This window comes from Phragmites australis, chromosome 6 (genome assembly GCF_958298935.1).
Source record: "Phragmites australis chromosome 6, lpPhrAust1.1, whole genome shotgun sequence".
Taxonomy (NCBI): Eukaryota; Viridiplantae; Streptophyta; class Magnoliopsida; order Poales; family Poaceae; genus Phragmites; species Phragmites australis.
Window position 1 is genome coordinate 22,261,347 of NC_084926.1, and position 72,089 is coordinate 22,333,435.

General features: G+C 41.5%; 3 protein-coding genes across 4 annotated transcripts; 2 read left to right on the plus strand and 1 right to left on the minus strand.

The window, feature by feature from the left end:
- The first annotated feature begins 17,399 nt into the window (after positions 1-17,399).
- On the plus strand, positions 17,400-22,756 carry LOC133922121 (nuclear transport factor 2-like). 2 transcript variants are annotated; one of them, XM_062367307.1, is made up of 9 exons: positions 17,400-17,671; positions 17,773-17,916; positions 18,017-18,359; positions 18,443-18,666; positions 19,019-19,172; positions 19,250-19,371; positions 19,464-19,529; positions 21,342-21,408; positions 22,037-22,756. In XM_062367307.1, exons 1-9 carry the CDS (start codon positions 17,603-17,605, stop codon positions 22,297-22,299), a joined length of 1,452 nt encoding a protein of 483 aa, XP_062223291.1. In that variant the 5' UTR covers positions 17,400-17,602; the 3' UTR covers positions 22,300-22,756. The 2 variants fall into 2 exon arrangements, with proteins under 2 accessions (XP_062223291.1, XP_062223292.1); XM_062367308.1 differs by having other exon boundaries at positions 18,443-18,639.
- A 3,630-nt stretch (positions 22,757-26,386) lies between these two features.
- LOC133922122 (DNA repair protein RAD50) lies at positions 26,387-54,332 on the plus strand. The gene is made up of 27 exons (XM_062367309.1): positions 26,387-26,754; positions 26,850-26,936; positions 27,277-27,444; positions 28,032-28,207; positions 28,398-28,512; positions 29,641-29,869; positions 29,947-30,125; positions 30,223-30,393; positions 30,699-30,803; positions 30,891-30,998; positions 31,612-31,823; positions 32,159-32,251; positions 32,816-32,943; positions 40,592-40,706; positions 40,800-40,929; positions 41,022-41,231; positions 41,956-42,164; positions 43,557-43,758; positions 44,287-44,456; positions 44,539-44,863; positions 45,066-45,191; positions 45,278-45,330; positions 53,011-53,161; positions 53,242-53,304; positions 53,418-53,551; positions 53,661-53,789; positions 53,978-54,332. The coding sequence occupies exons 1-27, from the start codon at positions 26,632-26,634 to the stop codon at positions 54,015-54,017; spliced, it is 3,951 nt and encodes a 1,316-aa protein (XP_062223293.1). The 5' UTR covers positions 26,387-26,631; the 3' UTR covers positions 54,018-54,332.
- An 8,985-nt stretch (positions 54,333-63,317) lies between these two features.
- LOC133920548 (uncharacterized) lies at positions 63,318-64,115 on the minus strand. The gene has a single exon (XM_062365157.1). It carries the CDS (start codon positions 64,024-64,026, stop codon positions 63,571-63,573), a length of 456 nt encoding a protein of 151 aa, XP_062221141.1. The 5' UTR covers positions 64,027-64,115; the 3' UTR covers positions 63,318-63,570.
- Between the last annotated feature and the right edge of the window lie 7,974 nt (positions 64,116-72,089).

Here is a 72,089-nt window from a genome sequence, read left to right on the forward strand (position 1 = left end):
ATCTATTCTCAAAATCATATAAAGAGTTGCTTAGGAACGAGCTCACCTCTAAATTTAATTGTCGTGCGCGAGCTCTTGTGATTGGACCTTGAAAGTTCAATGGAGGATCATCTTGAAAGTTTAATGGAGGATCATTGTATGTATCCGAGGGAGTGATGTCCTCATCATCCTCCCTCTCTTGAATTGGAGTCGTCCTCGACTCAAGCTCATCATCGGCTCCCAAGTAAGGTTTCAAATCTGCAATGTTAAAAGAAGGACTAACCCCGAACTCGGGTGGCAACTCAAGTTTATATGCATTATCATTTATTTTCTCAATTATCTTATAAGGACCAGCAGCTCTTGGCATTAATTTAGACTTACGCAGCTCTGGAAACCTATCTTTTCTTAAATGTAACCACACTAAATCACCCGGTTCAAGTTTGACTTCTTTCCTACCTTCACTACCAGCAATTCTATACTTTTTATTCATCTTTTCGAAATTTATTTTAGTTGTTTCATGCAACTTACGAATAAAATCAGCACGTGCACTAGCATCACTATGTGTTCTTTCAGTGGTAGGTAAAGGCAAAAGATCAATAGGAGCGCGAGGGGTAAAACCATAAACTACCTGAAAAGGACTTACCTTGGTGGTAGAATGTGTTGCCCGATTATAAGCAAACTCCACGTGGGGCAAACATTCTTCCCACATCTTCAAATTTTTCTTCAAAATAGCTCTCAACATGGTACCCAAAGTGCGGTTCACTACCTCCGTTTGGCCATCAGTTTGTGGGTGGTAAGTAGTAGAAAACAATAGTTGTGTACCCAACTTATTCCATAGAGTGCGCCAAAAGTGACTCAAAAATTTAGCGTCGCGATCTGAAACAATAGTAGAAGGCATACCATGCAAGCGAACAATCTCTTTGAAAAAGAGGTCAGCAATATAAACGGCATCATCACTTTTATGACAAGGTATAAAATATGCCATCTTAGAAAAACGATCCACAACAACAAAAATGCTATCCCTCCGCCTCTTAGTCCTAGGCAATCCCAAAACAAAGTCCATCGAAATATCTGCCCAAGGAATAGAAGGAACAGGAAGAGGCATATACAAACCATGTGGATTCAAGCGAGACTTAGCCTTTTGACATGTGGTACAGCGTGCCACGAACCGCTCAACATCTCTCCTCATCTTTGGCCAAAAGAAATGTGTGGCCAACATATCCTCCGTCTTCTTAGCACCAAAATGTCCCATCAATCCTCCTCCATGTGCTTCCTGCAACAACAAAAGACGAACGGAACCAACTGGAATGCATAGACGGTTAGCTCTAAACACAAATCCATCATTGATCACAAACTTGTTCCATGTACGTCCCTATTTACAGTTCAGCAATACATCTTTAAAATCAGGATCAAGCACATATTGTTCTTTTATTGAGTCAAGTCCAAAAATTCTATAATCAAGTTGGGACAACAAAGCATATCGTCTAGACAAAGCATCAGCAATTATATTATCCTTCCCTTTCTTGTGTTTGATAACATAAGGAAAAGATTCAATAAATTCAACCCATTTAGCATGTCTACGATTCAGATTATTTTGAGAACGAAGATACTTAAGCGATTCATGATCTGAATGTATAACAAATTCTTTAGGCCACAAATAATGACGCCACGTCTCTAAAGAACGTACAAGTGCATACAATTCCTTATCATACGTAGAGTGATTAAGAACAGGGCCATGCAATTTTTCGCTAAAGTATGCAACGGGCTTACCTTCTTGCATCAAAACACCTCCAATGCCAACTCCACTAGCATCACATTCTAGCTCAAAGGTCTTACCAAAATTTGGAAGTTGCAGCAATGGCGCGTGCGTAAGCTTGTCCTTCAAAGTGTCAAAGGACTCCTCTTGTGCCTTACCCCAATGGAACACCACACCTTTCTTTGTCAACTCGTGTAAGGGGGCAGCAATGGCGCTGAAATCCTTCACGAAACGACGATAAAAACCTGCAAGTCCAAGAAAACTTCTCACCTGTTTGATGTTTTGGGGCACCGGCCAACTCTTTATGGCTTCAATTTTCATCTCATCCACCTCAATTCCCTGTGGAGTAATAACATAGCCAAGAAAAGAGACTCGATCCGTGCAAAAGATGCACTTCTCAAGGTTACCAAATAAATGTGCATCACGTAAAGCATTAAAAACAGCACGTAAGTGATCCATATGTTCATCCAAAGACTTGCTATAAATCAATATGTCATCAAAGTAAACCACCACAAATCGCCCAGTAAAAGCTCTTAAAACCTCATTCATCAAACGCATGAAAGTGCTAGGTGCATTAGTTAAACCAAAAGGCATTACTAACCACTCATATAATCCGAATTTAGTTTTGAAAGCTGTTTTCCATTCATCTCCAAGTTTCATTCTAATTTGGTGGTAACCACTACGCAAGTCGATCTTTGTAAAAATTACAGAACCACACAACTCATCAAGCATATCATCAAGTCTAGGAATAGGATGGCGATATCGAATAGAAATGTTATTGATGGCTCTACAATCAACACACATACGCCAAGTACCATCTTTCTTAGGAACCAAAATCACAGGAACAGCACAAGGACTAAGGCTCTCACGTACATACCCGCGGTCCAAAAGCTCTTGGACTTGCCGCTGAATTTCCTTAGTCTCCTCGGGATTGGTTCAATACGCAGCACGATTTGGCAATGTTGCTCCCGGGATCAAATCGATTTGATGCTCTATCCCTCTCATAGGTGGCAGTCCCGGGGGTATCTCAGCTGGGAAAACATCCTCATACTCCTGCAAAAGGTTAGTGGCAGCAGGAGGTATCGAACTAATAACATCATCAAGCGAATACAAAACTCGTTTGCAAACCAAGGTGTAGCAAATATCATTATTAGAAATTTCAGCAAGGTCACTTTTTAGTGCAAGCATAACACCACCCTTCAATTTTATGCCCTCTACCTTAGAACTAGGTGCAGACTTATCCTTTTTAAGTGGGTAAAGAGAATTAGCAACTTGCTGATTTTCAGATTTAGTATCACGCAAATTAGCAGCTCATTCTTTATCAGCTTGTACAATTTCAGCAGGGGTCATAGGAACCAAAGTAATTTTCTTTCCTTTATGCATAAAAGTATATGTATTACTTCTACCATGGTGTATAGCATCATTATCAAATTCCCAAGGTCGACCCAATAAAAGTGAGCAAGCTTCCATAGGTACCACATCACAGTCAACATAATCAGCATAGGAACCAATGGAAAAAGAAACTCTGCAAGTTTATGTTACCTTAGCTTTTCCAGCATCATTAAACCACTGAAGGTTATATGGATGGGGGTGTTGGCGTGTGGTCAAGCCAAGCTTCTTGACCAAATCTGAACTCACCAAATTATTACAACTACCTCCATCGATAATGACACGTGCTCGCCGATTTTGGATGACGAAGAAAATCTGGAACAAGTTATGGCGTTGCAGCTTCTCTGGTTGTTGTACCTTTGTGCTGAGCGCCCGCTGCACAATGATGCTCCTATAGGTCGCTGTGCCATCACTGCCCAAGATTTCGTTGCTCTCCTCAACAACTGGTTCTTCTTCTTCTTCTTCCTCAATGTCAGAGGCGCTGATGTACCCATCTTCCGTTGCAATGTATGCCCGCTGACTTGGGCAATCCTTCTGCACATGACCGAATCCATGGCAGCGACGGCACTGAATGCCAGAGGTGCGTCCCGTTGATGCAACAGAGGAAGCACTCTTGGAAGGTCCCTGCAAAACAGAATTTTTACCTGAGCCTGAAGGTCGTGTAGTGACCGGATTTGGTGCCGTAGCTGCTTGTTGCTTGCTCGCTGGTGAGGGAGCCCTGTAAGTGGATGGTTTGGACAGCCCAAAGGATGGTCCTGTGCGCGGCGTGTATGTGGTGCTGGCCTTGTACTTGCCCTGCTGCTCACGCCCCTGCAACTCCTTCTCTGCAAGCATAGCAAACTGAAACAACTGGTTGACATTGTTAAATTCTTTATAATCAATAATATCCTGGATTTCACGTCTCAAACCCGAATAAAATCGACAAATAGAATCTTCGTTTCCCTCTACTATGCCACAACGCATCAAGCCCTTTTGAAGCTCACCATAATAATCCTGCACAGATTTATCTCCCTGTTCTAAGCGCATCAATTTCTTACGCAAGTCTCTATGATAAGATGGTGGGACAAATCTATCACGCATAGCAACCTTAAGCTCTTCCCATGTACGAGGTGTGGCACCATCTGCAGCTAAACCAGTCCACCAAATAATAGCAAAATCTTTAAACTCACTAGTGGCTTGTCTAACTCTATGTTGTTCAGGTACTTGGTGGGCACTAAATTTTTGCTCTACTGTCATCTCCCAATCAAGATATCCCTCAGCATCATAATGTCCCGAAAAAGAAGGTATAGTAAATTTAACCTTAGCATAAGGATCTTCAGGAGCTCGATTATACATACCTCGATGGTGGTGGTGATGTGGAACGCCACCCATACCTGTGGTGTTAGTGCGAAGACGACGCCGTAATCTGTTTTGCAATGTCGCCGCTGGATCAACATTAACATCGTCATCATACAACTCATCACCGGTGTTGCTTCCATTCACATCTTCGTTGTGCACAGGACGGTTTTCCAAAGCATTTACCCTGTCGGTGAGCTCGGATAACCGTTTGTCCACCCGCTCAACCGCGTTTGCGAGTTTCATCTCAATTATCGCTTCAGTGACAGCCTTGATGACTGTCTCCTTCATCTCCTTCTGAGCATTGTCTACAACAGCTTGTAGCTGCTCTTGGCTGACACACTCCTTGAAGTCCTTTGGCGTTTTATCTCCTTCAACTGACATTGTGGAAACAAACACAACAACAAACAGTGAAGGTTATCCCTAATAATCGTACTACAAAGGTGGAGTGGTGCCTCTCAATCAAGATCAGCAAAGGTAGACACCTTACCAAGCTCTTACCAGGGTTCTTACCAGCAAAGCAAATGATACCTGGAAGGCGTGCGAGCGATTGCAGGGATGCAAACCAGTGCTGTCCAGAAGAATCTGTGGAGCTTGGAAAGCACACAAAGAGAACAAATATGTATATGTGGAACACAAATCAGAAACAGATAGTAATGCTGAATTATAGTCCCAAGTACTTGTTCTCGTTGCTGGCCTAAAGTGTTGCAAGTACCAAGTATGTGTGATAAACAAGGTGGAGAAACAAGTATGATGGGTAGCAAGAGCAACAGAAACAAAGAACTAAACAGCACACGCTAACACAGCTCACTTTGCCCTTCTCTATGTGCTCCTCTAGATATTGTTCCTCTTTTGCCCCTCTCTTTTTTCTATATTTTTGGGCTGTCGTTGTCTTTTTGGGAAAATTCGACTTTTTCTTTTTATTTTTTTGATATTTTTTTTTCACTTAGGAGCACACAAGAGGGAACCACAGAAAATTTGAGCTTAAACAAGTGAAAGACGTGGCCTATAGAATTTTCTGAAGTTCAGCCGGAAAATGAGAAAAATATTTGGAAATTGAAAACTCAAACTTCGGAGGCGAATTTGGGAATTCTGATTTCGCCGAACCCGACAAGGCGGGGACGAACGGATCCGAAACGCCGTTTTGATGCGAAAAAATCTGTGACTTTTCTGAAAATGGAGTTCGTACGCGAAAGTTATGCCCGATTTGAGAAACGACTCCGAATTAGAGGACAATACGGGAAGAAAGTGGGGAAAATATGCGACGGAGGCTAGGGTTTGATGGAAACGGTGGGGGAAAACACACGAACTGGACTCTAACACGACCTAACCAGTAACAAGACCTTGACCAGGACACAAACTCAACATGACGAACTCTGAAACTAAAATATGCAAAAGCTAAAGGCGCGGAAGGGTTGTAGGACAGGAAAAAAAACGATATGGCAGTGGACTATGGAACGAAGGCGAAAACACTCGAAACTAAGGGTAGATATGAACCTGACGGTATACCTGAAGCTCTGAATACCACTTAATATGAACAAGGGTTCCCGATCTTCCGAAAGGTTCTGGTAACTCTCGATTTGGTGGAAACGAGACACAAGTCGATCCGGCTTCCGAACAACACGATCCGAAACCCCGCAATCGCAGCACCACGTCTCCTCTGGTTATCAACCGGCGTTGCACGGTTGACCTCGCCAAGAAGGCTAAAATCCTTGCCTGCGAATCGAAGAACACAAGCAAGAACAAGGAAGAATGCAACCAAATTGCAGATGAATGATTAATCTCACGAGTTGGGGTCTCACAAACCGACGAAACGGCGAAACTGTTCTTGACAGAATAATCTAAGCAAAACCCACCCTAACGAGAGCGGCGGCGGCTGATAATAAGGGTCTAGGGTCGTCACAACCCCTGGTCACGCCCCCCCTAATGGGCTCAACGACGATACACGGCCCAACGGACCAAAAACGGCGACGCAGCACCGGGACAGATTCTGGATGTTGACTTATTTCGACGTTTCCCGTTGACTCAGAAGGAATTTGGACCTCAAACCAACGCCATTGGTTTCCTTATGAAATTATCTTTCCAACCATATGTGAATCGTCGAAAACGGAGTCCGGATGCATCCTGGGCGTCCGTTTTATTGCTCGCTGGTCCTGGAGGTCGAGGCTGATTCGGACTCGAGTTGGACTGGACCTCCTGCTGTTGTTGGACGTCCTAGCTGCTCCTCCACGCCTCCAAGCCTTCCTCTATGTGTCTCCTTGTCCTCTCTATGATTCCTAAGCAACACATAATCATTAGGTAGTAATTTATTCTCAAAATTATATAAAGAGTTGCTTAGGAACGAGCTCACCTCTAAATTTAATTGTCATGCGCGAGCTCTTGTGATTGGACCTTGAAAGTTCAATGGAGGATCATCTTGAAAGTTTAATGGAGGATCATTGTATGTATCCGAGGGAGTGATGTCCTCATCATCAATGATATTATATTTGATTCTACTAATAAAAAGTTTTATAAAGAGTTTTGTAGGATTATAACGAAAAGGTTTGAGATGTCAACGATGGGGAAGTTGAAGTTCTTTCTAGGATTTCAAACAACCCAAGAAAGGAATATCCATATGTTAAACCAAGTACATCAAGCATATGCTCAAGAAATTTGGCAAGGAAAATGGCAAGCCAATTAAGACTCTCATGCAAGCAAATAGACATGTCGATCTCAATGAAGAAGGTAAGGTTGTGGATCCAAAGATATATCACTCCATGATTGGATCTTTACTTTACATTTGTGCATCTAGGCCCGATATAATGCTTAGTGTGTGCATGTGTACAAGATTTCAAGCCACTCCAAAAGACTCTCATTTAATGTCCGTTAAGAGAATTCTTAAATATTTAGTTCATACCCCTTACCTTGGCTTATGGTATCCTAAAAGTTCAACCTTTGACCTTATCGGCTATTTGGATTCTGATTATGCCGGTTGCAAAGTGGATAGAAAGAGTACCTCGAAGACTTACCAATTCTTAGGTAGGTCATTGGTCTCTTGGTCCTCAAAGAAACAAAATTACGTAGCCCTTTCCATCATCGAGGCCGAGTATGTTGCAGCGGGTACTTGTTGTGCTCAACTACTTTAGATGAGGCAAATCTTAATAGACTATGACTATAACATGACCAAAGTTTCACTTTTGTGTGACAATGAGAGTGTCATAAAAATAGCTAACAATCCCGTGCAACACTCAAGAATCAAACATCCAGACATCCGACACCATTTCTTGAGAGACCACTCAACAAAAAGGGATATCGATATTCGTCATGTGAGAATCGAAAAATAACTAGCCAATATCCTCACCAAGCCACTAGACAAACAAAGGTTTTGCATGTTGAGAAGTGAGCTAGACATCCTAGATTCTCACAACGTGGCTTGATATATTGCATAAAATTGATTGTTCTAGTCTTATAGTTTGATAGCTAGAAGTTTGTGAAAATCTCTTTTCAGTGGTATTTTCAAAAGATTTGATTCTTTGATCTTATGATCATATGTTGCTACTTGTGATCATTGTTACATATTGTTGCTTGTTGGCTGATCACAAGTGGTAAATTTTTTATATGTTCAAATTTTCAGTCTCTCAAGAATCCAATTGAATCTCATCTTCATCTTAGTTTTGTCACCCTCTAGTACCAAAAGTTCCGAACACAGCCCAAAAGTTTCGGATTTTGGAAATCCTCGGCATCCTGTTTTTCTCTGTCGGGTTGACAGAACCCGGAAGTTCCGGGTTCACTCAAAATATCTGGATTCTGTCAGCTAACCTGAAGGTTCTGAGATCCCCTCCAGGTGAACCTTCTCTGTCTCAAACTCCGCCTCAACTTGGAAGTTTCGGGTTCTACCCGGAAGTTCCGAGTTGAGCAGTCTTATACCCCTACCCAAGGAGTTACCCCTTCATTCTAATATTTTCATCCTCTCACTTTGGAGAAGCCACCTCCAGCGATTTCAAGGTTCCTCCATCAAAATCTCAAGATCTTTGTTCGAGGTATCCCTCCCTAGGTATACCTAAAGCCCAATCTTCCCGATCTCTCAATGCCATGCTCTAGAGTCAATTCCCTTTCGTGAAAATACTCCATATATATTATAGAATCATATCTCATAAGGGTTTGCAAACACATTGGATAAATCTCTCATGCCCTAGAATTCTTTCCTGAAATTAGCCAACCCAGAAGTTCTGGGTTGTCCAGCTCTAGTTCATCTAAATCTTGTTGTTCAATTCCAATTCATGTTTAATCTTTTCCCTTTCTCAAGCATATCATTCATGTCTGTCTTAGGGCAGTTCAAGATGGTTCATGAGAAGGATTTTGGTCAAGCTTATCAAAGGAGGACAAAGGCTCGTTTTAATCCTCAAGCACAAAGCGACGTACCATCACAGCCGCCTACTTCAGAGGGTAGTGGCAGCGAGAGTGGCAGTGGTGGTGGCCATGATCGCTAGGAAGGTGCGGGCTTCACATTCAAGTAGCATCCGTATTGATGAGATTGTTCAAACCGTCAATGTGCCTCGTGGTGGTGCTTTGCCACCTAAAGGAGGAAGGGGGGCAGCTGGGAGAGGCAAAGGAAAGGCAGTTGCATCTAACTCAAGGGCACAAGATGATGACATAGAAGAGGATGTGGAACAACAAGAAGAAAGGACTATTTTGCCACCATTAAAGCTTTACAGACCCTACCATGCATATGTGCATTCAAATCAAATGGGCAGAAATGTGATAGACTATGTGAACAAGTCCGGCAAGTGCAAGAAAGAAAGATATGAAGATCCTTTTGGGTATGAGAAGAATTTGGTGGATCATCGGTTTTGGAATGACTTTCAAACTGATTTTTATGAAACTGTGATCCTTAAGAAGAAGAAGCCAGTCACTCACATGCAATGGATTGATTGAGACTATATGGATAAGAAAGATGATCCAATTTTTAATGAAGTCATATCCGCTTGTGAGCACAAAAGAGTGAAGGATATCATGGGTTTGAAGTATGATTGGAGTGATGAAGTGATAGCCCAATTCTATGTCACACTCCACTGTGATCATGAAGTGAACCAAACAATGTATTGGATGATTGAAGGAGAAAGGTACAAGATCAAGTTCAATAATTTTGGTCGCTTGTTTGAATTCGATGTTCGTGACACTAGCAAGATCAAGATTCATGTGGAGCAACAACTTTCCACCGATGAAATGGAATTTATGTATGATGATCGTGGTGAAGTGACGTATGGAACAATTAAGGGGATGAGGTCATTTTACAAGAATCTCAATTCTTGCTCCCAAAAGTGGTGATACCACTAATGTTTAAGGAAACACAAGGAACTTGCTTGCTACGATGTCTAATAAGGGTGATCCATTTAGTGTGGTTGATTTCATTTGGGAAGAAATTCACACCACATCCCACACTCCAAGCAAAAGTTATTCCTACGCTCCCTATATCATATTTATGATTGAGAAAGTGACCAGAAAAAATTTCCTCAAGAAAGTAAAGCATGAACCTTTGAGAATTAGGTTGTTGAGCTCCAAATCAATCTCATCTTTGCCACCTTCTCCTCCTATGGCAGCACCTAGAGCAGCGACAAGATGTGGATCTTCCTCTCGTGATTCATCCTCGTTTATCAACAATGCTCTCAAGGTAATTTTTAATGTGTGCACTCATAAGGTCATGAAGATCAAAGAGCACAAGGATAAGTCAAATTTGAGATTGGGGAAGCTTGAGGCAAGGCAAAAAGAGATTCATGCACATTTGAAGATTGAGCCTCCTTGCTCTCCCATAGCTTCCGAGGAAGTGAGTGAGCCTGAGGTTTTTGAGAATCCTTGGGCATGGTATGATCAAGCTTAAGCCACCACTGCCGGCACCGGAACATCTCATGCTCAAGTTCGTGATGATGAGAAAGGGACAGAGGAAGAAGAAGAGGACTTGGGTGGTGTAGATGAGAGCTCACATGATGATGATGATAACGATAATGGAGATGGAGATGAGGACTATGAAGAGGACAGCGAGTGATTTCTATAATCGTACATTTATCTTTCCTTTTTGGTGATTTGATGCCAAAGGAGGAGAGGATGTGTCTTTTCTGTTATGCTATCTGTTCTTCTACCTAACCCGTAAGTGCCGGGTTGACCCGAAAGTTTCGGGTTAGTGCAGTCAAATCTCCTCTCCTTCATCAGTTCAAATCTTTATCGTTTTCAATGTTGGGCATGTAAGGATATTTAATGTAATGGTGTGATGAACTATGTGGTGTGCTAGTTATTGAACTTTAAATTTGTAAGAACTTATTTATGTTAGTGTGAGATTTAGGTTATGCTAAGTATGTGATGTACTGGTGTAATGTTGTTTTATCTTTTATTGAGTGATATACTATATAATAAGTATCACGATTTCATATGTTCACTTACACTCTTTGCACCCCACGAATGCTAAGATATAGGGGGAGCTCCCGCAAAATTCTTTTAAATATGTGCATTTGATGTCAAAATCAAATTTTAATCAATGCACACATTTAGGGGAACCTCACAATATATCTTAGAATTCAAAATCTTTAATTCAATTATCTTTTGTAAGCTTTAATCGTGTTTTCATCAATCACAAAAAATAAGAAAATTGAAAGTGCATTTATGCCTCTTAAGTGGGTTTTGGATGATTGATGATAAACGATTAAGAGACTAATAAGTTTAATGAGGTTATGAACAGGTATTAGTCCATTGAAAATGTTAAAAGGCGTTGGAGTCCCTCAAAAAGAAAAGAGAAGCGGCACGTGGTACTCATTAGATTTAAATTGATTTTATTTTCGAATTTGAGTATATGTATGCTGTACTATCAAGAAGGATACGTATAGATAATCTTGAAGGTGTCTCAGTGATCAAATTAACCTTTTTAACTTAAAGATGAGACACTCAAATCACCCCACAAGCACCAGTTTTTCAAAGTTACTCGGTTAGTTTTGTGGGGAAGAGTTTAAATACCCCTTCATCCCTCTCTTCTTTTGCTACTAAACAACCATGAGACAAAAGCCTTTAAAGTCATTCAATAGCTCTCCCAACTCCTTTAGGACATCAATTCTTGCAAGGATTTGAGAGTTGGGTGTGAGAGCAAGAGATTGAATGCTAGTGAGACACATTCAAATCTTTGAGCACTTGAGTTCATTACCAAGCCGATACAGCTGCATTTGTTACTCTTGGAGATTCATCCTCCTAGACAGCTAGGCGTCGTCCAGTGAGCACCCAAGATTGTGGAGTGCTACGGGATGTTTGTGAAGATCATCCTCGCCTACGCAAGGGAAGATGATAATCGAGTAAACCCAAGCTCAATCTTAGTGGTCGCTTGGTGAGGATAAGGGTTGAAAGAGATCCGGTTCTTGGTGAGCACCTCAACGGAGAAGTAGGATCTTTGGATTCGAACTTTGAGAAACAAATTTGTGTCTCCTTAGCATTCTTATGTTCATACTTGTTCTAGTTGACTTTTGGACGATTTGCCTGATCTACGTGTTTGTGAATTTGCGACTGCAGGTGTTCCATTAAAAAAAGCTCTACACATCTTTTGAAACATGTGGTAGCACTTAGAATCATCTAGACTTGCTTAGGTGTTCTTATTTTTTAATTTCATATTCCAACCGGAATATCCGGGTTGAGCTCGGAACTTCCGAAACCCAGAAGTTCAGGATTGAATCTAGAATATCCGGATCCTATTAATCCGCTGTGAAATTTTTTATTTTGTAGGAATGCCTATTCACCCACCCCCCCCCTCTAGGCGATATCTCGTACATTCACACTTACAACAACTTGGGACAATCTTTTGAAGCTTACTACTACCCTACAGAATTGGAATCGTGATTCCTTTGGCTCTGTTCAGAAGGAGATTAAAGAACTTGAGAACAAACTTGCCTATTTTCGTATGCGTGACCCTCTCGGCACTATTTCTGAACAAGAGAAAAACACTAAATGTCACATGTGTGAGTTGTTTGAGCGAGAAGAAATTACGGCCAGACAACATTCTCGGGTTGATTGGCTCCGGGAGGGTGACCAGAATACATCCTTTTTTCATGCCCGAGCCTCTGTACGACGCCAAACACACAAGATAAAACTCTTGCGTTGTGATAATGAGAGCATATGTGATGATCATGAAGACTTGGCTTGAAAGGTATGGCTTATGAGTTTTATGAACGTTTGTTTACCTCTGAAACTTGTGAGTCTCTAGATGATGTGTCGGATGCCATCCCAGTGCGAGTGAATGCAAAAGCTAATGCTGCTCTTTTGTGAGGATTACTCTGATGATGAGATCAAAGCATCACTGTTTCGGATGGGACCTACAAAGGCGCCAGGGCCTTATTACTTTCCAGCACTTCTCTATCAGAAGCACTGGGAGCTACTTCACACAGATATTTGTGATGTAGTCCGTGGCTTCTTGTCTGGTTCGGGTATCACCGAAGGTTTCTGTGACTCCACCATTGTGCTTATTCCCAAGGTGAATAATCCAAAAACTCTTACCAATTTCTTGTCAATTAGCCGATGTAATTTCATCTACAAAATTACTCCCAAAGTTCTATCAAACATATTGAAGACTCTTTTGCCGGACATTGTTTCTAAACAACAAAGTGCATTTGTCCCTTGTAGATTAATCACAAATAATGTACTGATTGCCTATGAGTGCTTACAGTCCATCCGCAAGTAGAAATTAAAGACCCCATACTTTGCATTGAAAATTGATATGATGAAGGCTTATGATCTGGGTGTGGAATGGTGCTACCTTGAGGTTGTTTTACTCAAACTTGGTTTTGCTCCACAATGGGTTACTTCTGTGATGAAATGTGTTACTTCAATTCGATATGTCGTCTGGGTAAATGGAGGTCTATTGGTCCCCTTTGTGCCCTCCAGAGGAATTCGTCAAGGGGACCCGATAAGTCCTTACTTATTTCTCCTATTTGCGGAAGGCTTGTCGTGTTTGTTGCAGCAAAAAGAATCACATGGCACTCTACATGGTATAAGAAATGGAAGAAATGGTCCTCCAATTAACTATATGTTGTTTGCTGATGACAGCGTGTTCTTTGCCCATAGTGATGACAGAAGTGTCTCAGCCCTCCAATCCACGTTGCAGACTTATTGTGATGGGTAAAATAAACATTAGTAAATCATCCATTTATTTTGAGCAGCACTGTGATAAGCAAGTGAAAGAAAGGGTCAAGACCAAGCTGCGTGTTCATGATGAGACGCTTCAGGCTACATACCTGGGAATGCCAACTTGGGTGGGCCGCTCTCCAATAGCTCTTTCAATTTCCTCACCGGGAGACTATGGAAACGATTTAATGGCTGGTCCGATAGGCATACTTCAAGTTTGTGGCACAAGCCATCCCAACATATATAATGTGTTGGCAGATTCCAGTGGCAATCTATGAAAAGATGAGGAGGCCCATCTCAGACTTTTTGGTGGGGAATTGAGGAAGGCAAGAAGAAATGCATGGGAGATCTTGGGATTGGATGTCCACACCGAAAAGCTTAGGAGGCATGGGTTTTTGTGATATGGTGCTCTTCAATCAAGCATGTTAGCAAAGCAAGGTTGCCGGCTACTCACGAACCCAGATTCACTGTGTGCTCGTGTCTTGAAAGGAAGGTATTTTCCCAAAGAGATGCTAAGAAGATCCTATCGATTCCTATCAGCCCTGAAGATTGCCAAGATTTTGCCTCTTGGACTCATACGAAGATTGGTATTTTTACAGTGAGGTCGGCATATAACTATGCCCGGGTCTCTAGAATCTGGTCGGACCATAGCAGGAATGTCAGTGGTGCTTCTTCAGCTCACAATATCACTGAAATAGGATGGAAGAAGTTATGGGTTGTGCAATGCCCCAACAAGATGAAGGTCATTCTCTGGCGCCTTGCGCATGACTGTTTGTCGTCAATTGCACAGCTACATCATTGCTCCATTCCGGGCTCTTATGCATGCTGCTTCTGCAATCGATTTGAGCAAATTAAACATGCAATATTACTGTATCCGTTTGCAAGAGATGTTTGGAAAGAAATCAAAGCATGCTTTGCTGTCAGACTAAAACTTAAGAGCTTCACTAATACCAGACAATGGACTTTGGATTGGCTGACTTCAGCTACGGCAAATGACGCTACAGTGTTTGCTGTTACAATATGGCACATTTGGGATTCCAAGAACTCTGTCCGAAACGACGAGCCGACTCATCACCCTCGTGGAGTTGGAGAGAAGATTAAAATCTACATTGATATGATTTTGCAGCATTTTTCTACCAAGTCTCCCACCAGGTGTGAATCCATTCATTCAGCTCCTATTTGGAGTCCACCGCCGGTAGGCTTGGCCATGCTCAATGTTTATGCTGCCATTTTTTCAGAAAGTAACAGTATGGGTGCAGACTTTGTGCTTCGTAATGATTTGGGTGTGGTCTTGCTGGCAAAGTGAATCTTCATCGATCACACCTTTGACCATGAGTTGGCTGAAGCCTTAGCTACTAGATGTGCTCTCCAAAGTGTTCAGGATGCTGGTTATCTGGGTCTGATAGTTGTTTCATACTATCTGAACCTCATTTCAAGGATCAACTCGTCTGATGCTGACCAATTTGCCATCGGTGCCATCGTCCACGACATAAGAACAATGGCTTCAGTCTTTTCTTCTTTCAGGTTTACACATGTTAGCAGATCTTGTAATAGGGCGGCTCATATTCTAGCTCGATCGGCGGTGCATGGTGTCGAGGTTGTGTGGTGTAATGAGGTCCTGGAGTTCATACAGACCATAATTTGTACTGAACTATCTATTTCCGATTAATAAAGCGCCACCCTTTACCTAAAAAAATAACATCCGGCTCAACCGTCTATCTTTGCTTAACTTTCTCTCTCGACACTGCATGCCCCCGCTTATCATCTTCTTCTACTGGTGTCGCTGCACTGCTACTGTCATATACTTCTCTTAGACATACTTGCAGCAGGATATTGAACTCAGCCCAACGTTGTCTGGATCACTTCAGCCATTTCAACAACTTGTCTGTCCGATACACTAGCTTTAACTCTCAAAAAATTGGACCTAACGTACGACTTCACATGTATTTCACCGTAATGGAATAAATCTCAGTGTCCAACTGAAAATATTAGATGAACCATTTTCATCTCATTCATGTTTGTACCCTCAGGGTTTGGGTACTCAATGATGTTAAATGGAAAATTGTTCAAATCAACACCCGATAGACTATTATGAATTTGATCATTTCCATATAAAACTCTAAGACTTATAGAATTTGACATAAATGTGACTAAAAAATATCAAATGAATTACCAACTTATTTTCCCTATTAATTACAAATAAAAATAAATTATATTTATGTAACGTGACTAACTTAAAATTGCCTAACGTAATGCTAAAATATTTTCCCTAAAATTTAAGCTACTATAATTTTCGTTACCTAAAATATAACCAATATTATAGTCTAAAATCTGAGATAACATAATTAAATATACAATTATTTGACCTACTTATTAGTAATAACAACAAATTGCATATATTTAATTCTAAAGAAATTGCATGTATTTAGTTTTACTAACTTAGCATATTAGATCTAATATTTCTACACATATATTTCATTTTATTAATTTAATATTAAAAAAATCTTTGAAGCCTAATTTCTCTACCATAATTAAATCTTCAAAACCTAAAATATAGCCCACAATCATTCTTTCTAATCCCAAATTAAATCTTACATACATACATATAAAGCAAATACATAGATTAAAAACAAAAATACAAAGAATTTTGTTTACCTTGTCTGCTTCTTCCTCCTTCATTCTTCTTCCTTCTTCTCCCCTCTTCTTTCTCTTCTCTAACTGGCTTCCTCCATCAAACACGCCTCTGCCCCCCCCCCCCCCCCCGACTGACAGAGAGAGATAGAGGTGCAACACGAGCAAACAGTGATATGTTCATGGAATAGAATTTCGCACAACCGTCCAACAAAAATATCCTATTTTCGCGGAATAGGAATTTTAAAATATTTCTGCTATATCAAGATGCAAAAAAATTTATTTTCACTGAATCGATCTGCGAAAATAAGTTTTTCGCTGTTTGATAGTGCGAAAATATGTTTTCGCATTTTCGTTCCGAGATACGGTAATATTTTTTAATTTTATGATTTTTCATATTATTTTTTGAAATTGCCTAAAAAAATAATATAAAAGATTCTCCTGGTCGGCTGTGTGTAGCGAGATCCCGAAATTCATTAGACCGTAACTAAGGGCATGTTTGTTTCAGCTAGAGATTCTGAAAAGCAGCTTATAAAAGCTGGATTGTAAAAAGCTGGATTGTGAAAAACTGGATTGTGAAAAGCTTTTAGACTGTAGATTCTAAAATAATTTAATGGACAGTTTAGTAAAATGGACTTTCACAATCTATCAAAGCTGAGGAAAACCAGCTTCTCAGATTCTCACAACCCAACCAACAGATTTTAAAAAGCTATAACCAAAAGCTGCCTGTTTGTTCAGCTTCGGATTATAAAAGCTGAAAGCCAGAATCCGAAGCTGAAACAAACAGGGCCTAAGAAAACGTCGCCCTTTACTAAAAAAGTTCAAATCTGATCATACCGTACGTATGATCCATATCATTCTCCTCTTATCTAACAGCTGATGTTTGCAGAAAGAGAAGAATGAAAATACATGTAAAAACTTAGGTTTGTTTGATAGAGTTTTTTCTAATTCAAATATTTTTTAGAGAGTGATTCTATGACTAAAAATAATTCTCTAGAATAAATTATACCGAGGAATTGATTCTGTGCGTGTAGTGAATAGAGAGAAACTATTTTTTAGTCTCTAACTTTTAATTTATTTCAAAAAAATCCATCTCACAAATTTTACTAAATAAATTAAAAACTAAAAGCTACTAACCTAACTCTTTCTAATCTCAGGCTAAAAGCTGCTTAAAAACTCACCTAGTCAATTTCCTTCCAGCGCCAGCCGCTACACCTCCTCCCTCCTCGTCCTCTCGCCTCTCCCCGCTCCAGTTCTTTTTTCACCACTGCTCCGCCCTCGCGCCGCCGCCGTCTCAGGTGAGCCGCGCGCATCTCTCTCCGCCACGCGCGCGCCTGCCTCACCAAAACCCTAGCTCTTCCCCCGTCCCCCGATCCAGCCCCCATGGCCGCCGCGCCCGCGCCCGCGCCCGCCCCCGCCCCCGCCCCCGAGGCGCCGGCCTCCGCGCAAGTGGTAAGCAGCTTCGGCGTTCTCAGGTCGAGACTGACGGGGTGTTCTCGCCGTGGCTCCGGTACTGATCTAGTGGTTTGGTGGGGGGTTTTGCGTTGTTGCAGGTCGGCAACGCGTTCGTGCAGCAGTACTACCTCGTCCTGCACCAGTCACCGGATCTGGTCTTCCGCTTCTACCAGGAGGCCAGCCGCCTCGGCCGCCCCGCCGGCGCCGGCGCCGGCGCCTTGGATTCCGTCACCACCATGGAGGTGAGCCTTCACGCTCCCAGATCTGCCGCCCCTCTTTTTTTCTTTTCTCTCAGTCGCGACGCTGAGGGGTTTTTTGGGGGTGTCTGGCGCGGCTCCACAGGCGATCAACGAGAAGATCATGGAGATGGACGTGGCGAAGGCGGAGATCAGGACGGTGGACTCTCAGGATTCGCTCGGCGGCGGCGTCACGGTTCTCGTTACGGGCCACCTCACCGGGCGCGACGGCGTGCGACGCGAGTTCTCGCAGTCCTTTTTCCTCGCCCCGCAGGAGAAGGGCTACTTCGTGCTCAACGACATGTTTCGCTACTTCGCGGACGGCGGCCCTGCCGTCGCGGAGGCGCATCAGGCGGACACGGACGTGGTGGTCCCGCCTGTGGCCGCCGCCCCGTTGGCCAACGGCACCGCTGCTCCAGCGGCTGTCGAGTCTGCCGCTCCTGAGCATGGTATCTTTGGTGCTGGGATCCTGGAATTATGCTTAGCTTTTTGGCGGTAGATGGTAAAACTGCTTGTCTTTTACTGTTTGTAGATGCCGTGCCGCAGCAGGAGCAGCATGTTCTGGAGCGTGCGCTGTCACAGCCTGAGGAGGAGGAGGCAGAAGTTTACAACCCGCCACCAGAGGAAGCCATCGATGAGGAACAACCTGTTCCTGAGGTGATAAATGAAGTTCCCAACAATGTGGCACCAGTGATGGCGACTACAGTTGCCCCAGTGTCGCATGAGGAGGTGCCAAAGAAGTCTTACGCCTCGATTGTAGGTTTTTCAAAAGCAACCTCAGTCTTCAGCTGCATCTGCTGCTCATGCATTTTGATCTCATCATGGATAACGCAGTTTTAGTCATTATCTTGTCTATTTTATATGCTTTGCAATTTAGTGTGTGTGCACTGTTTAAAGCTATAAGCTAATTGTTTCCAAAATTTATTGTTTAGATATGTACTCTCAGGTAGCCTCGTATCTTTACTTGGGACTCTTGTCACTCTGAAATTTATTGTTAGATATGAATTTTGCCTGTTTGGTAGCAGGTGTTTTCTTTACATCATTGTGAGAAATCAATTCTTGTCTGCGTTGCTTTTTAACAATATTACAATTTTCCCCTTTCCTGTAGGTCAAAGTCATGAAAGAAGTTCCATTGCCTACACCCGCACCTCCTGCTAGGCCTGCACCACCCAAACCAGAGAAGCAGTCTCCTGCACCTGCTCCCGTCATAGACACAGCTTTCAATTCTAACCCTGAGAACAGCAATATCCTAGAGCCAGAAGGTGTTTGTTAAATCCAAGGTTTCAGCCAAAGCTTGTTAGTCACATTTGCCTCTCTAAACTTACAATCTTTTTTGAAGTTGATGCGCATGCGATATACGTGAGGAATTTACCTTTAAATGCCATTGAGACTCAACTGGAGGATGAGTTCAAGAAGTTTGGCACTATTAAGCAAAATGGCATTCAAGTCAGAAGCAATAAGGTACTCTTTTTCTTGCACTGGTCTTAGGGGATTCTTTCCGGCGCTATCTTGACCTAAAAAGTTGGCATCAATGTTTTCTTTTGTAAATGTAGATTCAAGGGTTCTGTTATGGGTTTGTTGAATTTGAGGAGCCTACTGCTGTCCAGAGTGCCATAGAGGTAATTTTCTTAATGTGATCAACCAACTCGTTAGGTTGTTCTGCGGTACTAGCTTGTTCAATGTATTTTTAAATTTAATATAACACTATGAACATTTTCTGGTTCACAAGCTCTGAAAATTCCTGTGAATTAGTGAAATGTATTTGTTATTTCACAGCATTTGGGGATCATTACATGATGTATTGTAGGAGCTTGATTTTTATATCAAGTAAATTTTGGGTGAATTAGGGGAGTTGTCTTGTGAATTACCCTTGTTTGCAGACCTTTTCAACGCCATCCAGATGATCAAATTGATTTCATCAAAATATTTTACAGTTAATCTTGTTAAAAGAACCACTTGTACTCCCTCAAAAAATACTTGCTGTTTTGGACATGACACGATCTCCAATGTGTAACTTTGACTATTATTTTCTATTAGAATATATTTATAAATCCAGTAAATTTATGGGATAACGAAAGTATTTTTCAAGACATACATGTGACTTTCATGTTTTGAAACTAATCTTGTCCAAAATGTCAAAGTATTTGTGACTGGAGAGAGTACCTGGTTTTGAATGCGGGGCCTTTGTAGGAAAAGGTGATTGTTAAGATTGAAAATATTGTGCAAAATTGTTTGTGCTTCAAATAGGCAGACAAATGTAGATGGGTAAGCCCTAGGTTGAGTATTTAGGGTTTACCTATTATGAATGACTCCACAAATAATGATTACTTCGTGCCATAGTTGTCATGTCGTCATCGTATCGTCGCCATATCAGCGTGGCGGACATCCAAGTCTTGCCACGGCGCGAGCGTGTATGTATGGCGTCTACCGCCGCCGCCGAGACGGTCACTCTCCACCCGCTTACCCATTCGAGCGCTCGCCGCCGAGCCCTCCGCCCGCCCTCACTGCACTACTTGACACCGAGTCACCACCCGCCCTCCCTGCAGATTCGGGGGTCGATAGTGACAGATCCGGCGGGTTGAAGGAAAAGGCGGCGATAGTGGGTGTCGTGTGTCGGAGAGGAGGGTGCGCAATGGAGAAGGTTGTGTGGGGATCGGATGCGGAGGGAGCAGGGTGGCGTGGGGAGGCAGAGCGGCCGGGCGAGACAGGCGGTCGATTTGAGGGTGAGAGCTTGAGGGAGACGATAGAGAAGGGAGGTGGCGTTGTTGGGGTAATGTTAGGACAAGGAAGGGGTATGTGCTATGGGATTCCATGGGCCAAATTAGTGGGCTGGGCAGGCTGGTAGGCCGTTTTATAAGTGTATTCTTCTCTTCTTTCTTTTTTTCCTTTCCTTTTTATAGATACTTAGAACATATTTAGTGTATTCTGTCAGCTAATGCTCTAAGTGTATGGCATCGCCATGTTGCATGCCATAAGCGATATAAAGGTGTGAAGGTGGTGGGTCGCTGCGCCTCGCCACACTGCCGTAATAACCATGCTTCATGCAAGCTACTACACAAGAAGATTCCCTTGGTTTGTGCCCAAAGTCCCAATGGACAAAACAGAGAAACAGCTGTTTTATTTTATTGTGGATTATGTCCTTTTGCTCTCGGTTCCATGTGGTATGCTATGTTATGAATTCTGACGGTTTTAATTCACCAGTTCATATTGCTTGTGCCCATGATTTATTACCTATTCCTTAGTTGTTCAAGTTGTATGGATGATCAGATTGTAATATGTGTTGAGGTCTAATGTTAGTGGTACTAAGTTCTAAACATAAAAGGGATAAATGATTTCTCAGTCTTACTCTGTGCCTTGAGAGGTGTGTTTTAAGGAGTAATTTTGGCGCTTGATTAAATGAGTACAACTGATTAGCTGCTTTTAACTTGCAGGCTTCTCCTGTAACGATTGGCGGTCGTCAATGTTACATTGAGGAAAAGAGGACACCTGGTGCGCGAGGTCAGTTTATAAAATAAACAGTGCATGCTTCTTCTAAGCCTATTATAGCACTGTGCCATATGAATCAGATGACTTGCCTAGACACCAGTATGGCAGACATCAAATGTGATACATGATCCTGCTTTTAAACATATGAATCATAATAAACGAATGAATGATGCATGGTCTAAATTGTAATGTGGGTTATATCCATATATCCATGATTTGAAAAGAAAAATGTTACTTTGTAATTTCTCTTATAATCTATTACGTAACCACTCCTTTAACATTGATCATGTCTGTTCAACCAACGTATAGTTGTTCTAGGGGAAGTACTTAACATCAGTATAGTTGATCTAGGGAAGTACTTAACAAGTACAAGGCCTGCATGGGACTAGATTTAGGTGGGCCTAAACGCGGGTGAATAGTTTTGTGAGTAATCCTTGAGAAACTGCAAAATTTGTTTTAGGGATCTCACTCTAAGTATGCCCAAATCCTGTCCATCCCAATCTCATTGAGTGTTTCACATGGCAATTATATTGGGAACGCTGGTATCTATTTTCTGTACCTGCTTTTTAACTTTTGTTTGATCTTTGTCAAATAGTTTAACTCTTCCTATTTCAATTTATATATTTCCTCCTCTTTTCAGGCTCTAGCAGAGGTGGCAGATTTGCACCAGGTAGGGGTAACAACTTCAGAAATGAAGGTATGAGAGGCCGTGGTAACTACAGTGGAGGAAGGGGCTACGGAAGAGCTGAGTTCAATTACAGGTCCGATTATGGGGGCAGAGGTGGTGGCAGAGGCGGCTCGGCACGTGGAGCTGATGTTGGTTACCAGAGGGTTGACCACGCCGGATATGCTGGTAGTCGTGGAGGTCGCACATCAGCAGCCGCTGATGCACCCGCAAAATGATGGACCAAGTAGCTGTAGTCGTCAGATTATTCCGAAGTCGACATAGAGCTTCATCAATTGGTTAGAGTGCGGGATTATCAGAAAGCCAGCTTCAAATTATGAGGATTCTTGGTCTTGACCACTATTTTTGCAGGCAACAAAGAGGGGGGAAATGATTACTAATTGTAGAATACATACCTTTTCACATCTAGCTCTAGTTTTGGTCGTTGATCAGCTGATCTGTCTTTTTGTTATTTTTGTCCCTTTTTCTTGTTAGTCCGGAGTATTCTTTAGGTTTTTGTTACTAGTATTCATTTGTTGTGTCAATTTGAGTTCATAGCTTTTTTGTGGACTGTTGGAATAAGTAACAATCTAGGGTAGTTTATTAGTAGCTAGGGTGAGAATTTACTTGTTTTTTGCAATGTGTCAAGGCCAAAGGATGCTCTACTCCTTAAGGATATTGGTTATTTTCTGACTAGCTCGTTATGTGGTGTTTTGTTCTGTATTGATTTCTCTTGTTATCTTGGGTTGCACTCTGGCTGGGAGATTGGTTTCTGCAGTATATCGTGGTTAAATTTCGCAAGGAAAGACGCACACTTCTTTGGCAGAGGTATTGGAAGTACACACTCAACAGTTCATTTGGTGAAACTGCAAATTTTATACTGAATTTGGAAAAAAAAAACCCATTGACATGGTATATGATGGACATTGAGAGGTTGAGCCTGCACCTCAGTGACACACTCTCGTCCCCGTTAGGCCATCTTCAATCCAAGTGTTTGGAGTGGTGATTAGCAAAAGAAAACTGTTGTGTTCCTTGCATAAAGGAAGGATAGAGTGGGTGTTTGTTCTTAGGCTTTGTTTGGCATTGCGGTAGCTTATCAAAAGTGATTCGTTTTTGCTCATTTTGGGTGCCATTGTTACTTGGGAACATCTGGTTTTTTAAAAAAAAAAACATACTGGAATCAACAAATATTACTCGAACTAGATTCCACAGTATACCGTTGAGTAGATGCGTAATGATGCACCGACGCTTAGCATGTGCTTATGTATATAACCATCACCTATTAGTGGGAACTGCAACAGTGAGTCACTGAGGCATCTCTTTGTAGGTGCTTGCATTGGATATAAGTGCTTTTATATTGGTGCTTGGTGGCATGGTTTAATTTTCTCTCTTTTAAGCACCTCTACATTAGAGATGTCTTTATAGCTGCTAGTCAGGTCTCATCACATATGAAAAGAACCTACCATATGTAGCAAAATTTTGCAAAACTACCGAGATACACATTTAAGGTTTTATTCACAAAACTATATGTTGCGCGAGATCTGATTAATAACCCCATTGATGCCACACTGGTGAGAATTAACATGGTAGACCTTCATGTTCGGAGTGCTGTAGCATCCTTGTGGCTTTTGGCTCCTTCCATGATAGGTGATGTGGCTGATCCTATAAATATATGTATGTTTGTCTACTTTTACGTAATAAGCTGTATTTGTCATAGACTTTAAATATATAGATATGAGGTGGGTTTGGTGTTGATATAAATCTATTGCAGAACAATTGAGATGGCAAAATTGAGAATGAAATTGATGATCTTTTCATTAATTTGATATTTATTTATACAAGATAAATGGACATCCTCTGTTGATAGATGGGTAATTGGGTGTAGCAAACATGGGCAATTCTTTGATCATCCGGCTTACAACAAAACCAACATTTATACATGACCAGCTTATTGCTTACCTATTATCTCCAATACTTGTTCTTGCAGAATAGGTTATGATCATAATTGGCACTAGAAGGTATACATTATGATCAACACAAACCTATTTTCTCTCCAATGGCTTATGTAGAAAGATTGGTATCACATATATAATACTGCACCAAGTAGAAAAAGGTTTCCATGAAAAAAAAACAGAAAACGTTTTTTATTTGAGAAAAATAGAAATGGTTTTCCTTTTTTAGAAGCATTTTCTTTTCTCCCCAAAAAAGAACTTTTTATATGCAAACTCAATTCGCATGGCAGCCGTGAACTGGAACCCTCATCGAACGGCTCCAAAGAATTTGTAGGGAAAGGAAACCTCATCGCCGTTCGGTTTTACCGATTTACCAAGGAATAGGCTATGATCATTCTGAACAGATTTATCAAAAACCGCTTGGGTTTACTGATTTACCGAGGGAATTTTCCGAATTGCAGTGAAGTTCAACAAAAAAAACCTAAAAAATGGCTTAACCTTGTAAAATCAATAACTAATTTATCTGAGCTTCAAATCAAGTGAAACAAATTTTGTTGGTTTTTTTGTAACATGATCTACTTGATAAAAGTATTTATACTCATAAAAAGGTTAAATATTTTCTGTGGGAAAATGTATTTGCTAAACCTAGTTAGATACATAGTTAATTCTTTGCTGATCGAAAAATCATGAAACCAATTTTTTTACTCTTCTTACATCATCCCATGTCTTTAAAAATATATGAACTCATGAAATAGTTATTGTAACATGCATGATTGTGTAAATATATCACAACTAGATTAATTCATAACTAACTCATCACACCTCTAAAATTAGTTAAACCACTTTTATTAGTTTACTTATACTATGCTTTATGTAGAAAAAATAATGGTAGATATGAAAAAGTTAATTACAATGTTTTTTCTTAACATGTTCACTTTATGCTTGTGAACTTTGTAAAAAATCATGGGGAAATCAATAAAACTCTAAATGAAGTGAAACCAATTTTAAAGATCATCTTAAGAAACTCTCTACATAAAAAAAAAATGTGTTTTTATGCTAAATTTTTCCTCAATGTGATGGACCAAATCATCATGTTCATACGACCCATTTCAATATTTTTCTTTTTTTAAAAACTTTTTCTTCATGAAATATGATGTAACTAATATTATTTTGATTTTTTTTTCACAGAAGGTTTTAGAATTGTCTCTAGTATTTTTAGAATTTTTTGTGATTTTTTTTTAAAAAATTTGAATTCAAATTAGAAAACCGATCGATTTCTAAATGCGGTGCGGACCACGTTAGCAAATATTCACAATATTCAAGTGGTTTTCAATGATTTTTGGAACCCTGGTTCAGAGCGTTGTAGCATCCTTTGTAGCTTTTGGCTCCTTTCATGATATATGACGTGGATGATCCTATAAATATATATGCTTGTCTACTTTTATGCAATAAACTATAATTGTTATGGACTTAAAATATATAGACATGAGGTGCGCTTGGTGTAAACCTATTGTAGAAGAATTGGGAGAGAAATCGATGATCTTTTTCATTAATTTGATGTTTATTTATATAAGATGAATGTACATCTCATCTGTTGATGAGACATTACTTCCCCAATAGATGGGTATAGTCATCACGAACGGTTCTTTCATCATCTGGTTCATAGAAAACTAACAATCATTCATGACCAGCTTATCCATTACCTATTATCTCTAATAGGTGCTTTTAGAATAGGATATGATCATAATTAGCACTAGAAGATATACCATTATGATCAACATAAACCTATTGTAGAACAATTGAGATGACATAATTGAAAGAATGAAATCGATGATCTCTTCCATTAATTTGATGTTTATTTATACAAGATGAATAGATATCTCGTCCGTTAATAAGACATTACTTTTCTACTGGATGGGTATAGCCATCACGACGGTTCTTTGATTATCCGGTCCATAGTAAAACCAATAATCATATATGACCAGTTTAGCTCTTACCTATTATCTCTAATACCTACTTGCAGAATAGGCTATGATCATAATCGGTACTAGAAGGTATAACATTATGATCAACACAAACCTATTTTCTCTCCAATAACTTATCTTGTGTAGAATGATTAATGTTGCATATTGACTATTCTCAATAAGGGCAATGGCTTATAAAACACTACACCAAGTAGAAAAAAAGGTTTCCGTGAAAAAGAAACAGAAAACGTTTTTTATTTGACAAAAATAGAAATGGTTTTCCTTTTTTAGAAGAAAAATCTTTTTCTCCCCCGAAAAGAACTTTTTATATGCAAACCAAAGAAAAAAAACTCAATTCGCATGGCAGCCGTGAAACTGGAACCCTCATCGAACGGCTCCAAAGAATTTGTAGGGAAAGGAAACCTCGTCGCCCCAAGTCCAATAATTCAACCCTAAACCCCACGGAGAGGCCAAAAGCCCCCGAACGCGATTTCTCCCCACCATTTTCCTCCTGCTTCCTCCTTCCATGATGGATAGCGCCGGATAGCGTCCGGAACCAAGATTCGGGAGCAATCGCATCGACACCACCCGAAGGAGGCGACGCCGAAGGAGGAGAGGAGGGAGCCAAGGAAGAGGAGGAGGAACGGGGGGCAAGATGAGCACGGTGGACAAGATGCTGATCAAGGGGATCCGGAGCTTCGACCCCGACAACAAGAACGTCATCACCTTCTTCAAGCCGCTCACCCTCATCGTCGGCCCTAACGGCGCCGGCAAGACAGTGCGTGTTTGATCCCCCTCCCAATCCCAACTGATTGGTCCTTCCGGGATTGATCGATCTTTGGGTGGTTGTTTTTGCTGGTATTGTTTTTGCAGACGATCATCGAGTGCCTGAAGCTGTCCTGCACCGGCGAGCTGCCACCCAACTCACGCTCCGGCCACACCTTCGTCCACGACCCCAAGGTTGGTATTGTTGTTGTTCTCGTGTCGCTAGTAAAGAAGGGGTTTTACTGGATTTGGGGACAGTGAAGTGTGTCGATGCGTGCAAGTCTATTTGGATACCGATTCGGGTGGAACCGGAGAAGGTCTCTGGGGGCCTTGAGGATTTCGTTGTCTGCGAGTGTGGGCTCTTTGGTTGGGTATGGTCATTCTGGGGAATTGGTCTTGCTGTAGTAACTTTTGGGTTTACTAGGAGTTTTCGAATCAGCTTAGTCGAATTTGAGAACGGTGGTTAATGTGGATCAAAAGGCAATTCTGTAACCTGTTTGAGTTTTTTTCACTCATGTAGTCATGTACAATGTAGGTAGCAGGTGAGACGGAGACAAAGGGGCAGATTAAGCTGCGGTTTAAGACAGCAGCGGGAAAGGATGTGGTGTGCATCCGATCCTTCCAGCTTACCCAAAAGGCATCAAAGATGGAGTTTAAGGCAATTGAAAGCGTCCTTCAGACTATAAATCCACACACGGGGGAGGTCCTCAGTTTCTTCTTTTTTCCCATTTGGCTTTTAAGTTGCGCCATTTGATCTTTGCATTTCAACTTTATTTAATCTATTATAGCCTGTTATAACATCACTTGAGAGCAACATTTGTAATGTCTAATGTCAATTTTTATAAAAAAACCTAGGATAACAAATTGCTGAACAACTCATAATGAAAAAGCAACATGTTGTCAGCATACTGTCTACTAAGCTTTATTTGTGGTTTCTTGGAAGTAACTAAGTTGCTTATGACACTAAATATAACCCAGAAAATAACTCTTGCATCACTTTCTGTTTCCAACTATAGTCTCATGAAATTATTACTGTCAAAAAAGGCAGCTATCACATGTTGCTAGTGCCTGGTATGTTTTTACGGATTACAATTGCTGCTAGGCGGCATGTGAATAGTGTTTGATATCATTTCACTCTATATCAAAAGATAATGAAGTACTCTTATACTCCCATTGTATGGATGCATATCAAAAGTTATTGTACTGATGAAATAATGAAAATATCTTGTGAATCATGTAGTATCTAAAAAGACATCACTCTTTGATTTTAATTGATTGTTTTTATTACAGAAGGTCTGCCTCAGCTATAGATGTGCTGACATGGATAGAGAGATTCCAGCCCTAATGGGCGTTTCAAAGGCTGTACTGGAGAATGTTATATTTGTTCACCAAGACGAGTCCAATTGGCCGTTGCAGGACCCATCAACGCTTAAGAAGAAGTTTGATGACATCTTCTCTGCCACCCGGTACTTGAAAGCATTACTATTTAGTGGTTACTTAAGAAGATTAAGCAACACCAATTTGTTTTTCTTAGTTGAAACTATTTTCTGTTTTGAATTGCATGCACTTTGGATAAAGCTTACTTCAAGATCAATGAGATGATGTCACAACTCATAACTACCATTTGAATTCACTAATTTCCTTATCCAAGTACAGCTATACCAAAGCTCTTGAAGTTATAAAGAAACTTCACAAGGAACAGGCGCAAGAGATCAAGACTTTTAGGTTGAAGCTGGAGAACCTTCAGACTGTAAAAGACCAAGCGTACAAGGTACTATAATCTTTTGCCATCCTAGACTGCCACTGTATTTTGTTTTGCTTACACAACTGAATTCGACTGGATCCATGATATAGTAGCATGCGTATTTGCCACTGCACAACTGTCTGATTGTGCCATTGTAATTTCTTTTTCGTTATCTATGAATTTTCTGTTCTGTGAGGATTGGTCTGTCATTCTTTGATACAGCCTAAAATGATAACAACATTTTTCTTGAAAAAGAGGAATTATTAGGGTAAAAATCACACATAAATGTTCACATATATTTGACCAGTAGATCTTAGCTTTCAATTCTTAATAAAATTTGAAAACGAGTTGATTTATTAGTATTTATCGACTTCCACACATTCTAATTTGTGGTAGTGATGAAGATATGATAGTTCTTGGAAATTTTTAAACTATGCATGTTTGACAATTACAACAACAACAGCAGCAGCAGCCTTTGTCCCAAGCAAGTTGGGGCTAGAGAAGAAACCCACAAGATCCAACTGAAAAGATGATGAGAAAACAATAATGATAATAAAGGTACTAGTAATGGTAAAAAAATAAAAGTAATAACGGTACAAAGAGACTGATGCACAAGTTATGGTTCGGACACATGGATTGCTAATTTTCACGCACTTCTATCCATGGATAGTTCTTTAGGGATATTCCATTCCTTCAAAGAACTATTCACGAATAGAAGCACGTGGAAGTTAGTAATCCACATGCCAGAACCATAACAGTTAATAAATTGGAAATAAGTTTGACAATAGATTCGTATTTCTTAACTCGTGGAAATTAGTTTGGCAGCAAAATGATTTACATTCTACATAGTTTGCAAATAGTAAGGTCGACTTGCATTCTCCAACCTTTTTTTCCCATTTCCTACTCTAAATTATAAAAAATAGCATATAAGCGTTGGTGTATTGATAATCACTATTGTTATTGAATTGTCTCCTCTGTTGTTGTGCTTATTCTTACTCATATTTGCTCTTTAGTTCAGTTCCATTTCAAGGTAGTTGTGTAGGGAAAATGGTGTTTGCGATATTTACAGCCAAACTGAACATGTTATACACTTGTACTCCATGGAGTTTAGTTTAGAGTACAAACTGTTAAATTCATTTGAAATTACTTTCACAGCTCCGTGACAATATCGCGCAAGATCAAGAGAAGTCAGATGCCTCAAAATCTCAAATGGAGCAACTGAAGACAAAGATCCAAGGTATCGAGAACAGAATTCTGCATATTGAAACAAATTTGGATGAATTGAGAAGACTTCAGGGGCAAATTAGCACCAAAACAACTGAGAGAAGTACATTATTTATGCTTCAGCAGCAACAGTATGCTGCTCTTTCTGAAGAAAATGAAGGTAATTTTCTAGTTTGTATATACTTCTGCCTAATGGGTTTTGCCTACATGACAGTAGTTGACCATTGCTTCGTTCAGATACTGATGAGGAACTAATGGAATGGCAAACAAAATTTGAGGAAAGGATTGCATTACTGGAAACTAAAATCAGTAAACTAGGAAGAGAGATTGATGATGAAGGAACAAAGGGATCGTTGCTGTCCCAGACTATCTCTGATTTAACACGGGAAATAGGAAAGCTCCAGGCTGAAGCTGATGTAATCCTTTTTTTATTAACCTTTTGGCTGATTCCTCTTTCTGTGATTAACTGATAGTCACTGTAGTGGAGGTTAATTACAAGTTTATGGTTTTCAGGCTCACATGTCCATGAAGCAGGAACGAGACTCAGACATCAAAAAAATATTCACCAAACATAATCTCGGGCCAATTCCTGTATCTCCTTTTACAAACGATGTTGCCATGAACCTTACAAACAGAATTAAAGCGAGACTCTCGAATCTTGAGAATGATTTGCAGGAGAAGAAGGTTTTCTTTCTTCTATTTTGAATTGCTTCTGCTGTATATTCTTACCAAATCATTCGCATAATTAAAATTTCTATAGGGTTAGCCATGTTGTGCGTGTGCTTTATTCTGCATCCTTTTAGTTTGTAGGTTGTGTTCCCCTTTTGGTTTGGCATCTCAGTGGATGGATGCATGAATGTATGTCACGCTCTAAATGATTGCGCCGAGGAAGGATTCTACTTTATTTTATTGAAGGCGTCCGCCCCAGTACAGGCAGGCGCTTGATTATTAACATGTACTAAAAAAATCGGTTTTCTTTTCTTGAGCAGAAATCTAATGATGAACAGCTAGAGTTTTTGTGGCAAAGCTATCTGAAAGTAAATTCTCGCTACTCTGAAGTTGATGGCCAGATACAGTCTAAGAGTGAATCCATGGTTAGTGAAGGAAAGAATATTGTACTAGTATGCTGTGCCATATGCTTATTTTATATACCATTTCCTAATGTGTTAAGCACTTTTCAGTCAGGGATTTCAAGGCGCACAAAAGATAAAGAGAAAGAACGCGATGCTGCAGAAGTGGAGCTTTCAAAACTTAATCTGTCCCGTATTGATGAAAGAGAAAGACATATGGTATCTACTCATCCTTTTACCTGACTGTTGGAAGTTGAAACTGTTCATCGATATACAGATGCAATGTAGACCAGGATACAAATTTTTCACCTGGTTGTTCTGTAAAGTTCATCCGTTTGCACATTACTGACAGTTTTATCCAAAAAAATGAAAATCTATCAGCATTTCATAAATTTGAATATCGGATCCCATATGTTACTGTTTCTCAGCTGGTGGCTGGCTTTTTTCTTAGTGGTTCTGATTTGTGCTGTTAATATGCAAATTTTGAATTCGACTGGTTTGCAGCCAGTTCCTGCCTGGGATGGTGGGTACGGCAGCCTGTTCCCATCTGGATTCACTGCTCCGTCAATTTGAATTGAAAATTGGAGTGTTCCCAGGTCAAGATTGTTCTCCTGATACCCTCTGGGAAAACCAGCTACCAGCGGTAACTGGCCAGTTACCGCTGGGATTTAAAGGATTTTAAACCCTCAATTTATCACAACTGTCCAGAACTGTGCCGTTTAATGGCTTTTGCACCCTGCCACCTGTATTTCTTTACATTCTTTAATTTCTCTTAAAGTTATGGAATTCCTATTTTCAAGTATGTAATTTGTTATATCTTAATTTCAAATAGCAAATTGAAGTTGAGAGGAAGACACTTGCCCTCGGAGAAAGAGACTATGATTCAATTATAAATCAGAAACGGACAGAAATATTTTGTTTGGATCAGAAAATAAAAGCACTTCAGCGGGAGAAAGATAGCATTAATAGAGATGCTGATGACAGAGTAAAACTGGGCTTGAAGAAGGATGCGTTGGAAATCAGCAAGGAGAAGCTCAAGGAGATGCATGTTTCTTTCCTTTCACCTTTTAATATTTTCTGTATTATGCTTATGCTTGTTGCTCCTTTCGCTTCACAATATTTATCGGGAGCACATAGAAAGGAGGCATAATATTTGAATAGGATTGTGTCATACTTGAGCGGTTGTGCCTGTTAGATACAGTAGTAGTTTGTATATCTAATAGGAGCAAACATGATCCGATTCCATTAAATATTATTTTACATTTGTGCCTCCTTGGTATGCACGACGGGCAAATATTGTGAAATGTAGGCAATTCTAAGATTGTAAAATTCTTTCAGTAGTAAAAGGTTTCATATAACACTTGAATTGTAAAATGCAGAGTTAATGAGCATAAGGATAAAATCAGAAGTGTTCTTAGGGGGAGGCTTCCTCCTGAAAAGGATCTCAAGAAGGAGATCAATCAAGCCTTTCGGTTTGTTCTATATTACTCTGTTTAATATATTTTACATGTCTCGCCCAATGATTTCTAGTACATAATAACTCCTACCTAGATGTATGCATGCTATCAATCTTAATTTACTTATGCAAGCTATAGTTACAATAGCAGCTTTAGTTTCGACTACTGGATGGGTAGCAATAGTATCTTCAGTTGTGTACGCATCCATGTATCATGTGTATCTTGAATATTAAATCGATGCAAGCACACAAGTTGGTTGTAGACATCACAGAAGAATGCATTTGTGTATCTGTAGTCCACTCGATAAAATTCCTTGGTTTAGGCCTGCATGCACCCAACTTGTTGAACTGTTATGTTTTCATATCGCCATAACAAATGCTACTGTTAGGAGCAATGCTTGTGTATTCCATGGGCGAAAGGGCCAAGGTATATACATGTACAAGGTAGGTAAATAGACCTAAAATTTGCTAGCTAGGTACACATGTAACATATACTCTAATAACTACAATAGTGCATTTGACACTTTATATTTGTTATTTCTGCATCTACTAATGACACCATGAACTCTGCTTTACTCAGGCCTGTAGACAAGGAATACAATGATTTAAAAATAAAATCCCAGGAAGCCGAGCAAGAGTTTAAATTGGCACAGAGTAAGGTGTATGGTGCTAGAGAACACTTATCAAAGCTTCGAAAAGAGTTGGATGGTAAGATCATATATAACAAGTGGGCAAAGTTTTCTATACATAGATCAATAATAAAAAGCTTCACTATGTTTTGAAAATGGAAATATATTGGAGAGGAGTGGACTGTGGGTTTGACTTTAGCTTTTCTCTGAAAACAACCATATTTGAAACAATTGGATTGCTTTTCAAAGCCAAAGCCATTGTATAACTAGAAGCAAGTAGAGAGGCGCCGTGGTTTACGTTTTTGCGAAGTTGCAGCCTTCATCAATCATTGCCTCCACAATGCACCAATGCTACCACCAAACGAAGTCAGCTCCATGTTGAGCTATCACCACATGCTGATGCTGTTAACCATCGGCCCACTGCATATTGATGGCTTGACGCTCATGGCTGCTTTCTCGCTGCTACTGCTTGTATAGATTGGTAGTTTGTGATGTTGGCAAGTTCTGGTCCACAGCAAAGGGCACTATATAAGGGTAATATATGTAAAAAGCTATTAGGCATGTGAAATCATGGTCTAGTGATACTGGTAGTAAAAGCATACTTCTATATTAAAAACACATTCTTTGGTTTACGTCCTTAGCATATATGAGAAACATGACAACAGTGCTTCATGGAGTAATATCATAATATACGCTTTTCATTAGGATCCATAATACACTTAACCATGGTGGTTAATCTTGTAATACTTAAATAATAACCAAGCTTGGCTAAAAATTAACCAGGCAAACCTTCTACTTTGAGGCTAAAAATTATTTGTGAGGTCAAAACTAACTTTAGTTTGGGAGTTTATTTTTATCTGGGCCAATAGCTGAGGTAATTTCAAGTTGCTTTTGAATCTTGAGCTTTATGATCAGACCTTGATCAAAAGGCAGAAAAATGCATGCTCATTGCAGAATTGTCATTTGTGTTATATGTTATTTCTGAAACTAAGCTCATTCCATTTATTTATTAGTCTTGTTTTTGTCGATAAGAAACAATGCGTAAGTTACTTAAAAACATCATTTGACTTGGCAAAGATACATATGCACATGATAAATGTTTCTGCTATGTTGTCATCGTGTGGTTTTGAGGCTGATGTTATGCAACTTGCTTACCCAGAATCAGCTGAGCAACACCTCATTTTAAATATAGTACTGTTTGAAATGATATCGGATTCCTCAGTCAAAATAAGGATACATCATGGGGAATTGGTTTCTGATATGTTTCCCTACTATGGTTTTGAGGCCGATTTACTGCAATTTCTTGCTTTTCGTATCATTAGCATACTGTTTCAAGTAAAATATCATCTTTTAATAATATACTGTTTGAGACAATAAAGAGTTCCTGAAAAAAAGGGAAACCATAAAGAGTTGGTGCACTCAAATGTCGGAGAGTGATTGTTGTGTTGATTCTAATTCGTAGCTTTGTTTATCTTCACACAAAACATCTGAGCTATATAGCATAGCTTCAGCTAATCTTAAAAATAGAGCTTTAATGAGATAGTTTGTTCAATGCACCTTGCTACAAGTGCATTTCTTAAAGCCAGTGGCGGAGCCAAGATTTGATTGTTGGGTGTGCCTGTTGGAAATTTTCGAATCCAATATACAAATATAAAATTCGCTAAAAGTAATATATATTCTGCGCATAGGCGTAGAATAGCCTCGCTCTGCGCCGCGCACGTCCCGCTCGAGCCACCCACGCGCGCGCCATGGTCTCCAACGTGCGCGTTGCCTGGCCGATCGAGCCACCCGCGTGCCCCTGGTCTCCAACGTGCACAAAACAAATGAGCTAACCAACCAGCGCGTGCCACATCACCTATCATCCCACCCCACGAGTAAAACTTTTGTTGATTCAAATCTTTAAAAACCAATATCTCTCGATCCATAGATCCAATTTACGATTCGTTTGTTGGAAAAAATGTGCTTAACAAAATGATATCCATGAAGACTATATTTTACTAAAATTTTAGGATTAACAGAGTTACATAACATAGTTACAACATGGTAGACACTCCAGTTGCAATATGAAGAACACTACAGTTATAACATAGTGAACTGTATTGTTGAGTGTTGACTAGTTACAATATGGTAGATACTTTAGTTACAACATATTGAACACTACAGTTACAACATGTCTAACAGTACAGTTGTAATATTGTCAAGTAGTGCAGTTGCAATATGGTTAAGCAGTACAATTGTAAACATAAAAAAATTAAATCAAATCAATTGTATCATGCAACTAAGAGCAGTTACAACATGTCTAACACTGCAGTTACAATATGTCTAACATTGCAGTTACAATATTGTGTTGTGCTATAAGTAGTGTTTCTCGACAGTCCTTCGGACCTTGCTTTTGTCTCTTTCTTGATTATTTATAGTATTAGCTAGTTCAACAGATCACATAGTTTGTGTTCCTTCTAAATGCTTCAGTGTTGTATGTATGTGGTACAAAGTGCAGTCTTCCAAGTTTTTTACTTGCATCTTTCTGTGACTTTGTGTCCCAACACAATTCTTGTTTTTCGTCTCTTTGCATGTGTGAGTTGACTAGCATGAATTATTAACTAGAGCAATTCTTTTGTGAATAATTGTGGCAGGTTAGAAGAATAGAGTTTTATGCATTCCAAAGGGTACTTACACAGAGATATTAAACCAGTAAACTTTCTAATGGGTCATGGTCGTACAATTGCAACATGAAAAAATAAAATCAATATATTATAACACTACAACTGCAACAGAGTAGACAATCTAATTACAACATACTGAACATTGCAGTTACAACATGGTGACTGTAGTGTTGCATGTCGATTAGTTACAACAATACAGACACTCTAGTTACAATATGGTGAACACTACAATTACCACATGTCTAACAATACAGTTGTAACATGGTCAAGCAGTATAGTTGCAACATGAAGAAATAAAATCAAATAAATTACATCATGCAACTAAGAGCTGTTACAACATGTCTAACACTGTAGTTACAACGTGCATATCAAAACTACATGATCAAGCAATACAATTGCAACATGATGGTAACTACAGTCATGTTGTCTGGACTGTGCAATGCTCATACACTAGCAACAGCAGCTCAGATGTAGAACGGACGGGTAGCTCAGATGTTAGCTATACCTCATGGTATTCTTTTTGTTCTCTAGATAGCGGCAGAACAAACCTTATGGTTTTATTTGAAGGATCACAGGTAGTTGCAACATGAAAAAAATAAAATCAATATATTGTAACATACAGTTACAACATTGTAGACAATCTAGTTACAACATGGTGAACACCATAGTTGCAATATGACAAACACTATGTCTGTAGTTGCAACTAACAGTATGCATGTATGCAGAGAATCTTTTGTTGATTCAACTCGTTAAAATGCAATATCTCTAGAGCCACATATCCGATTTTCGATCCGTTTGAAGCATATTGTTAGAAAAATGTGCTTAACAAAATGAGATCCATCAAGACTATATTTTGATAAAGTTTTAGGATCATAAAGAAGTTACGTCTATGTAGTTACAACATGGTAGCCTCTCTAGTTACAACATGTAGAACATTACAATTACAATATGGTGAACTGCAGTGTTGCTTATCGAAATACAATATGTAGAACTAAGTTACAACATGATAAACATTGCAGTGTTGCAGTTATAACCACTTTATGTATGTAGTTGCAATCACTCTATACTACATGTTGTAACTCGTCTATGCACGTAGTTGCAACTGGTTGCAATCGCTGCTCACAGGATGGGAGCGTGTCTGGTCATCCAGTGGACCCACGGGTGGGTGGATGGGAGTGAGCTAGGTCAGTGGGGCTGCCGCGCGCCAGAGAAACTTGTTGGTTGCTCGGTTGAATGCTATTCTGTGCCTGTGCGCATGCTGCATGCACGCTGCGCATAGGCATAGAATAGCATTCCTGTATATATATATATTCTCAACATCGTAACTTCAACAAATAAGTTTGAAAATTGCGAAAACTATAATATAAATAGTGTTGGAGGAAGAGAATGTCTTCCATGAACAAGTACGACGAGAACACACTCACACAAATGGCTCAAGGTTGGAGAAGAAGTGGAGAGGAAGGAACACCAAATATATTGATCGTCAAAAAATTCCTTTTCTGGTCTGGTGGCTAGGGGTCCGTATTTATAGCGCCATTCGGGGTATAAACATACAAGTATGCCCCTACAGAAATAATGGTACAAGTTACCGCCATATTGCAGGGCTCATGACGAACTTACATAGCTCGAACCTTGGTAAAAATTCTTTTATCCCTACATAGAAGATATTATCTATTATGGCAAATACAGTGGTGCAAGCAACTGTAAGGGTGTAATATTGAGCCGGTCGTCAATTACGGCACGGTGCTGCACTGTTCCGGGTGTCAGGATAGCCTTCACTTACACTGGCATTAACTGCCGGTCACTTCGTTTCAGATGACTACAGGGGTGGTATTTCTTTGCTGATATTTCCTCCGGAGGCTAGTTGCCTCCCCTACCTGGAGAAGGAGCGGCTTGATGAACCCTTATGACCTCCGGAGGTCGTAATCCCGATGGGGAGGGCTCCGAAGGGGCTCCAGTCGGCGACTTCTTGGTAATGCCTGTGGGATGGGGCATTTTCCCCAACAAATAGCCCCACAACGGTTTTGCCAGAGGTGAAACAAATGGCTAGGCCGGGGGAGGTGCTCTGTGACCCCCTTGGTCCTTAGCTGCGGCTAGGCTCCGGAGGCAGGGCCCTTCGGAGTGCCGATGCCTGGGCCGGGGGAGGCGGTCCACAACCCCCTCGGCCTTTAGCCGCGACCAGGCTCTGGAAGCAAGGCCCTCCGGAGCCCCGTGGCGGTTTGTCGGAGGTGAAGTCGATGGCTGGGTCGGGGGAGGCAGTTCGTGACCCCCTCGGCCCTTAGCTGTGGCTAGGCTCCGGAGCTTCGTGGCGTTTGCCGATGGCTAGGTCGGGGGAGGCGGTCCGTGACCCTCTCGGCCCTTAGCCGCAGCCAGGCTCCGGAGGCAGGGCTCTCCGGAGCCCCGCGACGCTTGCCGGAGGTGAAGCCGATGGTTGGGCCAAGGGGGGGGGGGGAGGGGGGTGGCGCTCCGCGACCCCCTTGGCCCTTAGCCGCGGCCAGGCTCCGGAGGCAGGGCCCTCCGGAGCCCCGTGGCGCTTGTCGGAGGCAAAGCCGATGGCTGGGCTAGGGGAGGGGGTTCGCGACCCCCTCGGCCCTTAGTCGCGGCTAGGCTCCAGAGACAGGGCCCTTCAGAGCCTCGCGACGCTTGCCAAAGACGAAACTGATGGCTGGGTTTGGGGAGGCGGTCTGTGACCCCCTTGGTCCTTAGCCGCAGCCAGGCTCCGGAGGTAGGGCCCTCCAGAGCTCCACAATGGTTTGCCAGAGGTGAAGCCGATGGCTGGGCCGGGGGAGGCGCTCCGCGACCGCCTCGGCCCTTAGCCGTGGCCAGGCTCCGAAGGCAGGGCCTTTCGCAGCCCTGCGACGGTTTTGCTGGAGGTGAATCCGATGGATGGGTCTGGGGAGGCGCCTTCGCCCTTAGCTGTGGCCAGGCTCCAGAGGCAGGGCCCTCCGAAGCCCCGCGACGCTTGCCGGAGGCGAAGCCGATGGCTTGGCCTCGGGGGGGGGGGGGGGCTCCGCGAGCCTCTTGGCCCTTAGCCGTGGCCAAGCTCTAGAGGGAAAGCCGATGGCTGGGCTGGGGGAGGCGGTCCGCGACCCTCTCGGTCCTTAGTTGTGGCCAGGCTCCGGAAGCACGGCCCTCCGGAGCCCCGTGGCGCTTGCCGGAGGCGAAGCCAATGGCTGGGCTAGGGGAGGCAGTCTGCGACCCCCTCGACCCTTAGCCACGGTTAGGCTGTGGAGGCAGGACCCTTCGGAGCCCTACGACGCTTGCCAGAGGCGAAGCCGATGGCTGGACCGAGGGAGGTGGTATAAACGTATAAGTATGCCTCTAAACCCTAAACTCTAGTACCATTCGGGGTATAAGCGTACAAGTATTCCTTTACAGAAATAACGGTACAAGTTACCGTCATACTGCAGGGTCTAGAACTGATCGAACTTACATAGCCCGAGTCTTGGTAAAAACACTTTTACCTCTACATAGAAGATATTATCTATTATGGCAAATATAGTGGTGCAAGCAACCGTAAGGGTGCGATGCTGAGCCAGTCGTCAATTGCGGCATGACACCGCATTGTTTCGGGTGTCAGGATAACCTCCACTTGCACTGGCATTAACTATCGGTCACTTCGTGTCAGATAACTGCAGGCGTGTCCTTTTTTTTGCTAATATTTCCTCTGGAGGCTAGCTGCCTCCCCTGCCTGGACAAGGAGGGGCTTGATGAGCTCTTATGGCCTCTAGAAGTTGTAATCCCGGTGGGGAGCCTGGAGCCTTAGGGCTTTGCCCCAACTGGCGGCTTCCTGGTAATGTCTGTGGGTTGGGGCATTTCCCCCAACAAATAGTCCAAATATGAAATTAATTGTCGAATTTTAGAAATTACAATACATCAATACTAGACTCAGTGTCTCAGTGAATCTACAACATCTAATTCCTAAATTTTGCTGATTAATTGAACATTGAACATTGCAAAGGAAATTGCAATTTTGCTGATTAATTGGTTCTTGCCTCTTGGCTGGGCGCTTATCACAGGGTGCTGGCTGGCGGCTGCTGGCTTGCTGCAGAATTGCAGAACTACAGACTGCCCCAGGAAGGAAAGATTCAGATTTGAGGGCTTGCGGCACAGAAACAATCCTGCAGAAGTAAACTGAACCCGACTATTAAAAATGAATTAATCCGAGCAAGAGGATAGGGTTTCCGTACCAGCGGCAGATACAGTTAATTGAAATCTGGATATATGGATTCCATCTCCACGGCAGTCCGGTTGAGGAGGAGGAGGAGCACGCTTAGCAAGCGAGCAGCAAGCCAGAAAGAGAGCCCGCATGCTTCGATTGCCCCTGTGCTTGCTGGCTAGTGGCTTGCCCCTGTGCTGTTGTGCATTGCGGTCTACGGTCCGGCGCCCCGGTCGACCCCTCCAGCCTCCACTGCTCCAGCCCCTTCACGATTCACGAATGCACAGTGCCGCACTGCCATGGTCCAGCCCCTCCAGGATCAGCCGCTAGGGATGGAGAATTATATTCTACTCGTTTGGACAGCCGTTAGGGATGGAGAATTGGGGAATTAGCCATTGGGGATAGGGAATTTATTTAAGGTTAGATAGAGAGGGGATGGGGATTGGGAAAATGGGGATCGGGACCTTAGCTGAAATCTGAATCGTTGTGCGGTCGAAGTCGCGCACGACTATACCAGGTGCCAATGTGCGAGTATGCGACCAGGTCTAGGCTGTGAGCTGGACGTGGAGGGAGATGTGGGCCTTTTCCTGGCCTGGCCGTGGGCTACTGGGCTGGCTACTAGTAAAAAAAACTTCAAAGTAGCTCCGCCCATGCTTAAAGCAATGTTATCACTTTGGTGCCTACTGTTATGCTGTAAGCACTTTATTTTATACAGTAGCATTTTTGTCAAAAAACTATGGAGTTTGTTTTATGTAACGAGTATATAGTATATACACGAGATAGTTCTTTGTGATAAATAATGTGCATTTAAAAACTGCATGTTGGTTTATTTGTCTATTACTTAAATACTGTGCTATTCTGTTGACCAACGTGTATTGCCATTCATAATTAACGTTTTCATACAGGAAAGAGAGGGCTTCTGGACTCGAGACTTCAATCTATTTCTCAGATTTCTGCTGACATTGACACATTTCCCAAAGTTCTGCAAGATGCCATGAAGAAAAGAGATGAACATAAAAGGTTGATATCAGTAATTTATACTATTCTGTCGAAGCTATTTTGTTTCCTTGAGACACTTAAGTTAAATGATTTCTTCCATATGCCCATGAGCAGAAAAGAGATTTATGCAAATGGAATGCGGCAAATGTTTGTACCTTTTGAACAAGTGGCTCGTGAGCGTCATATATGCCCATGCTGTGAACGTGCTTTTACACCTGACGAAGAGGATCAGTTCATAAAGAAAGTAGGTGATGCAATAATCAAAGCCTTTTCTTTTTGTTAAAGAGTTAAATGATGGACTCGTTTGCTGATGTTACTTTCTGCTGGCCGTCTCAGCAAAGGACACAGAGTGCAAATACTGCTGAGAAAATTAAAGATCTGGCAATGGAATCGTCAAATGCTGAAACCTTTTTTCAGCAATTGGATAAACTCCGTACAATCTATGATGGTTATTTGAAGCTGGGTGATGAGGATATACCTTTAGCAGAGAAGAACTTGAATCAACTTTTGGCGGATGAAAGCCAGAAGGCGCAGACATTTGATGATGTTAGTTTTCTGTTATTGACACCATCCGCTTTCAATTCTCACACAAAATAAATTGTAGATAGCATTGCAAAATTACTTAGCTTTTTTTCTCCGATCAAAACAACTCCAAACTGGAATATCTTTGATCTCTATTATGCGTTCTTATAATGATTCCAAGTGGTACTGTTAGCATATGATGAATAATGCCGCATTGACTGCTTGTCTATTTTGTTTCTTGGCATCTAGGATGAATTTGAAATTGATTTTTTTTTTGCAGGTTTACTTAACTTTATGTGTACATACATGATTTTTTGACAAAAGTTTGAAACATTTTAACATGCTGAATTTGCTAATGAGGATGCCGGAATCCCTGGATATGAAATCCTCACTCTTTTTAGATGGGAGCACTACTTTTTGAGAGAAACATGAGCCGAGTCTTTTGCAACTACATTACAGCTACATCATTTCTTGACAAATAAGACCTTTTTACTTTTTTTCTTTCTCGAACGCGCAGGAGAGCTGCGTGTCATTTCATTAAAAGGAAGACCTTTTTACTTTTAATTAGCTGTAGCAGATGTATCATCATTAGCTATAATATTCTTTTATTGAGAATGCTTTATATATTATATTTCAAATTTTATGGTGCCGTTCCTATGTTGCCCTGTTTTGTTTTTTTGTTCCACGACTTCTATCTTTAGATAAAGGTAGTTTCATTACAGCTTCTATGATCGGTACCTTGTTGCAGCTTGTGGGTGTTCTTGCCCAAGTTAAAATGGACAGGGATGCAGTGGAAGTCTTGTTGCAACCAGCTGATACTATTGACCGCCATGTACAAGAAATACAACAGCTACTAGAAGAAGTTGAGGATCTTGAATATAAACTCGATTCTTGTGGCCAAGGTGTCAAATCTTTGGAGGAAATTCAGCTTGAGCTGAACTCCGTGCAGAGGACAAGGTATCTAATTCGGGATATGTTCCCAGTGGCATGCTTGCAGCTCAATATGACTTCATTATAAAACCATGTTCACTAATTTAGAAACACTTTGTTCAAGGTACTAAGTTCATAGTATATTTTGGTGCACAATGGATCATAGGGGATAGAAAAGTGATATATTTTTTCACCTTTTGAGCCCCTTTTAGTTTGCTACATATTATGGCAAAGAACATAGCAATGGAGAGGGTGGGTTGTTTTGGACCCAATATAATTGAGTATAGCAATCCTGTGGGTGAGACTTGGATCGGGTCATGTCAGCAAAATCTAAAGAGACACTACCTCATCTATTTCTTTTTAGGCATATATCACGTGTATGTGAGCAACTTCATTCTTGCTTTAGCAGCATTATATCTTGCTCGTTTATCTTTAGTGCCACTGAAGAAATTCAAGAAGGCACATTCTCACATAGATTTTCTTTTTTGATAGAACATAAATGGTTCGTATTGACATTATTTAAATAAATTGTTTCATTTTGATATTCAATTATTTGAATTCATACTCACGTGTTGGCCCTGCAACAAAAAGAAAAAAAGAGCTTAGGCTTCTTGGAATTGATAATAAAAGATTAAATTACTTTTCGGTTCGAAAATAATCATTGGAAAAAGTGGGCAATCTCATCAATCTGATCGCCATAATTTTGTTACACAGACCCCTATTTTTTGCCAGATCCAGGGGGACATTGTTCACTTCAGGCTAATAGAATCAAGGAAGATTTAAGAACTGAGCTTCTAGAATGGACAATCTCAGTTTGCCCTAGTTAAATCTCTTCTGTTAGTGACCTGCTGGCCTCTCTTTTCCCCTGCCTCAGAGTTTCCACCTTCTTTTGGGTTTTGTATAGTCTTACTTACTTTTATCTTTTAATATACTTCTCAGGAGGGGCCTCCCCTGCTGAGTTTACCCCTTTCAAAAAAAAAGGGGGACATTGTTACATGATGTGCCTGAAGTGATTTTGTTGGCTTCAATATTGATGTACTGAACATACTGTTGAATTAAGTTAGTGATGACAATTAATGTGTAATTATCACTAGAATTTTTGTAAAGGATGATGCATCATGCACATGCACCATCATGTAGATAGTGCTATTATGTCCCAAGACAAATTTCCATTACAGATTTGTAACTAGTGATCCGTATTTCCGTTGTCTACATACAAAAATGAGCACTCAAACTCATATAGTTTTTCAGTTATGTTTTGAGGCTGCAAAATTATGTGTGGATGCTACATACTAAATGATATTTCTTCAAAATATCCTCTTTTTCACGGGGAATAATTTTTCAACATCAACCTTGAGGTGCCTTTTTGACTTATGCTTTGTAGCTCCATTATGTCTGATGTGGCCATCTGTCTGGCAGGGACACATTGAGTATCGAAGTGGATGATCTTAGGGATCAGCACAGAATGCTAAATGATGATTTGTCAAGTGCTCAGTTGAGATGGCACACTGTCAGGGAAGAGAAGCTAAAAGCTTCAAGTTCGTTGCAAAGATTTCAAAAAGCTGAAGAGGAATTGGTGCTTCTAGCTGAGGAAAAAGAACAACTGATCATAGAGAAGAAGGTACTCACTGATTTTTTATATCTCCACTATCGGTATCGGTTGGCTACTATTTTCTTTACTCAAATGTAGTTCATATATCTTAGTGTTACAACATGAGCAAGCTTAGATGAGGTTGCGCTGGACCCCTGCAGCGCGATGGAGCTGAGGACCAGTAGCCACACCGAAGGGGCAGGGGGGAACACCATGGCCATAACACTATCACGGGGATAGTTTTGCTAGGGCTAGGTCTCTCCCTCTCGCTATCCTTCTCGCCCTCTCTGTCTAGCACATGACCGGGATGTGGTGGTCAAGTACCTTGTCCCCGTATCTGTCAGGACTATCTCTTGAGGTCAATTTACGCCACAACATGTTCACAGTTGTGATGGTCGGTTTTGACTTTGACCCTAAAAGGCATGTTCTTATTAATCACATTGTTGTTTTCTGTTGTACACCTCTGTTTTGTCATATGTGCATCAATATCATTTTAATTCTTGTACTTATGCATGGTGGTATAATACATGCCAACTCTTTTATTTCTTAATGATTTAGCTTTTAGAAGAGGCTCTTGATCCGTTGTCTAAAGAGAAAGAGAGCTTGTTGCAAGAGTATAATGCTTTGAAGCAAAGGTTCGATCAAGAGTATCATCAGCTGGCAGAAAGAAAAAGGGACTCACAGCAAGAACTTGATGCACTCGGAAGACTCAATATGAAGATCAAAGAGTATAATATCTTTTTTTCGATTCCTCTGCTTCTCATTGGTCATCTTTTACTGCTTATCCGTAACCCAAAAACATCCTCTCAGGTACTTGGATTCAAAGAGAGTGGATAAGCTTAATGAATTGCAGGAAAGGCATTCTCTTTGCCAATCTCAGTTACAGAAATGTGTGGCAAGAAAGGAAGACGTATCGGCTGATTTAAACAAGAGCAAAGAACTATTGCAGAGCCAGGGCCAGTTGAAAAGAAACATTGATGACAATCTCAATTACAGGAAAACAAAGGCTGAAGTAGATCGACTTACTCGTGATATAGAATCACTGGAAGAGAGGGTGCTTTCCATAGGCAGTTTATCTACTGTAGAAGCTGATCTGAAGCGTCATTCTCAAGAAAAAGAGAGGCTTGTTTCGGAGGTATTGTCTATTCACGACAACAATTAAGTACAGTTGCCTCTAGTATGATGGCATAATCTTCTTGTGATACTTCATCTTCTTGTGATACTTCTGTAAAATAAAGCATCTTCTTTGCTGTGGAGATCAAATGTTTAAATTTGAAAGAAATTTTACTCGTGTAAAGTGGACATCGTGAAATGGATTTGTGTGGATTTGCTTGCAGTTTAATAGGTGCCAAGGAACACTTTCTGTATATCAAAGTAATATTTCAAAGCACAAGCAAGAACTTAAACAGACACAGTACAAGGATATCGAGAAGCGATATACCAATCAACTTCTCCAACTTAAGGTAGATGGCATGGTATTGCAGTTTCAGTTTCAGTTTCTGTGACTCCAAAGTATTTTTGCTTGATCTAAGAACTGATGTGGTCGCAGACAACTGAAATGGCAAACAAGGACTTGGACAGATACTATGCTGCTTTAGACAAGTGAGTACCTTGCAGCATCTTTCCATATTTACATCCTATTTAATTCTCCAAGAATTTTCGCTGATTTCCTAAGTCATTGTTTGCTTCACTTAAATAAAAACTGTAATTTACACCAATTACTCCTAAGTCTTATTTCCTAAATAAGCATTGAAGATAAACTTGTTTTCCTTCAAAGTAGCAATAGCCTGAAAATATGCGATTTACACCAATTACTCTTAAGTCTTACTGCCCAATTATCAGATCAAGTTCTATTGTCGGAAATTGCCTTATTAGTCATTTATTTTGTGTATGTTAAGCACATTGCGAATTGAAAACAAGGCACCACTCTTATTATATTTAATGCAAATTTTGTTTATGTCTTTATAGATCCACTTTTCAAGTTTAAATAGACATGAAGCGCCTAAGTCCTAACTACTTCATACTAGGAACATAGGAAAGCATGCTTAGGTGTCCAAGCAAGCTCAAGCTCTGGGCGTCGGCATTGCCTTGCCATCGGGGTGTATGGCATCTGCCTTGAGCTCTGTGGTGTCGCCTGGTCATGGTAAGGCGTCGCTTTGGCGCCCAGAGGCTTAAGGCGGACACCATTCAACAAGCTGAGCATGCAGGTGCGCAAGAAAAGAGGCGTGTGCGCCTGTGCGGGAAGAGGAGGGACAGCCGTGCGGAAAGAGGGAGGGAAATAGAGGGAAGGGGAAATAGATCGAGGGAAATAGAAATAGAGATGGAGGGAAGGAGGCGGCGGGCGGATAGACCTAAATCCGGTGGCAGTGACGGCGGGGCGGGATCTCAGCACGAGCGCACCTTTAGAAACAGAGATGGAGGGAACGATCTCCTCCGGTCCTTCCTGTTTTGCTAATATGCTTTCTCGGTGGCTCGGCAGGGGTGGGATCTCCTCCCTATTCTAGTCTTCTCGGCGGCTCCACGGCGGTGTGATCTCCTCCATGTTTTTGTTAGGAATAACAATTTGTATTCAATGATAGACCCAATAGGGTAATATATAGAATACATGACTCTAATAACGTATACGTAAAGTTTAAGGACTATTCTTAACGCCCCCTCATGTGCAAGGTATATGTAATAGTGTTGCATTTGAAAGAGTGGACACTGAGTACTAAACTTAGAAAATATAAAACTAATACATCCAAAAAATCTCTCTTCAAAGCAGTCGTAGAGTGGAACCTTGATAATCCTGTCGAATCAAGCTGAAGTGCAAAATAAAGCACAAGAAGAGTTGTGATGAGGACAACAAAAGAGTGCCCTTGGTCAAGAATCGCAACAAAGCGATGACGAGTAGCAAGATGACAAAAGAAATTATCACTAAAGCTTAGAAAAAACCAAAATGATAAAAGAATTCCCTAGATCAAGAATTGCAAATAAAGCAATAGCGAGTAGCAAGACAACAAATGAAATTGTCACTAAAGCTACGAAAAGACCTAGATGTCACTGTTGCATCAATATCGATGGGAAAATATTAGGTAAACAAAGACTAAATTTAGCTAACCACAAAAGAAATTGATTAATTGATGAAGGAGTATGTGGATTCGCATGGTATAAATGAACTCAAAGAGATAATGTTATGTGCGTGAATAGTAATCACGTACGTGAGCACTGAACACGTGCATGAACAGTAAACACGTGCGGGAACAGGGAGGTTAGAATAGATTAGTTAGTATATCTATTGGTATGTTAGGATTTGAATTGATTTGTTTAGAGATAAATTTGGTAAGAGATAAGTTAGGAGTTGGATTGAATTATGACTGCTTGGAGATAAGTTAGGAGTTAGAATTGAATTAGGATTGTAATTTCCTCTTTCTATATAAAGGGGCAGCCAGTACATCTTTGTAATCAAGCAAAGAAGAATTAATCTAAGTCTACCTCAATATTCTAGAGCTCTGCAATCTATAGTCTAATTCCTCTCCTAGCAGCCGACGCGGTCCGGCTATCCTTTCGGCGGTGTTTATCATAACGTTTGGCATCAGAGATACTAGGTTCCGACTCCGGCGAGGGTTCTAGCTCTCAGGCCGTGACACCCTAGCTAAGGTGGTGGCCGAATTGCAGAAGAGCATACAACAACAAATTGGCGATTTGGCGCAGGTGATGGCTGCCATGTCTTCGCAGCTATCAGTGCTTGACAAGCGTTCGCTGGACACTGCAAGACAATTAGTTGCATTGCAAAGCGGCACGTCGGCCAGTACAGTAGCCCCTCCACCGGTGGCAGCCCAACAGTAGCAAAAGCAGATGGCCAATCTGCCTTCTCGCCTCTCGACGGTTGAGAAGGTTGTCTAGTCGTCGCCACCGCCTATTGGCTTTCTTGAGCCCAAGCAGGAGCACCACGGTTTCGTCAAGGCTCTCAACACCGTTCCGTAGCCGAAGCAAGAGACGTCTTTCGTGTAGCAATCGCCGTCGCCACAGAAGCAGGAGGCGGTGTTCGTGCAGCAGTCGTCACTGCCGCAGGCGCAGCAGGAGACGGTGTTCTTGCTGGTGTCTACTCTACCTGCGGTGGTCGTGGTGTCGCACCGGATGGTCACTTCCACAAAGGGCTGCACGTTGGGTGCCATGGCGATGCCCAATGTGGCTGCAGCAGCACCCTGTTCTGCCAAGTCCAAAGGTTGCAGCAACGTGGGGCTACCAAAGGTTACCGCCTTGGCCGCCACCATAGCTCGAGGATGAGCTGTCTTGCAAGGAGAGGGCGTATTTGTTATGTGTATAAACAATAATCGAGTATGTGAACAGTAACGAGTACGTAAACATGTGTGATCAGCACGAGATCAGGGAGGTTAGGATAGATAAGTTAGTATATCTATTGGTAAGTTAGGATTCGAATTGATTAGTTTAGAGATAAGTTTGGTAGGAGATAAGTTAGGAGTCTGAATTAGGACTGCTTAGCGATAAGTTTGGTAGTAGATGAGTTAGGAGTTGGAATTGAATTAGGATTGTAATTTTCCCTGTATATAAAGAGGCGACTGGCTTATCCTTGTAATCATGCAAAGAATAATTAATCTAAATCTCTCCTAATATTCCAAGTCTCCCTAACCTATAGTCTAATCCCTATCCTAGCAACCGACGTCGTCTGGCTATCTTCTCAGCGGTGTTTATCCTAATAGACTGAGACTTGTATGTGGATGCAGCGGAAAACAAAGACTAAAGCTAGACGCAAGAGCAGCTAAGGATAAGACTCAAACAAAAGGATTGGTAGCACCAAAGCACAGCAGCGGCACCACACCGCGGCTAGCACAACAGCAGCGGCGGTAGAAAAAGCTAGCAGTATGTAGCAGCAGATTGACAACCCAATATCCACCAAGAAGCAGGCTACCAGAGTTCGGCCCATAAGCCCAGCCAACAAGAGAAGCAAACCCACACGTGACTCCACACGACAAGACAAGCAGCAAAGTAGCACAACCGCCCCAAGAGTGTGGTTACGAGCAATGACAGAGCACGTGGTGACAAGAGATCCGGCGGCGACGTGAAGATCCATGCCAAAGGAAGACGACGGGATCCAAAGGGGAGCCGACGACTGATCCAAATGGCGGCAGGTCGAAGCCTCGATGGTGGATCGAGCGAATCCCAACTCCTCCCGAGTGTGATCCTCTTGTCGGATCGAGCGGGAGATGACGAGGAGCACCCCAAAAGCAGCGGAGAGCAGCTAGTGGCGGTGCTTGATGAATCTGACAGGCAGCAGTGGCCCCTGACACGGACAAGCGGAATCGCGACTGCGGAAAGCCCAATTGATGGGCCGGTGGGCGAGAAGCGACGATGGAGAGCCGTGCAGAGGCGCACGACGACGTGAAAAACTGGTGGAATGACGACGGACCCCAGTGACGACGGCGTAGACAGTGGCCGACAGTGAAGGGGCTCCGAGAGAGCCGACTGGGGGCGGGTGGATCTAATCGAGGGAGGGTTAGTCTGATGGGTGGGGCAGGCGGGAAGCTTACTAGCGATGGAAGAAGCTGACAGACAGTGGAGAGAGAAGCTGACAGGGAGAAACTAGTGGTGGGTGGGCTAAATCAGAGCGAGTTGCGGCGTTCCAAAAGAAAACCTAGCTCTAATACCATATTAGAAATATCAACTTGTATTCAATGATAGCTCTAATGTGAGCAATATATAGTGTACATGAGAGAGTATAGGAAAATGACTCTTAACAACGTATACGCAGAGGATAAGGACTATTCCTAACAGTTCTGATCTTCTTGGCGGCTCGGCGGCGACATGATCTTTTGTCTCTTGTTCCTTATCAGCGACGGCCGAACAAGAACGGAGGTAAGTAGTAGTGTAGTACTATACTAGCTCTTCTCTCCTGTTGTTTACATATGAATGAGCATAACCTTGCACAGTTGCACTACGCAGAAGTAGTACTATACTAGGCTACTAGCTCTATGCAGAAGTAGTACTATACTATACTGGGCTACTATACTACGCAGAAGTAGTACTATACTATACTAGGCTACGCAGAAGTTGCACCTTGTGTAGCTTGTTGCACAGGAGAAGAGAAGAGAAGTCACAAGAGAAGAGAATAGAGCTCAGATCATTGACACCAACAAGGTAAGTATATGTGCTGCACCGCTACTAAAATCTAGAGCCAATGTAGGTTAGGATGTGTGTATGGTGTCACCTCGCCGCGCGCCTTAAGAGCCTAGGTGGCTGGAAGGGGATGGATCACTATGCCTTGCCTTACCGCCTTAAAAACCATGCAGGAAAGACAACTAATGCATTACTATTGTAACCCAATGTGCTAGACTTAAAGGAAGGCACACATAATATGGATGTAGAATTATCATTCGATTGGTATTAACTATTTGAGCTGGACATGGTACTGATTACTTGCACTTTTGGGTGAACCATAATGTTGTTTCTCTTTCCCCTAGCTTAGTGGTCGACTCAACCCTCTTCCACTCTTTATAATGGTCCTAAACCCCCCACGAGGAACCCAGACCTGTGTCAAACTCCCCTTGACCTTGAGTATGCGGCTAACTGTACTGAGGTCGGGGTTGCCCTCGGGAACATTGTTAATGATATGCCCTAGAGGTAGCCCTTTAAGATGATTGTATTGCTTTTGTTTTTACGACTTTTTCCATAATATGTTATTTTGTTCGTTGACTATGTGACTTGTTCGTGAAATCCGTTATAAAGTGATGTCATTCTAAATGATTCTTGGTCTAATATAATTGTGGGGTACTTAAAGTTCATAGATTAGCATATATGTTGATTGATGATTACGTTTCATGGATCATGAATATGAGATATTGATTCAATATAGCCACATGTTGGTGAATATAGTATTCATGGTGTTCGGGTGACACTGCATGGGATGCTGTTGGTATTTATGGTGTTCGGTTGACGTGGCACGAGATGTTGTTGGGATCATGATAGATAATACTTAGTGTCATCAGTTGGTCTAAAATAGTCTTTGTGGGATCCTTAGACATGAGATGGTCATTGCTTCCGACATGTGTGATAATGGGCAAGACAATGTTGGGATTATGATTGATAATACTTAGTGTCATCAGTTGGCTTAAAATAGTCTTTGTGGGATCCTTAGATAAGAGATGGTCATTCCTTCCTACATGTGATAATTCACTAGTGGTTAGGTATCCGTAATAACTATGTAGTAATAAAGGTAGCTTTCAGTTTTTCTGAAAAAGATGCAAGATACTGAAAAACTAAAAGCTACCTTTATTACTACCGCTCCTGCTGCCACTATGCCTCCCCTCCTGCTCTGTTGGGGACAGATGATGGGGAAGGCGAGAGATAGCGAGTTGGCGTTAGATCTACGCGGGCGAGCGGTGTTGACGGGCGAGCATGGGCAAGCTCTGGTGGCAGGGAGGAGCAGGAGGGTGGCTCCGTGAGATCTGGGGTGGGGGCACGACACCAAGTGCGCGAGGCCACCTCTCTATGCGACCGGCTAGGGATGAAAACGAAAACGGTAAATCTCGGTATTCCAGAGATCGGTTTCAAACTTTTCCGACCGCAGAAGCTGGAAATGATATATCGGAAAAACGAAAATAGAAACGAGAAAACTTTGCGGAAACGATTTAGGTTGTTTCCGATCGGTTTCTAGTTCTTCTGTCTTGGATCGGGAATTACCGCCAGCAATTCTCAGATCTACCACATACCCGGATCTTCCTCCTTTGTCACCCTCGCGCACCGCTACTACTGCACCCTCTCGCCATGGCAGCCCATCGATGTGGCGCTTGATCTGGAGACATCGCGTCGAGGACGTGTTGCATGTCGCTTCGATTTTTTTGCTTTGGCCCGGCGCGGCTCGTGCTGTGCCGGCGCTTGAGTGGCTTGGAGGCAGACGACCACGACGGGCTGCAGCTGGCCTTGGGTGGAATGAGGGCGAGGTGTGCCCGTGACGGGATGCAGATGAGCAGGTCGGTGGCTGCGCCATTGCTCCCCAGGCCCCAACCCACCTCTCATCGCGATGGCTCGACGAGCTCGATCAGAGCTCCCTCCTAGCGTGTCTTCTCTTGTGAAGCATCATGGTGCGAGTGATGAGCTGCTCGGCCACGTCTGCAATGAGGTCAGCGTGGTGTTCTGTTTCATATGTTGATGTAGTGATTAGGCTAAATGGGTTTGGGGGGACTAATTAAGGTAGTTGATTACAGATATGAGTACACCTAATGGCTAAAGCTACGGTTCAGTACTTTCGGATTTGAATTATCGATTCCCGATCGATATCGGCATGTTTTCAGCATCGTATTCGTTCTCGGCATTATTGTTATCGACTTCGTTTCTGAGCGGAAATATGAAACTAAAAGTGGTTTTGGTCTTTTCCGATCGTTTTCGAACCGTTTTCATCCCTACAGCCGATAACTACCTGGAGTGGAGTGGGCAGAAGAGGGCTGTCATGCCTTGTCTCTGCCTATCGCCGCTATGGTGCTCCAGCTGGCACTAATGAAGAACAAATGAAGAAGAAGAGGGACATACAAGTCTTTTCACGTCTAAAAGTGACAAATGCGCAAGATTTCTTCTCTCATGTGGCATTTGAGTAAATGAGTTCGGGAGAGTGGCATTTTGGAGTCTGCCACTCTTTAGGGTGAAAAAATTAATTGCCCCCTCATTGGTTGGTGGTGACTATAATGTCACTGTTATCGATCCTTGGTGATTTTGCAGATGTGTTGCAACACAGTGTTCTACCGCATGTTCTGCTCTGTGACAGGGACATGGGCAAAGTTGTTGTTTGCTTCGATGTGTACTTTTGTTAACTTGGGCTTGTTGTAGGCACTTCTATATGAATGAATCCAAATTATTGGGCCCTATTCGCTGCAAAAGGGCCCGGTTTCCTCCTTTTTTAATAAAAAAGTCAATACTGTATAAGATATAATATCATAAAGCTAATCTTCACAATTTTTCTTGCGTCTCTTGAAGGCAGGTGTTTGACATTTCATTTGTCCAATATCATATATAATATATTAAGGTTTACTCCCTTTGTTTCAAAATCTAGGGCTGTATTTCACTCAGACTGATTAGGAACGTTTGAAATCAAGAAGAGAGAGAGTGGACGTGTTAACTTATTGGTAGATTTAATTAATTCTTCAATGCTATAATCAATTAGGGTATATTTACAATTATCAGATACACACTTAATTAGATTTTTTTGAGGGGAGTAGTTGATGATACATAGATGCTTGTTTTTGCTTGCAAATCCACTCTTAGCAGTTCATCTTAAACTTTTGTTGCCAGGGCTCTTATGCGGTTCCACACCATGAAAATGGAGGAGATAAATAAAATAATCAAGGAATTGTGGCAGCAGACATACAGAGGCCAAGATATTGATTACATAAGCATCAATTCTGATTCTGAGGGTGCTGGCACTCGATCATACAGCTACCGTGTATGTTAAATTAGTTATTCCCTGAGTAATTAAACCACTTTCTCGAATTTCTGTTGCTTAGTCCTTCTGCACTGTCTTAGGTTGTCATGCAAACGGGTGATGCTGAGCTGGAAATGCGAGGGCGTTGTAGTGCTGGTCAGAAGGTAAAGCCTTCTGTCTTCACAAACTTCAGCTGCAGAGCATCTCATATGTGGCTAAAGTTTAATCAAAAGGCTTTGTTGCTACATCTTACAAAGTTATCTCCACTGATCTTCAGGTACTTGCTTCTCTTATAATCAGACTAGCACTGGCGGAAACATTCTGTCTGAACTGCGGCATATTAGCTTTAGATGAGCCAACTACAAATCTAGATGGCCCAAATGCCGAGAGCCTTGCTGCTGCGCTGTTGAGGTACTCCTTTAGGCAACAGTAACTGACGATCACTATCAGGTGGAGTTTGTAACGGAACTAACCTCTCTCTCTCTCTCTCTCTCTCTCTCTCTCTCTCTCTCTCTCTCAGAATAATGGAGGCCAGGAAAGGCCAGGAGAACTTTCAGTTGATCGTAATCACTCATGATGAGAGGTTCGCCCATCTTATTGGCCAAAGGCAGCTCGCTGAGAAGTATTACCGAGTCTCCAAGAATGAAAAGTAAGTGCATGCACTGTTCTGGATCCTTAAATCCAGATATCGATTGTTGCTCAAACCATCGGCATTCTTACTTCGAAAAAAGCTAACAAATCTTATACTTGATGTGGCAAATACAAATTCTGAAAACAAAAACATCTTTCATTTGTGCTTTTCGCCGCTACTGATTCACTTTGGACCAAACCCTGCAGCCAGCACAGCATAATTGAAGCTCAAGAGATATTTGACTGAAGGCTGAAGCGGCGCCGTTCATTTTTGTGAAGGATGGTGCCGAAACAAAGATCAAGAGAGGAATGGGCGACAGTTAACAAGTCTTACGGTTTGCTACTTAGATTTGCGCGTTTGGTTCTTGCGGCGCATGCTGGGGTCGATCCCATTGCACCTAGATTACATGTAGCCTGTCATTGTTGTATATAATCTAGAGGATGGACTGTATACACCAAATGCTGCTGATTGCAACTTTGACAACATCATGTAACGTAATTTAGCGTCCGCTTACCTTGTTGAGATATTGAGCAATTAAATTGGACAAGGCCCTTACATGTATCTAGTTGCAAGCAGATGGTGTTTATGCCTAAGGCAACGACGAATCAAGCATGAGCAAACGTGTCAAAGCGGCTTAATTATGTACAAATTGATGAGGTAGGTTAGGTATAGGATCGGATATCAAAGCATGGTGTGCATTGCATGGCTGCATGCATGGATCGATCCGGAGTGCATGCATGGCTGCAGAGCAGTCCAGGGGCAGGGGGCCCAGATGAGATATGCCGGTGAGCTAAGCTTTTATTATTATTCTATCGATCCGGAGTAATGTAGCTAGCTGAAAACGACGTTGCAGTGCAGTTGCAAAATTAAGTTACTTTTACTGCCACCGACCAGTGATGGATCGGTTTGTTTGGAGGGGAGTGGCTAGTGATGGACTGGTGTGTTAAGTGCAGCCCAATCGCACCTCGCTGAAGGGGCTGGCCGGATTGATCAATAAGCAAGCCCAGCCGGGCGCACGAAGGAGAGGCTCGGCCCAGTGCATACACACACCACAAACGCTTTCTCATACCAATACGATGGTCATGGAGATGGGCAATGCTGTTCCACGCGTGCGCTGGGAAACGATCCAACAGCTTTTCAGAGAACTCCTCCAACTTTCCGTTTTTCGAAAATTTTATCGCCCGTAACTTTTTTTTTGAAATTTTTTTTGGACAAGTTGTCCGAACAAAATTTTCAGACAAGTTAACAAGAAAAGTTTTTTAAAAAAGTTTTAAATAAAAGTTAACGAGAAAAATTTACTCAAAAGGTTTTGAAAACAATTTTTGTTTTTTTTCTAAAAATGGAAAATTGCTATCCTAGGGGGGAAGGCGCAAGCAATTCAGCGCGTGCTCGCGTGCTGATTAGTAATTTCGCATGGGGATGGTCATAGTCTCCCCACGGTTCTCTAGGCGCTTCTGTTTTAAAACAGAGGGCACTGTCTGACTTGGCACAATCTCTGATATTGAACTTTGATTTTTCATTATTCTTATTGTATATTGTTGATAGCAACAAAATCACACTCATAAGAAAACATTTTCAAATACGAGTCCAACGTACCATATTTGTATCACAAGTCACCAAATCTTTAGATTAATTATCGTTTAAATATTGCAAAGTTTGAATCTTGAAATACATACGTGCTTTATAAAAATTAAGAAAACAAGTTGAAATATGCTTTGGTTTACTTGTGATGAGTGATTCATATTGTCATTTATTAGGTTTGATGATCTTCGGTTTTGCATGAGCTTTGATGTGATTTGAATTGATTTGAGATTTTATTTGAATATATTGATTATAGACTAATTAGAATTGGAGTTGGAGATATGTGTTTACTTGTCTCATGGTGTGCAGGTGATGGATGTAACTTTGCGATCGACGGCGGGATGATCATGGCCAAGCGAAGTGCTTGGTGGCAGACGATCAAAGAGGTCGGGCGGAATCAAGGGTGATCCTAGCCGAACACGTGGAAGTCAAGCAAAACATTGAAGGCGGGTGGAGACGGCGTGTTGACAAAGTCAAGTGAAGGGGATGCCGGTGCAAGTGACAAGGCAGCCCGAGGGATCAGGAGCGGGAGAGACTTGCCGGCAGTCAGAATTGCATGACGGAGTACATGCGTCGACATCGAAGCGCTTGCTTAAGGTGTAAGCAAGGCGTTGAGTCACACTTTGAGAAGCGTGCAGGCGGTTTCGCGGTTTGACCTTAAAATCATGGGAGGGCTGGAGGAGTACGTGGCACCATCGCGAAGCTTGCGTCGAGGCGAAGCTAATCGTGAAGGCTCCGCGGCCGTCCGATGAATGGAGAAGAAAATTGACTAAAATACCCTTGATGGTCGATAGGAGTGTGCTACAAGAGATGGGTATTTTAGGGAAAAGCTAGAAAACTTAGGGATCAAGTTTTCTAGGCCTATAAATAGAGGGGTATGACTATGAGAGAGTTTGAATCAGCCACTTGAGCCCCCTTGTGCCACTCATTTGATAGCCTTAGAGCTAGGGTTTTAGAGGAGAGAAGGATGTGTGCTTAGCCTATGTAATATGTGAGACTTTTGAAAGATAAATCTTTGTAATCCGCTTAAAATAGGCCTGACATCTTTGAGTAACGAAGTTTATATTTTTGCATATACTTGAATTCCCCTCCTTCTAGTTTCCCTCTATTCGTTCCCTTGCAAGTTTGCACGTTTTCGGTGTTTCTTTGTGATTTTCGTTTTGGTTTTTGAGCTGAGTTTTCAGCACCATGGGAGGTTGCTATTCTTATTGCTAGAGGCATAAAAATTCACATACAAGTGTACACTTATGGGTCTTAAGTACCCTTGCCTCTAGATCATCAACTTGTAGAGGTTCCTTGTCCGGTGATCTTTTCTTTGAGCTACAATTTTTCACCTTTGCAGAGTTGTTCTTCTTGATGCTAGTAGCATAAACACTCACATACTCATGTATTTGAGCGAGTCTTGAGTCCCCTTGCCACTAGACTATCATCTTGAAGGATAACCTTGTCCGGTGATCATCTTCTCTAGTTTCTTTGAAAGGTACGAATTTTCGTGCATAAAAACACATGGAATGGTCTTGAATAGAACCTATGGTTCATATTCCATCCGTGGAGTCATGTTGCCATGGAACTAATCTTCTTGCTTTGTCTCTCTGATTCTTTTGCTTCTGCTTGAGTGTTTTGAGGTGCGTTGGGTGAGAAATAGGAAAAGACCATCTATTTTGAAAGAAATTTGTTGAGGCTCCTATTCACTCCCCTCTAGTCGCCAATCTCGGTCCTACAATTGGTATCAGAGCCGGTTTGATCACTTGTTGACCTTAATCGGCTTTGTGATCCGTAGGCGACATGGAGAGAACTGAGAAGATTCCCCTGTTTGATGGCCATGATTTTTTCATACTGAAAAGTGCGCATGGAGGCTTAGCTTCTAAGCTAAGGAAGTGCAATATGGGAAATAGTTGATTCCAACTATGAGATCCCTGCTGCTCGCACGACTTATGTTCAAATCGAATAGTATGAGGCCAACAATAAGGCCAGAAATATTTTGTTCACAAGCCTGAGTCGAAATGAATTTGACAGGGTTCACACCTCTGTACAGCCCGGGAGATCTGGTCTACTTTGAGTGTCTTTCATAAAGGCACTAATCAGATTAAGGCCAAACGCCAAAGCACACAACCAAGAATACTAAATGTTTGTGCAAGGTCTTGGAGAGTCTTTAGATGTGATGTTTGCTCACTTTGATGGGATTGTTAGCAATCTTCGATCAACTGTTGTTTTACCCTATTCTGACCACAAGAGAGCGATCAAGCTTCTCTATGCTCTTGACCGTAGCATATGGGAAGTGAAGATCTCGAGCATTGAAGAGTCTCCAAGTTATGACACGTTGACTTGTGATGAGCTCTTCAGCAAGCTCAAGTCCACCGAGATAGCCAAGGTGGCTCGAATCGATCTCAGAAACCTCCTGTCTCAGAACATGATGTTGGTTTTCAGATCTGGTGGTGGCAATTAGTCTGCAGCTGGCTTTTCTTGTGCTAACACTTCATCAAGTGAATTTGCTTTGTCTTCTTTGGTTTCTATCACAGAGGAGCAGGTGGACGCGTTGGATGATGAGGACCTTACGCTGATTGTGAAGAAGTTCACCCGCTTCTACAACAACCGCCAAGACCGGAGGAGGGGTGGTTCTTATACCTGCTTTGAGTGTGATGACGCTACCCACTTCAAGGCGGACTGCCCCAAGCTCAAGAAGAGGGGGACAGTGACCACGACTATAGCAAGCACAAGAAGCCCTTCTTCAAGAAGAACCGCGACAAGATGGCCAAGAAGGCGGCCAAGGCGGCTTCTAGGGCGTTCGTGGCGGCTCTCAGTGACATCGACACCTCTTCTAGCGAGGAGGAGAGCTCAAAGGAGGATGAACCACAAGAAAATAACATCAGAAGAAGGCCAAGGACTTCACCAGCCTCTGCTTCATGACGGACGGTCACAATGATGACAGCGACCCCAAGCAGGATCCCTCTGAGGTATTCCCTTCCTACGACCAGCTTTCTATCCAAGCCGATATCTTGAATGATGCTCTCGTTAGCCATGATAGGTTATTTAAGAAAGCTGTGCGTGAGTTGAAGGATCTTAGGCCAAAGTATGAGTCTGTCTCTACTGAACTTACATTGCTTAGGTCTAGGCTCGATGTTGAGGAGTATGAGAGGTTCCTAATTGTCATGGCTGAACTTGCCAAGCTTCGTAATGTGCATGCTCAAGTTACCAGTCGGCTTGAGAGTGCCGAGAAGAAGCTCCTTGAGGAGTCTAGGTCTACTCTCTTAGGTGCTTGTATAAATTGCCCTTTGCTTGCAAAAGATGTTGATCTGAAAGACAAGCGCCTGAAGGAGCTAGAGTCTAGATTAGAGAGTGCTGCGAGTTCTAAGGATGTGCAGCTGAATTGTTCCACCTGCACCATCTTTCAAGACAAACTCAGTTGGGTTAGAGGGCAAGTTCAAAAGCTTCTGACTAAGAATGAGTATCTTCTTTCTCTAGTCGAGAAGTTTTCAGAGGGCAAAGGGAAAATGAATTTGATCTTGGCCAAGACCAAGATGTGTGCTGACAAGGCGGGTTTGGCTGTTGGGTTGGGTTTTGAGAGAGTGGCTTACAATGGAGAGAGTAAGACTATGTCTACCACACCTACTACCCTAGAAGCTGAGAAGTCCAAAATCAATACCACATGACAAGAGATTCATCATGGTTCTCCAGCCTCACCCCCGTGAAGCGACATGAGTACATCACATTCGGAGATGATCAAAAAGGAAGGGTGAAAGCCAAATGTATGATAAAGGTGAATGAAAGTTTCACTCTCAAAGATGTGGCTTTGGTGGAGCATTTGTGATACAATCTTCTCTTTGTATCTCAGTTGCTAGATGTTGACTTGGAAGTGCATTTCAAACGCAATACTTCTAGAGTTCTTGATTCTTGTGGCGCTTTGATTTGCAAGATTTCTCAAGTTGGGAGAGTTTTTGGAGCTGATTTTTCTGAGTCTTATGGTTCTTCTCGGTGTTTACTTGCTCAACCTTCTTCTGAGCTTTGGATGTGGCATAGGAGACTAGGGCATATGAGTTTTGATTTTCTTACTCATTTGAGTGTCCTAGGCTTGATCCGAGGATTGCCCAAGCTCAAGTTTGAGAAGAACTTTGTGTGTGCTCCTTGTCGGCATGGTAAGATGGTTGCCGCTCCTCACCCACCAGTCAATCTGGTGATGACTGAACGACCGGAAGAACTTCTCTATATGGACACTGATGGTCCATCTCAGGTTCATTCAACGGGTGGGAAGTGGTATGTTCTTGTCATTGTTGATGATTTCTCTCACTACTTTTGGGTCTTCTTTCTTGTGAGCAAGGATGAAGTGTTTTCACACATTCGGAGCTTAGCTTTGAGATTGTTCACAGAACTCCCTGATGCATTGAAAGCAATTCACAGTGATAATGGCACCGAGTTCAAGAACTATCTCTTTGATGCTTTCCGCCTTGAACATGGCATTGAACATCAATTTTCTGCCCCACGCATTTCTCAGCAGAATGGCGTGATTGAGAGAAAGAATAGGACTTTGGTGGAGATGGCTAGGACGATGCTCGATGAGCATATGACTCCTAGAAAGTTTTGGGCTGAGGCCATTAGCACAGTGTGCTACATATTTAATCGGATTTTCTTGCGCTCGATCTTGAATTTGACTTCTTATGAGTTGTGATTTGGGAGGAAGCCAAAAGTTTCATATTTGAGAGTTTTCGGTTGTCGTTGCTTCATCCTAAAGCGTGGCAATCTTGATAAGTTCAAGTTGCATTCTTCCGATGGTATTTTCTTAGGGTATTCTCTTCATGGTCATTCCTATAGGGTTTATAATCTTGACACTAATACCATAATGAGAAGAGAGACATTGAGTTGAGCTAAGATACCCAACACCAGCTAGCCGATATCTTTACCAAGCCTCTAGATGCAACAAGGTTTGCCTTTCTGAGGGGAGAGCTTGGTGTGTGCCATCCATATGGCATTGTGTGAGGGGGAGTTGCCTTTGTACATACTCTATCTTACTTTTATTGCATTTGTATTGCATAATATTTTGTAATATAATCATGTTAGCAAGCTTCACTTATATGTTCTTTGCACTTTCTTGTACTAGTTGCGAATTTGTGCTAAGTATATTGGATGTATAACAATTTGTGCAAGCTTAGACTCTTATTGAAACATGGTATAAAATCTGTTGAGCAAACTTGTCTTTTCTAAAGAATGAACTTGAAATGTGAACATAATCTCTTGTCACCCCTGAGTATTTTCTTTAGCTTGATCAGTGCTTAAATTAGGGCTAGTTTTGTGAAAAGCTTGTGCTAGACCGCTTTGTTCAGTTCAGCAGATTAGGGGTCTTTGACCTTTGTCTATGTAAATGTTTAGCCCATGATTAACCCTTGGAAGAGCATATGCTCTTTTGTGTCGCAAAGGCACAACTTGTTTTGGCTTTGTGAAAAATTACATATCTTGAATTCTATATTGAGTTAATAAAATGAATGATCAAGTTTTGAGCTAAAATTGAATCCAAAGAAGTGAACCCATGGTTGCTTAAAACTCACTTGAGCATAGTTAAATGATCAAATGAGAAAGTTAACTTGTGCTTTTTAATGTGCTAAGAATGTTCCTTTTCATGTTGTCAAACTAAGGCTTGGATTGATATATGGGTGTTTGTATAGCTCGTCAGATTGAACTTGGTTGCCTAGTTTGAACTTGACATAATACTAGTTTCTCTAATCTTTGCACTGATCATGAAACTGCGGATGTTTTTGTGGTGACATCTTTTGGATAATTGAACAACATGATCAAAACTTGCTTCACTCTCGGTGCTTGTGACATGAACTCACTTCGAGACTTTGTGTGTCTTTGAGTTATATTGTTTACTTCTCATAGTGCTTTGACATCTCTAGTTTTTGCAAGTGCTTTGTGATCTATATGTGAAGTTTTGTAGGCTTACATTTCATTTGCACATCTTTTGCATAGTCGTTATCCTTGATGTTTGCATTGCCAGGGGGGATATGCCCAAAAATATTATGTACAAATATTCATCAAAGGGATGTGTTTTGGGGTTTTTGAGTTTTTCTTACTCTTTTGAGGTTTTTGGCTCGTCTTTACATCTCTTAGGGATTTTGCAACCTTTCTTATGCCAAGTGACATTATTTGCTCTTTCTCGAGTTTTTGGTCACTTGGATGAGCTTATCTTGTTTTAATTTCTTCAAACCAAATCTTGTGCTTTGCGGGTTGTCAATCCACTCATCAAGGGGGAGATTGAGAAACTAAGTTGAAATGTACTTTGGTTTACTTGTGATGAGTGATTGATATTGTCATTTATTTGGTTTGATGATCTCGGTTTTGCATGAGCTTTGACGTGATTTGAATTGATTTGAGATTTCATTTGAGCATATTGATTATGGACTAACTGGAATTGGAGTTGGAGATATGTGTTTGCTTATCTCATGGTGTGCAGGTGATGGATACAACTTGATGGTCGACAGTGGGATGATCGGGCCAAGCGGAGTGCTTGGTGCCAGACGATCAAGGAGGTTGGGTGGAGTCAAGGGTGATCCTAGCTGAACACATGGAGGTCAAGCAAAGCATTGAAGGCGGGTGGAGACGGCGTGTTAACAAAGTCAAGCGAAGGGGATATCGGTGGAAGTGACAAGGCGGTCCGAGGGATCGGGAGCGGGAGAGACTTGCCAGCGGTTAGGATCGCATGACGGAGTACACGCGTCGATATCGAAGCGCTTGCTTAAGGTGTAAGTAAGGCGGTGAGTCACGCTTTGAGAAGTGTGCAGGCAGTTTCGCGATTTGGCCTCAAAAGTGTGGGAGGACTGGAGGAGTACGTGGCACCATCGAGAAGCTTACGTCGAGGTGAAGCTAAGTCGTGCAGGCGCTGCGGTCATCCGATGAATGGAGAACAAAATGGACCAAAATGCCCTTGATGGTAGGTAGGAGTGTACTACAAGAGAGGGGTATTTTGGAGAAAAGCTAGGAAAATTAGAGGTTAAATTTCCTAGACCTATAAATAGAGGGATAGGGCTATAGGAGAGTTTGAACCAGCCACTTGAGCCCCCTTGTGCCACCTATTTGAGAGCCTTAGAGCTAGTATTTTAGAGGAGAGAAGGATGAGTGCTTAGCCTATGTAATATGTGGAAGTTTTAAAAGATAAATCTTTGTAATCCGCCTAAAATAGGTCTGACCTCTTTAATTAATGAAGTTTATGTTTTTGTATATGCTTGAATTTTCCTCCTCCTAGTTTCCCTCTATTGGTTCCATTGCAAGTTTGCAAGTTTTCGGTGTTTCTTTGTGATTTTCGTTTTGGTTTTTGAGTTGAATTTTCAGCACATTGAGAGGTTGCTCTTTTTGTTGCTAGAGGCATAAAAATTCACATACGAGTGTACACTCATGGGTCTTGAGTACCATTGCCTCTAGATCATCAACTTGGAGAAGTTCCTTGTTCGGTGATTTTTTCTTTAAGCTGCAGTTTTTCACCTTCGCAGAGTTGTTCTTCTTAATGCTAGTGGTATAAATACTCACATACTCATGTATTTGAGCGGGTCTTGAGTCCCCTTGCCACTCGACTATCATCTTGGAGGGTAACCTTGTCCGGTGATCATCTTCTCTAGTTTTTTTGAAAGTTGCGAATTCTTGTGCATAAAGACACATAGAATGGTCTTGAATAGAACCTATGATTCATTCATATTCCATCCGTAGAGTCATGTTACCATGGAACTAATCTTCTTGTTTTGTCTCTATGATTCTTTTGCTTCCGTTTGAGCGTTTTGAGGTACGTTAGATGAGAAATAGAAAAAGATCATCTATTTCGAAAGAAAATTGTTGAAGCATATTCACCCCCTCTAGTCGTAAATCTAATGTTCTTCCAGCTCCCGAACGTTAATTCGAATTTTCCTCTAAACAAACTAATGTTCAATATTTTGGAACATAAGAAACAATGGTTAGCATGTGGAACATTTCCGGTTTAAAGGCACATTTGGATAATATAAACAGCGGTGTGATTGGCATCCAAATCCTTCGGGTTTAGTTCAAATTTGACCTACATATATATACACCCAAAATTCTCATACCAGTTCCCTCTCGTCCAACGCCATCTACGGATCTACCTGAATAGCTCGACGAGGCAATTGGTCAAAAGAAAAGGGCGTCATTTCTGCGTCTACCTATGAACTATAAAGAACACACACATGAGGCATGCATGCATGCATGCATGTCAATTGCATATGTATCAGTTGAGGTTGTCCACGACTAGCCCAAGCGCACCCACGTAACTCTCCACAAGCTTCGCCACCATCCCGACAGCTGCCTCCGCCGCGCCCTCCAGCGCCGCCGCGAGGGCCTTGGCAGCCTCCTCGCCGCCGTCCCGCGCCGCTTCCAGGAGCTCCGTCACAGCCGAGGCCGCGAGTTCCGCGGCGCCGGTGACCACGCTCCACAGGAACTCGAAGAACCCCGAGACTACGGCCGTGGCCACGTCACGGACGACGCCAAAGGCGAACTCCGCCGCCGCGTCGATCGCGCCCTTGGTCGCCTCGATCGTCGCGCTGCCGGCCTGACCCGGCAGCCTGATGAGCTGCACGACGGCAACGAGGAGGAAGGCGAGGCTGCGGAGGAGCAGTACGGTGATGAGCTCCACGCTCGAGCATAGGAGACATAGCGCCAGGTTTACCAGCACGCCAAGCGCCATATGCTAGCTAATTAGTAAGAGAGGTATGATGTTTGGTGATCATACATATAAAAGTAGAGAGAGAGAGAGAGAGAGAGAGAGAGAGAGAGAGAGAGAGAGAGAGAGAGAGAGAGAGAGAGAGAGAGAGAGAGAGAGAGATTGGTGTTGCTTGGAGTTCAAGGAGGGGTATGGGTCGAGGTTGTGAGGTTTTCCATGGGAGCCGGTTGTTTATTTTGAAGTACAAAAGTCGTTGCTTGGAAGGTTTACTTTGACGTGTTCGTGGGTTGGTCGTTGCTTAATTATGGTACAGATAAATTGATGATTATTTTCGTAATTACCTGTATTAACAGTTGTGCTGATGTATGAGCTGAGCAAAATCCTGTGACGTTTCGTAGTAACAATGTACATAAGTCAGTGAAAGGGCAGGGTCAAAGTTACGTTATGCATGTGTGGTTTTTGACTGTAATGTTATGGGATATTCATGGATAGCAACGGGGAGACAGTATATTGAATCCAACGTTTTTTCTTGGAAAACGTTGGTGCCGAAATTGTAATATTAAAAGCAATTTTCTTAAATTATGCATAATAATCGAGAAATTCATACATGAGCGCAAGCGTGCCCATAGCACATGCCTTTGAATTGCGGAGGCTCGGGATAATTTCGTTATAGCATACATACATAATTTTGCCCGCTCAAACACATTGATATGTACACATAAAGTTGGGTATTGGGCTTTGAACCCTGGATATATAGTACTGTGAGTCATATACTAGAGCCCTTGCCAAGAGATGATTCTCCCTTACTAGTGTTGTTTACCAGGTCACTTTCTTTCTTTGTTTTCCTGCTTTTGTGCTCCCATGGTACTAAAGCGCTTGTAAACAGATGTTTGCCAGATAAATTTCTTTATTTATTTTTCTTTTGTACTGTTTGGAGACTTTTTAGGGCAAGGAGTACAAGCTATGTAACGCCCTACTACAAGTAAGCATAATTTAGCTGAAAATTCAAAATTTCGGTAGCACCTTCTCTGGATTTTAAGTATAACCGATAACATCACACGCATGACAACATAAGATTCATAAATATAAATATAGTATAAGCAGAAACTAAAACTCTTTACGACATCAACTCGTCGTACAACTACTTACAACATGAACAAGATTAACTCTCCTCAAGAACTAGCATCACATTACTATTTAAGTTCCATAGCATGTCTAGATTACAACCAATGTGGTGCAAGCTTCTAAATCCCATGCCCATTATGCTCGCCAAAACAGTCTAGATATACCTGTAAAGAATTAGCAGGGCGAGATAAACTCAGCAAGTAATGTCTATGAATAAACACATATCTCACCTGGGGTTGAATAACTGAGTTTAATCACAAAGATGGGCAAAGACATGAGCAAGTAAGCACTCTTTCTCATGATATGACATTTGCCAAACCAATCTTCCAGATTGTCTGTAAAACTATGATATCATATTCTCCAAATGCTATGCAAGGATGTATGTCATGTTGCAACACATACATATTCCATATAATAACATCTTATAAAGGCATCTTTAATTCTTCAATAATATTATCATGTCATGACAAATGTAAAAATGCACAAGGATGCTACATATGCCATGTTTCAACCTCTTGCCCTTCCACAGGCAACACAAGGGAGTGTATCCTACTATAGCGAAAATGATCCTATTAAATCATAATTGTGATTTTGGTGATTAATGATAACATAGTCATTGGGACTAACATGTTTGTCAAGAATATATGTTAGTAGGTCTTATGGATGAAATACATCAAGAAGCCACAATAGTTGAAACAAGTTTGATTGAATTGGAGAAATCCCAAGAGAATTGATCTCATTGAAAGGTCCGGTGTAGAGGAGTTTACACTCACTAGAGCATTGTACACTGAGGCTTATAGCCTCACCAGATAGTCTGGTGCTTTGTGTGTTGAACTCATCGGAGTATTTCTAACAAAGGGGGAGAAAGCTGAGGACCTCACTAGATAGTCCGGTGATCTACAAAGGGTAACACTAGAGCATTTCTTGCAGAGAAGAATGCAAGTGCAGAAGACTAAAGATCAACCCACCAGAAGGTCCGGTGCTTTGTTTGTGCACACCACTGGAGTATAGCTTCGAAGCATTTCTTGCAGAGGCAACTGCAAGTGCTGAAGAATAAAGATCAACCCACTGGATAGTCCGGTGATCACAGAGATAGTTGTACTAGAGCATTTTCAGGGAAAATAAGAGAAGGTTTAACTCACCGGATGGTTCGGTGTGAATGAAATGAACACCGAATGAATGCACCGAAGTATTTTACACAGAGAGGTTGTAAAAGCTCAGATGGCTAAAGATAACTCATCGGAAGGTCTAGTGATGGATTTGATGGCACATCGGAGTGTCCAATGTTTACAAAGGCATTGAGTAGAGTTCCAACGGCTAGTTTCTGAGTTTGTACTCATCGGATGATATGGTGTTAGCACTATTGTTCTCACTGAATCATCTGGTGTTAACAAATTTTCTGAGCCATTAGAAAAACGGCTAGTTGGCGGGTTTGAGGCTATAAATACCCATCCACTCAGTCATTTGAAGGTGTGACATGCTGCTGGAGTCTAGAGGAAGCTCATATACACTTGAGAAGACATCCAAGCCATCAAAGTGCTTATAGTGATTATCTAAGGTGATTAAGCACAAGATTAGAGAGTGTTTAGTGCTTATAGGCCTAGAGTGAGTTGTAGCTAGGTGTTGTAGCTTGAAGAAGGGATCAATGAGTGATCATAGCTTGTACCGACTGGTATGTCGATGCCTTATAGTCTTGGTGACTCGCCGACATCTTAGGCTTCGGTGGCTCAAGCTTGTTGACCCTCCGACTTGGTGTGGAGCGGTGGCAAGACACGTGTACGGGGATTCGGAGACCCTTACCTTGGTGACTCAAGTTCCGAAATGATCACGATGGCAAGTGACCGGAAGAGAAGCTAGTGGTGAGACCTGGCCTTGGTGGCTTGGTGGCTCATCATGCTTTAGACCTTGTCTTGTTGATTTAGTAGCCTAAGAGCTATGACTGGAAGAGACTTGGCGACCGGGAGCATATCCTTTGTGGAGCTCCAATGTGGCCTAGGGGTGGCATTCATGCCATCGATATCATGGGATAAAAATCTCTTGTGCCGAGTTTGTCTCTCTATATTATTTATATTTCTGCATTTACATACTTGCAATTTACCTTGCTAGAGTAGGTTGCAATCCTCTTGAGCGGTAGAGTAGACATACTAGATAAACCTAGAGCATATTTAGATAGATATTGAGGTATGTTTGTCTTGTGAAGTTTTTTTTGAGCCAATTTGATTTAGGTTTGAAAGTTTCCTAATTCACCCTCCTCTTAGGACATCATCGTTCCTCACACCTACCTTTCCATAGGCAACACATGACCCAATGTAACAGTACAAGTCGCGGCTAGACACGGTGACATTCAACCTCTTATGCAATTGCAATTGCAATGAAAGTATACATCATATATGCAAAAAATAATACTTCCATGTATTGCGCATAAAAGTTAAGTGCATTGTATATTCTGAAATGAAACATAAAACTTTCCACAACTACCATCTCACCACAATCATCCATATGGAGTATGTTCATGATAGACACAAACAAAATCATAACTCATTCATAAAGCTTAACATTCATCAAGCATAATATGACTAAGCTCAAAGGCAAATCAAGTTATTATTCTTGTTGGTGTGTATTCCATCTTATTCATAAAAGATTCAAGACATGAATATAAACATAGCATCGATCACACATCTGCGTTACTTTCCTTTTACCGAAGGCGATGAAGGAAGCTCGCCTAAGCAAGATCGAAAGTACTACCACCTGCACAAGCACAATTTTAGTACCCAAAACACAACGATATCGCACACAAAACAAGTATATGCTTCCTACGCCAGAAAACCCCACATATAAGGCATTACCTAAGTTTATAGAAGAATCTGGCATCAAGATTTTCATAAAATGTTGTTAAGGTCGTCGAATCTACCGTCGAGGCTACCCTGCCCGAACTGCATATTCTAGAGACAATAACATCTCAACCCATGCTCATCAGTCATCTTTGAAGATGTATAACTCCCAACTTGTCCAACAACTTATGTTTTAAACTTATAGCCAAAACTGGCACATGTTATTCTCATTTTTCAATATTCCCTAGTTGCATGCAAATCGTACTATTGATCACTAATTATGATGACGAAATCAAATGTCTGATACTCATCTACAAGCATCTAAGGACTAGTTAGATATCACCTTCACAACGAGGAACTCAAATCAATGAGGAATTCATCAAAATCACGAAATTCTAATTTTCCCCTTCTTCTCATCCTAGTCTTCTTCTTCCTCCTTTTTCTTGCTTCTTTTCTTTCTTCTTTTTCCCCTTTCTTCTTTCTTTCTCCATTTCCTTCCTATTCTTTCCTTCTTCTCTCTCCCCTTCTTCTCCCTTGGCTTGACACTCTAGCAATAACTAGTAGCAACTGAGCAAATGGTTCTAGCTAGCGGCGGTGGTGGGCGACTGGGCGATGATGAGGCTGGGTGCGGCTGGTGGCTGGGCAGCAGAAGGTGTCGGCTGGCTAGGCGATGCGATGGGATATGGTGTGGCTGACAACGTGGCTCACCGATGGCGTGTCACCCCCAAACATGGGCCCATGCGACGTCTGTCACATAATTATAGATTAAAAATCCATAATCATGTTAATGCAAAAAAAAATAAGCTAGTCTAGAAGAGAAAGGAAGGCGCAAGGAGCATAGCCAAAGATTCTTTTGAAACGAATGAATGCCCTTTTCAACCCCTTACCTTGACTACCACATGACAGGCCAATAGAAATAGCTACTCTACCTAAAAGCTCTATGGAGCGGCAGAGACAGGCGCTTACACATAGCATATGTGGCTTACAGAGTAACTAGCGGAAGCTTTATTTATATGATAACTCATAATTTACATGGTTAAATATCTGTTTATACAACTTATTTGATGTAACCAAAATATTAAACATGGTATTATTAGTGTTATCCAAAAATTTTCACGCATATTCCTAGTTATCGGTGTCTTGATCATGACCTTCAGATTCTACGTTTAACACCGAAGACAAGAATGAGCATAAAATACTCAGCAAGAAACTAGTTACTTGCAAATAATATGTCCAGTAACATTGATGCATAAATATGCTTATCGTATTGACATCAATTTCCTATCATTTCCTTAATCAACTCTGCTGAGATTATCAAATCACTATATCACATCACAGCCCACCACGATGAGATCAGAGCTTTCCTATGGACAATCCCAGATAATATTTTCAATGAACGTGTCACACCATATAAGTGAATAGGAGATAGGTTATGCCTTTCAATGACCATCCGGCTTTATGACTAACCTTTCACTATGCCAAGTGAATATCAAAATGTATCGACTATCGACATCACTACTACTTTGATGCTAAAATTAACAAACTAGTGATCAATAATATGTATGGTTAACTTAACTAGGCCATGTGTATTTCTACTCTAGAAATACTGGTATCATATCCATAATTTCAAATTGTAATATTGATGAATAATAATGCGTAACAAAGCATTAAAAGCACAGAAGTATAATAGAAAGTCACTCAGATAAAATATAAAAAATCATAGCTTGTTGATAAAAACAATAATAATAAGGGTGTTAACGCATCTTTCTAATAAAACATAGTAATAGGATAGGGGTGTCGAACGAAGCTTGCCTCTTACTAAGAAAACTATAATACTCTCGTTAACAAGCGATATAGTGCCTTGGCTCTGATGATGTCGGCAATCGACGATTAAATATTGATTTGTGTGTGTAGGGGGAAAACCTGGACTATAGCTCGACAAAATACCAGCAAATATGGTTTAACTACAAGCTATAGTACCCTAATAGTTCACTAATGATCTAGACTAATACTAATATATGGCATACGTGTATAGAGGTGTGTGTTGTAGAAGACTAGAGTTTGTACATGAGTGGGTCCACATAGAAAATTGGAGATCTATATGCGGTATAATTCTCCATCGATCATTAAATACTTTGAGCCCCTAACATGGGACCTATTCATAGCCTGATACACTGCCTGTATTTTTTATGATGATGATTTCCTAACATTAGAGGGAGATTAGAAGTACCACAAAGAATACCAAGAAATAGATTGGAATGTCACATGCATTCACCACTTAGATCCAGGTACTAAAGAATCTGAACTTGAAGTTCAGAGGACTATAAATTTGCAACACATTGTAAATAATCTGTCAAATGTATTTACTGACTATAAAGGTGTCACTTAATCTCATATTCGTGTTGTAAATGTGCCAGAAAGAGTGGAAATAACTAAACCCACTTAACTCCCAAATGCAAATAAGAGGGAGAGAAGTATGATCACAAGGGATAATGCTTTTCAACAGCTTCTACGGAAACAAATAAAGTTAACTTCTAAAATAGTAAATACGAATCAACCTAAATTGATAGACACCTTATATATACTAAATATCCTAGGCCTACGGATACTCAACATCTAAAACTCAACACAAATGTGCGCACTACTTTAGATATTGGGACATCGAAACACCCTAACTTCACTGTTGTAGGAAATCACGAGAAGTTGAAAGACGTAAACGAAATATCCACCAATTATATTGATTCAAGAGAATCATATAGTAGAAAGATTACAATAGTTAATATTTATTTTTTCTCAAAGATAGCCAAAAACCTTGAGGTAGATCCAGAACCAAAGACCATAGCAGAGTGCCTGAAGCGTTCAGACTAGTCAAATGAAAAGAGTCAATTGAGGCATAATTATGCTCGTTTAAGAAAAGAGGGGCATTTACATCAGTAATACCTACTGCCCAAAATACCTTCTTGGTGAGTTTAAAATGGGGTTTCATCCGCAAACGGAAAGAAAACAATAAGATGGTGAGATAAAAAGTGAGGCATGTAGCACAAGAGTTCACGTAGAGACCCACATCTATTTTGATGAAACTTATTCTTCGGTGATGAGTGGAGTAACATTATGACATTTAATATCTTTCGCAGTTCAAAAGAATTTATCATTGCAGTTGATGGATATAGTGATCGCATACTTATATGGGTCACTCAATTTAGATATTTATATGGAAGTCTCTAAAGGACTTAAAATCCTAAATCTAAATATAAATCGCAACATGTACTGTGTTAAACTATAAAAGTCATTATATGGCTTAAAACAGTCAGACAGGATGTGGTACAACCGACTGAATGAGTCCCTTCTGCAGAAGGGTTACTCCAATAATGATGATTGCTCATGTGTATTTACAAAGAAATCCTCAACAAGGTTTTGTATCATCCCAGTGTACGTCGATCATCTCAATATCATCGGAAACACACAAGATATAAATGAATCACGCAATCATCTAATGATGGAATTTGAGATGAAGGATTCGGGCAAAACCAAATTCTGCTTTGGTTTTGAACTTGAGCATCTTCCATCAGGAATACTTGTGCACCAATCTGCTTAGGTCTTCAACTCGAGCATCTTTAGAAGGATCTAATGACCCTAGACGGGGAGTGAATAGGGCTCTACTCAAAATTTAACTTCTATCGATTTCTAAAACAAATAGCAACCTTAACCTAGATGAAGGAAAATCAACTACTCGAGCAAGCAAGCTAGAACAAATCAAATAAACATGAAAGCAAATAACTCAAAAGTAAATGTAGAATTGAAACTTGCATAAAAGTATATGCTTGAAGTAAATTGCGGCAAAATAAGTGAGTAGGAATGGAGGACACCGATTTTTTCTCAATGTATTGAAGAGTTGGCACTTTCCCCTAATCCTTGTTGAAGCACTCACACAAGGATATTGCTCCCCCCCCTGAGTCACTAAGACTCAAGTGCTCACTAGCGATTGCCACTTCTCCATCTCTGGATTGGTGGGCATCAAACCAAGTACAAGCTCTTCCGGAGGCTCCCACAAGAACTCCAAGAGCTCACCGAAAATAACTCCAATCACCAAGACTGGCTAGGTATTGTTAACCACCAAGAGTAATAAGCTAA

Excerpts from the sequence above, each read along its gene's own strand:
- LOC133922122 (XM_062367309.1), top strand. The coding sequence starts at position 26,632 with ATGAGCACGGTGGACAAGATGCTGATCAAGGGGATCCGGAGCTTCGAC. Across the intron at positions 43,759-44,286 it reads AACTGATCATAGAGAAGAAG|CTTTTAGAAGAGGCTCTTGA; the intron begins GTACTCACTGAT and ends TTAATGATTTAG. Across the intron at positions 44,864-45,065 it reads AAGAGAGGCTTGTTTCGGAG|TTTAATAGGTGCCAAGGAAC; the intron begins GTATTGTCTATT and ends ATTTGCTTGCAG.
- LOC133920548 (XM_062365157.1), bottom strand. The coding sequence starts at position 64,026 with ATGGCGCTTGGCGTGCTGGTAAACCTGGCGCTATGTCTCCTATGCTCG.
- LOC133922121 (XM_062367307.1), top strand. The coding sequence starts at position 17,603 with ATGGCCGCCGCGCCCGCGCCCGCGCCCGCCCCCGCCCCCGCCCCCGAG. Across the intron at positions 17,672-17,772 it reads CGCCGGCCTCCGCGCAAGTG|GTCGGCAACGCGTTCGTGCA; the intron begins GTAAGCAGCTTC and ends GCGTTGTTGCAG. Across the intron at positions 21,409-22,036 it reads GAGGACACCTGGTGCGCGAG|GCTCTAGCAGAGGTGGCAGA; the intron begins GTCAGTTTATAA and ends TCCTCTTTTCAG.